Raw genomic sequence first — 72089 nt, 5'->3', positions numbered from 1 at the left:
CAAGCTTCTAGCTTTTGTCAAACAGAAAAGTTCCTCAACTCTACTGAAAATGGCAAGAGATGAAGAACATGGAATTTTACTTTCTGCTATACAATATGAATGAATAGTGACAGTTCCAACCAAACATGAAAGTCTCACAAGAATAGTTCTTATTAAGTTATAGTATTTTATTCCCTCATAAATCATTTGACTGTTGAAAGTGATATGAACAATAATGGTTTGAACAGAACATGAATCTTATCCTAATATTTGGTATTGTGGTTATTTATTGACAGATCCACAGTGGTTTCTCCAACTAAATTGTTGGATTCACACTCTATTTGCTAGCTGGTGAGTTTTTTCTTATACTTGTAGCTGTTTAATGCATAAGTATATTAAATGGTTTGCTTAAAATAATTAGAAAATGAGGCTTCTTTGTTGGTAGAATGGGGCTGTTTCGAGCATTTTTTTCTGTTAGTGTTTGGATTGCATTGAATACTTACACTATCTAATGTATGTATTCTTAAGCTTCTTGATGTTCACTAGTTAGTATTAGTATAGTGATAGAAACTGATACCAAACAATATAATTTAATAGTATAGTGAATCTCTTAATGTTCTGAGGTTATAAATTATATTACTTTGGCTCAATTCTTGGCTATAAAGTACTATATTACATTATTATAGCTAAAGTACTATAAAGTGCTTAGCTTAGGTTTTCAGCTTCAATAACTTTAACTAAGCTCTCCTTGCACATGTAAATGTTACCCTATCTTTTATCGATCTAAACATGTACTAAACATGTACAAGGTTTGATTAGATTTATAAGAATAGAAGAAAGAACAGAGGCATTAGTGATATGAAACTAGTAATATCCAAGGAAACTTTACTATTAAAAAAAATCATTATATAGTAACTCATATTCTACTTAACTTTGTAATTGAGGTGGTTATGTCACTAAATAGAATATGTTGTCTCTTTTTTTATTCTTTGCTAGAAATGGTTCATTAACATGCACCTTAAGGCTCGAATTAACATTTTCCAAATTAAAATTTAAACTAGTCTAATGCATTGTCACAAATCTGCATACTCTCTTGCCCCATCCTTGTCAACAATTTTGATAACAAAGTTAGGAGGTGCCACAACCAACCTTGATCTGATTTCCACAATGCACTTATCAACAAGATCAATTGCTTCTTCCACAGACATTCCACTATGGAAGTGTCTGTCCATCATTGACAGTGAGAAATAGGAACCATAACCAAAAGCTCTCTTTTCAAGCTTGTGAAGTGTTGCAATGTAGTCAATGTAGTAGAGTGATGGCCCTGTCTCTTTGTCATAACCAGCAAGAAGGATGTTCACAGAGTAGGGGTTCTGAAGAAAACCAAATTCACGTATAAATAAACTTATTACTCATAATCACAATGCAACATGGCTAATTAATTGCAGCCAAACAACATAAATCATTTACGCATATAAATAGCTGAATTCATAAAAGCTTTTAACTCTTTTCTACATTTCTATGTTATTTTATTCATAAATAGCTGAGTGGAATAAAATAACTAACAATTTGGCCACTACATTGATCGTACATGTGTGCATAGTGTATTTAAAAGCAAAGTATGACAAGAAATGAAAAAGGTGAGTTTGTGTTTGTTTGTGTTTATGGATTATTTGCACAGGTACATATTAGAAAGGATAACTCAGCAGTCTCTTCTCATAGATATTGGAGTCAATCAACACAAAAGCCAGTCTCCTTGTTGTACCAAAGAGATTAATCTGTTGTGTATTAATTAACACTGAATATATTGCAGGCTCTGAGTGAGAAAGGCTATGAACTTGTTTCCGGTGGGACTGAAAATCATCTAGTTTTGGTGAATATGAAGAAAAAGGTAACCCGATAACTACTTTGACTTTGCTTGAGAAGATGAAGTCGGTGTACACGAATGTAGAAGGTCTTCCTCCGGATTGAATTGTGGAAAACAATTGCTTCTCCAGGGCGTGGTATTTTGGCCATGGATGAATCCAATAGTACATGTGGAAAGCGATTGGATTCAATTGCACTAGAGAACAACCGAAGCTAACCGTCAAGCATGGCGTAAAATTATATATGAAGAAAGTGTTATGACTTGGTTAAAATATAATTTTTATGTGTATGATTTTATAGTACTTGAAATATTATGAATGCACATGATTTTGTATACTTTTGGTTAATATTAAAAATATTTTGACTTAGTTAAAATATGATTTTTATGTGTATGATTTTATAGTATTTGCAATATTATGACTGAAAATGAAATATAACTAAACGGTGTATATGAAATAGGGTGTAAATAGATTTAAATATAATATAATTGTTCATTCATAAATGGCGCATTTACACCCGATTGTTATTAAAATAGGGTGTAATTAAGAACGTATCTACACCCAATTTTAATTAAAACAGGGTGAAAGTAAAATGTAATTGCGCCCAATTACACCCAATTTTTATTAAAACAGGGTGTAATTAAAACGTAATTACGTTCAATTACACCCGATTTTTACTAAAACAGGGTGTAATTAAAAATGTAATTATGCCCAATTACACCCGATTTTTATTAAAACACGGTGTAATTAAAAACGTAATTACGCCCAATTACACCCGATTTTTATTAAAATAGGGTGTAATTAAAAACGTAATTACACCCGATTAAAATAGGGTGTAATTAAAAACGTAATTACGCCCAATTACACCCGATTTTTGTTAAAAATAATGGGTGTAAATGCGTTAGACATTTCTCACCCGGTGGATATACACCCGATTTTTATTAAAAATAATGGGTGTAAATTTAATAAAAAACGGGTGTAAATTAACATTTTTGTACTAGTGAGATCTGAATTCATCATTAAATATGAATGATAAGAATCTATTTTCTCAAAAGAAAATGAAAATTAGGAGTAAAAAAAGAAGAAAGAAATATTTTACTTGTAAAACAAGAGAAAAAAAAGTAGAAAGAAGAAAAAGCTTTTTTCTTGTGAAATTAAATAAAATGGAAGATATAAAAATTCAAGTAAGCCTAGTTAAACAGCAATCGTATAAATGATCATCTATAATATTCAATTAATTTTTTCAGAATACTTTTTTCTTGGAGGTTAGCCTCTTGAAAATGTGAGTTTTTTTTCCCCTCAAAGTCTTAAATTCAAATATTGCTAAATGAGAACAATTTTTGTGAAAGTCAATTATTGTATTGTTTAGCTCTGCCGTTAAATAAATGAGTTATACTTTTCTTTGTTAATATTAAACACATGTCAAAACACGCTGACATGGAAAGAGATATGTAGAGAACAGATGACCACATGACTAGCAACATTTGAAAATGTAAAACAACTATGAGAAAATTGCACTCATAAGAAAGAAAGAAGCAAGGTATGAACAGATTGTTTGAACCTTAAAGACTTTCAATTTAACAAAATATCTAGACTATGTTTCTAGACAAATGAGGGTCAAAGAGGTAAAATTCATCTATATTTATTCTTTGTAATACTTATGCTCTAATATTCGTAGTTTGTGACGATGATTTTTTTTTACAGGACTGTGATGCTTTAAAATACATCAACCATGGTCGGAAGATTCCGAGACTGCATCAACCTCAAGAGTAGTGGTTTCACAATGTGATGTAGCTATTTAGGATGCGAGACTTTTGCATGACCGATTATTCTACTATTAACCATTGTGTGTTGTTTACATTCGTTGATAGATGGCACTTTGAGATGCCATCTTTTCATCCTCCACATGGTGAGATGTCCATCACACTAGATGTTGTCTAATACGTGTTACATCTACCGATTAAGGGAAGACTATTAGGACACAAGATTATCGCAGTTGAGGCACTAGAGACGATGTTGACCTATCAGGAATTGGTCTATGGGATGCCCTAAAGGAGATAGAAGATACCCAACGATGTCATGCTAGGTTTGGATTCTGAAGAGGTTGTATGCACAACAACTGATACCAGCAGAGTAGACTGCTAGTGACAATGAGCAGGTTTGCAACATAGAGTAGATGCATTGAGAGCATACCAGTTATACATGATTAGTACATCCATATTTATGGACAAGAGTGCCTATTATGTGGATGTGATTTACCTCAGTTACTTTGCTGACTTGGAGTAGATTCATGAGTACAACCGAGGGCCAAGTGTTTGGTCTACCAATACTTTTTTTTGGCTGAAAGTTACATGTGGAAGACCAAACTGATGACAACCAGCTGCACGCTGTTGACAATAATATATTTGCATCCTTTATTATTTATGTACCATTTTTATAACACTTCTGTTATGCCATTATTAATAGGTCAAATGTTCCATTTTCAGGGATAGATCCTCCAACGCTTCTCAAGCATATTCAGTTGGTCATATATTAATACCTACACTGAGGATATATCCTGTGCTTGTGCAATTGCCCCGCTTAGATGAAATTAGGCGATTAAGCTCTTTAGAGTGTATCTGGACTGCACAGTAGTAGTTGATATACCCAGGCGTAGAAAGATCATCGTCACACGCGTCCTTTGGATGACATAGCCTTATACTTTGGATGGTTGGATTGTGGGTTATGTCTGATGTATCTACATCTTCTTGAGGGTGTCATGCACCAATTCGGGTATATGTATATAGTTTGTTCGAAGTGACCCCTCAGATTCTGCTTCTTCCGCTATGGCCCGCAAAGATGTAGATGCCATGTGTGACGATTTCCTTGTTCATATGGAATCAGATAAATCACGAAGTATTGTAGCTTCTAGCGACTGTAGTTATGCATATGGTTACGTCTAGTTGTATTTCAGAGTGTCACATTCTTATATGACATTGGATGCTCCAGGAGATCCACCTTAGGCCAGCTCATCAAGAGATACTATAGGAGGAGCAAATTGGGCAAATTATGATGTTGATATGTTGCCTGCATGTTGTCATATCATGGATCTTGTGCAGGTAGGTATAGATAGAGGAATCCTTCCGGAAGGCTCTCCTAGGAGGGACATTGTAGATGTCATTATTACCGATGTATAGACAACAATGCACTACGTGAGGGAACGAAGGAATAGGGGGTATGTCATACGCAATAGTGTAGTATTTGTATTACGGATGATATCATCATTTGTACTTTATTTTGACTTTATTCTGGATTCAAGATTGATTCATTTATATATGACATTTTCATTTTATTTGATAAGTCTATTATTTAATTTATAAAAAATTTATTATGATAATATAATTAAAATATAAGACCTATTAAATCAGTGTATTTCTAAAAAAAAAGTCAAAATTTATTGTCTAGGGTGAATTGGAAAGTGTATATTTGTAACCTGCTACAGAGATGAATCTTTGAATCCATTTATCAAAAAATGAGTGTGTCACTACTATAAAAAACACATTTACCTCGAACGCGAAATGTATTTAATCTCACCTAAAGAAGCGAGGTAACGAAGGACGTCATGAAAAGTATCAACTTTACCACTCAGTTTTTAAAACACAAAAGGGAACATGCTTATACAGATGGGTTCGAACCCCAACTTCCAGCACTTTTAATATTTTCAAAACTAGCGCATCAAACCTCTCAAATTATCAATAACACAGAGGGGTAAGATTGATATTTTTTTAAAAAATTTATTGTAAACTACAAAATATTTATAAATTAATTGTTTACTCATAATATTACATTGTTTACACAATATTTCTGTAAATATATTTAACAAATTTTGAAAACAATTCATCGTCATAACTGTTGGTGAAGATCAAATGTTGGATCCTTGTATCATTGAAACTTCAAAAAAGATTAAATGTTGGATGCAATATACTCTAGATCCCTTTCGCATTTATTTGTTTCTAATTTAAAACAAGAAAATGGTTAGTTAAATAAATAAATATATGATTATTGAAAATACCGTAAAAAAATTGATTAATGAAGAACACAAACCTTAAACATAATTTATTTTCTGCCCTTGCAATCCTTTATAGAGAACTTTACCGAATTTTTTATGCTTCAAAGTTTTCATGTTATATGTTTCATTAACAATTATTGATATTCAGAATGCTTTAAGAATGAATATCTATTAGATTCACGTAGATCACTAATGGAAGTGTCTAAGTGTTAAAACTCATGAAATGGACGACACTGATTTGTTTAAGAACAGTGATCAATATTCTCAATTATCATGCCAAAATAATACCCTCGGTTTCTAACAAAAACCAAAGTAAAAGGCATATAAGTTTTTTTTTAACAATACATTGTTTACATAGAATATATTAAATTACATTATTACAACAAATGCATTGTTATTATAGTAGATGTTGTTCTTGGAGAACAACACATCTTTGCTTTAATCTAGATCCTGTTGGATATATTTTGTGCTCTATTTTAAATTTTTATGGAGTGCATGCAATCAACTTTTAAAGAACTATCTGCGCTGAGTAAGAAAATATCAGTTCCAAACATTGGAAATGTTTTTTCTGTTCTTGCAATCCATCATTGAGAACTTTTTCAGACTTTTTTAAGTTCCAAAATTTCATTATATTGAACAAATGTTATCCAGGCAAATGGTTTCACAGGAAATATATATAGTGGTGGATGTAGATAGTTTGTTGTGAATTGATGACTGGTCAATATCTTGAGCATTGTTTCTTTAAGAATGTAGGGTAGATATTCGTTGGTGTAGCTGTGTAATAGAATGTAGGGTAGAGATTCGTTGTTGTAGCTGTGTAACATTTTCGCTGTTAAAACAGAGGGAATATGTTTGTATTCTTATAAAAAAATAAAACATAGCGCGTCTTAGCATAATACCTCGATTTTTTCTGGTTGAAGTGAAAGTTTCTTCATGAAATGTATTATTTGTAGTAGTGTATCTCAATTAGGAATGTATAGGATGAATATCGGGTGAATACGAAAGTGCATATTCATAAAAAAAATTCCGACAAAAAGATAAGTATGACTCATTTACGCATGCATTTGGTGTATAATGAATGCGTCCGAAAAATATATTTCGGAATTTGGAAAAGCATTTTTCGATTTTCCTTAAGATGCTTCTGTACCACTTGCTGGAATAGGAGAAACAATCTCCGATACAATTGGGGTGAATTGTCCAACCAAGGAAACAACAAAATAATAATATCTACTTTTCTTTGTTTTTACAATAACAATGTCAAAACACGGTGACATGGAAAGGGATATGTAGAGAACTGATGACCACATAACTAGCAACATAAAATGTAAAACACTTATGAGAAAATTGCACTCATAAGAAAGAAAAAAAGGTACGAGCAGATTGTTTTGAACATTAAAAGCAGTGAAATTCAAGAAAGTGACACTGACAGCAATACGAAATTTCAACATGTTCTTCTATATATTGTGATCTAAACACGCTGACTTAGTATTGTGATCCAAATAACTGCAAGAGCATACAAAAATAAGAATTGTTGTTATCTGAGAGATGGAGTTTTTGCTAAGTTGTATGATTCTTCTATTTCTAGTAACATTCCCTCTATATTTCTTACTTTCAAAATGCACAAAAAATAATTCAAACATGATCAAGCTTCCACCAGGACCTACTCCTCTTCCTTTTATAGGAAACCTCCACCAATTAGGAAAAAAGCCACACAAATCCTTAGCCAAATTAGCTGAAATTCATGGTCCACTCATGACTCTAAAGTTAGGCCAGGTGACAACCATAGTTGCCTCTTCACCTTACATGGCCAAACAGATACTCCAAACACATGATCATGCCTTATCCAACAGAATCATTCTCAATGCTATAACAGTTTATGACCACCACAAATACAACATGGCATTTTTACCAATTGCACCTCTCTGGAGAGATTTAAGAAAAATATTCAATAATGAATTATTCTCTAACAAGACACTTGATGCGAGCAAGGGAATTAGGTTTGAGAAACTGAAAAAATTTCTCAATGACATTAATGAAAGTAGTCTTGTTAATGAAGCTGTTAATATTGGAAATATGGCTTTTAAGACCGCAATCAACTTGTTGTCAAACACTATTTTCTCTTTAGATTTGGTTCAATCTACCGATTCAGCTGGAGATTTCAAGGAGCTAGTTGTGAATATATTGGAAGAAAGTGGAAAACCAAACATTGCTGATCTTTTTCCTGCATTAAATATGTTTGACTTTGATCTACAGGGTATTAAACGTCGTAACGCGGTTTATGCTGGGAAGATCCTTGATGTCTTCCAACGTTTAGTTGATGAAAGATTGAAGGTGAGGGAAGTACAAGGTTTTGACACAAACAATGACATGCTAAGTAACTTGCTTAACATTGCTCAAGACAACAGCCAAGAAATGAACATTGCCAAAATCCCACATGTATCTCTGGTACTTACATGTCCCTTAATTTCTAGCTGAATTTTTTATGCCGTTTAAGATATAATGATTGAATTGTTGTGACTTTTTCAGACTTTATTTGTTGCGGGTACGGATACAATTTCATCTAATCTAGAATGGGCAATGACGGAATTGCTCAAAAATGAAAAGATTATGGCAAAAGCAAAACAAGAGTTGGAACAAATCATTGGCAAAGGAAAACCAGTTGAAGAATCAGATATTGGTAACCTTCCTTATTTACAAGCAATAATAAAAGAGACATTTCGATTACACCCTTCAGTTCCATTTTTAATTCCTCGAAAAGCCAATGAAAATGTGGAAATTGATGGCTACACAATCCCAAAAGATGCACAAATTTGGGTTAATGTGTGGGCTATTGGTAGAAATTCAAGTTCTTGGGAAGATGCAAATATGTTTTTACCAGAGAGATTCTTAACATCTAAAATTGATGCCAAAGGTCATAATTTCGAGCTTCTACCATTTGGCGCTGGAAGGAGAATTTGTCCTGGTATACCGTTAGCTTCGAAGATGTTACCTTTGATGTTGGGTTCATTAATCAATTGTTTTAACTGGAAATTAGAAGATGGAATGAAAGTAGAAGATATGAACATGGAGGACAAGTTTGGAATAACATTACCAAAGGCCCAGCCATTAAGAGTCATTCCAGAAAAAATATGTGATTAAGGGTATTTAAAATATGTTTGAATTTATCTCATGATATAATAAGTATTTATAATACTGTTTGAATAGACTAAATAATATTCATGTCATGCCTATCTTATTTCCATGATTTTTGTTATTTTCAATGATTTTTGGTCATATTCATTTTGTTATGGCTCCTTGTAGAATAAACGGTTCTGATGTATCATATACTCCCTCCGTTTTTTATTATAAGTCGTTTTAGACTTTTCACACAGATTAAGAAAAATAATAATTGTTGTATGAAAATGAGAAATTATGAAGGTTTTTACAAAATTATCATTCATTAATGACATGTGAAAGATAAATTTATATAATTGAAAGGAGAGAGAATAATAAATATTTAAAGATATAATAAGAAAAATAGCATTAATTATTCATTGGAATTGTAAAGCGTTTCCGGAGGGAGTATGGCTTAAAGTTTTATATTAGATAGAAGAGTATATATTAAGTATTCCCTCTATCCCAAATTATAGAAGAGTATATATATATAAGTCTGCTTCGCAAAAAAAGTGTTTTAAATTATAAATCATTTTATAATTCTAATGTACTATTTATAATTTTTTAAATATACCTTAAGAATTTATTATCATTAATTTTTTTTTAACTCTTTTAATTTCTCTTTCCTGTATAATTATGAAGAACATCACTGTAAAATATTATATAATTTGTCTTTGCCATGAAGTAAGAATTAAGTTTCTTAATTGATGTAAAACACTCGAGGAAATATCTTGTAAATGAATAACATACATATTATGTATTTACAAGTTGATTTTTTGAGAATTTTAAAGGATTTTGATACATATTTAAAATATACAAAAAAATTAAAAAGTAATACTATAAAATATTAGCATATATATTATCATATTGTTTTTAATTTTTTTTAAGAATCAAGTACATATCAAAATATAGACATATCCTTCAAAGTTTATATTTAAAACCGATCTTGCATTCCTTGATGCCTTGAAAAGTCTTATGGGACACCTCTCTACATGGAAGAATGGTTTTGACTTTGAGCTCTAGCGACAATAAATTTGGGTTTGACTTTTTCTAGGTCAAACTTGTTCATCTTCTTCTCCCCTAATGGAAACCTTGGAGTGCAAGCGCTACTTCATCTCAATGGAAATCTACAACATCCCTTGTACTTGTCTCGAGCTCAAGGGATAAAGGCTTCTTTGAGTTCACTTTTTTAGTGTGCCCTTTCATAGTTCTTCTATGTTAATTTCTTGTAATTTATGTTCCCTCATTAAATATATACTTCATCTCTATTTCTAAAGTTTTCCAAATTAAACTCTATTATTTTAAAAAAAAAATCAAAAACCATACAATACAATTCACTCCTTTTTTGAAGTGATTTGGTTCGTTTGGTTAATACTATATTTTGTGCATGCATCATAGTTAGTTTTTGAGATTGATGTTTAAGAATTTCGTGGATGTGCTCTTGTTTTGGAAGGTTCTTAGTATTTTTTTTCTTTTGTGTTTAGTTTTGTTGTTGCTGAGATGTGTTTCTGTCATTCTCTTGTAAAGAAGACAAGGATTTGTTGGTGATTTTAGTATCATCAATGTATTTTGGTAGTAATGTGATTTACTGTAAGCCGATGCAATTATGCGTTAAGCTTGAAACGAGTTAGGGTAGTGCGGAGTGCACGCTCGTAGAGCCAAACGTGCAATTGAATACGAATAATAGAAACGGGGTTCTAAGGGGCGGAGCCCCTGGCGGGGTGCGGTGCAGCGCCCCGTCGGGGTCCAAGGGGCGGAGCCCCTGGCGGGGTGCGGGGCAGCGCCCTACCGGGGTCCAAGGGGCAGCGCCCCGTTCGAAAAATTCGTTTGAATAGTTGCACCCTTTCCCAACCGACATAACCGTTTTACTGAACAGGTGTGTCGTTTCCCAACAGACATAACTGTTTTTACCGAACACGTGCGTCATTTCGGTTTCTATTGTTGATCTCCTATATAAAGAGTCATTTGGCCTCGGTTTCGAATACGAGAAAAACATACTTCCTCTACATTCCTGATCTGTTCTCTATTGTTAGAAACAAATTGTTCTTCGAGAATTATCCCCGCAAAGATTTCGTGAACCCAGACAAGAATAGGGTCGAAATACTTTGTTCGGAAAGTGAACGAACACGATTCTTGAAGATATTCAGGATTATCATACCAATTATTTCTAATAGGATCCACTAGCGTTATTACAATCAACTAAATATAAACCAATAGATGGGATGACGAATACATCATGGCCATTAATTTATTTTATTTTTAAAAAAATAATACAAAGTGGAGAGAGATAGAGACAAATGATTAAAGGGAAATAAAATCTCTAGCGTAAACCTTATTGTCTTTAGATTTTATATAACACACTCATTCATTTTTATGAAGGTGTGTGTTAGCATCATCCACATTTGTCAATTAACACTAAAAACTCTTCTCTCTCCTCAATAACTCTCAAAATCATATTTATGTTTAAGATTCAATTTTTCTCTCTCTTTTTTTCAACCAATCTCATTTTGATACATTTATTCTAAATAATAAAAAAAATTTAATAGTACTAATATTTCATGCTTCAGGAATGATATCATTGAAAATTATCAAATTGTTTATGGATAAAAATTAAACATACACCAAAAATCAAATTGTTTATCGACAGAAATTGAATTGGTCACTTGTGCAAATTGTCTCACCATTTCATACCTAGCATGACAAATGCTCTCATAAAATAAAATAATTACACCGTACTTGATTTAAGATGACTAACTATTTCCAACCTGTGGGGACCACTTCTTTGGTCAAGAGGGATGACTCAGCTATTGGGCCGGTGGAGGTTTTGGACTCTTTAAAAGGCCCAATGTCTTTTGATCTAGCCTGCAGGAAAGCCCTATCGAACAAATCCAAGAAGGTGGGCAAGAAACACAAAATGAGAAAGAAAAGATCGGTGCAGAATCTGGGAAAGAAAGTGGAGACTAAACCCTCTTACTTTGCGTGTATAGCTCCGAGGAAGGCCATTAATCTGCAGCAAGCATCCTCTTCGGCGGCCATTCATGTTGATGACGATGATGAGATATCAAACGGTACGTTCTACCCCTGTCTTTCTCACACAGATTCTGAAGTGAATCGTTGCAATAAGAGGCTGCTGAATTCTTCGCATTCGGAAGTGGGTAGAAATATGTGGAATTCCATTGTCAATTTAGGTGTGTCTAGTGTTAGGGATGACTGCGAGGGTATCAAGAAGATGGCTCTGTTGGAGAGTAGAGGTAATGAGGGAGAGAAGGCGCAGAGGGCTGAATTAGTCTTGGTACCATGAATATTCTATCTTATAACATAAGAGGGGGAGGCATTGCTTCCAAAAGAAGGAGGATAAGTTACTTACTGAACTCTTGTAAGGTAGATATTTGCTTCCTGCAGGAAACAAAACTGCCTAGTTTCAATGATGGGTTAGCATATTCTTTTTGGGGAGGCAATGATTTAGACTGGACGGCTTGTAATTCGATAGGGGCGGCGGGAGGTATGGTTATTTTATGGAAGAAAGGCTCGTTGGATATCATTTATAGCTTCATAGGCAGTGGTTATGTAGGCATATGTGCTGTGTGGAAAGGATTGAATATTAATCTAGTGAATATTTACGCTCCTTGCAGCGCAACGGCAAGGAGAGATTTATGGAGGTCATTGATAGAGATAAGGGGTAGAAGTCCTAATGTCGAATGGTGTCTCAAAGGTGATTTTAATGAGGTCACGGGAAGTGCCGAGAGATTAGGAGGAGGTGTTAATTTCTGCAGGAGAGGTATGGAGGATTTCCGAGAATTCATAGGTCGTATGGGGGTTGAAGACATTTCGTGTGTGGGCGGTAAATTTACATGGTTTAAGGACAATGGGAAAGCTATGAGCAGGCTTGACAGATTTTTGGTTTCAAAAATCTTGATTGATGTTTGGGGTGTGGTAGATCAAAGGATAGGCAAGAGGGATATCTCGGATCATGCGCCAATTCATTTGAACTCTTTCTTTATCGATGGGGACCAAAGCCTTTCAAGTTCAACAATGCTTGGTTCAAGCATGACGAATTTAAAGGCTTCATTAAAGAGGAATAGTCGAAGATGACGGTTAAAGGTCGGGGGGATTTTGTGTTATTTGAGAAGCTCAAAAGGTTAAAAGCGAGTCTTAAAGTTTGGAATCGGGAGGTTTTCGGATGGATAGACTTAAAAGTGGACAAAGAGGCGGGAATTATTAATGAGGCGGATGAAATGTTGGTGGATAACTTTGGGGGCAGCATAGAGGACTTGGTAGAAACAAGAAGGAAAGCTTCTTGTGATTTGTGGAAGACGTTAAGCTTGAAAGAGAGTATGTTAAGGCTTAAGTCTAGACAAATGTGGTTGAAGGGCGGGGATACAAACACTCGGTTTTTCCATAATTTTATCAAAAAGCGATACCGTAAGAATGCAATTTCGATTTTGGAAGGAAGAAATGGTAGGGTGGAAGGAGTAGAGGAGGTGAAGGTCGAAGTGAAAAATCATTTCGAGAATTTTTTCAAAGAAGAAGACTTCTTTAGGGCGGTGCCGGAGGGTTTGAATCTTAAGAGATTAAGCGAAGAGGATAGGAAGTGGTTGGAAAGGGAGCCTTTGGAGGATGAGATAAAGGAAGCGGTTTGGGATTGTGACGGAAATAAGAGTCCGGGACCAGATGGTTTCACTCTAGAGTTTTTCCAACTTTGTTGGGAAACGGTTAAGGGAGACGTTGTTACATTCGTGAAGGATTTCTTTCTTAAAGCAAAACTTGCTAAAGGATGTACATCTTCTTTTTTAGCTTTAATTCCTAAAGTTAAAAATCCACAATCTTTATCAGAGTTTAGACCAATTTGTTTAGTGGGGAGCTTGTACAAGATTTTAGCGAAAATCTTAGCAAGTAGATTGAGAAATGTTGTTGGGAAGTTGGTTTCTTGTAATCAAACGGCGTTTGTTCTGGGTAGAAACATAGCGGATGGGGTTCTAGTAGTGAATGAGGTGCTTGATCTAGCTAAAATAAATAATCGAAGATGCGTGGTGTTGAAGGTAGATTTTGAGAAAGCCTACGACCGTGTAAGTTGGAATTTTTTAGCCTATGTCTTAACCAAAATGGGCTTCGACTCCAAATGGTTAAGATGGATGGAAGGAACCATTTTTTCTAGTGATATGTACGTTCTCATCAATGGTAGCATCACAAAGGATTTCAAAGTGGAGAAGGGGCTTCGTCAAGGGGACCCTTTATCTCCTTTCTTATTCGTTTTGGTTACGGAGGTTCTTACAGCTTTGATGAATAAGGCCATTTCTATAGAGGATTTTCAAGCTTTCAAGATAAATGATGGGGATGAGGTTAGTATGCTTCAATTCGCGGATGACACCATAATTATTGGGGAAGGAGACACATCAAACTTATGGAGCATGAAAACGATTCTTAGGGGTTTTGAGATTATGTCGGGCATGAGAATCAACTTTCATAAGAGTAACATATTCGGAGTGAATGTTGGAGAAGGGTACCTCGAGGCGGCTTTTACCTTTCTTTCATGCAAGGTTGATAGATTACCGTTTAAGTTTCTCAGGGTTAGAGTGGGTGATAGCCCGAGGAAGTATTCTATGTGGCGGGAGTTGATTTCGGTGTTGAAGAATAGATTGGCGATGTGGAAGGGAGTGCATTTAAATTTGGCCGGCCGGGTTTGTTTGATCAATGCCGTGTTAAATGCCTTACCAATTTATTCCCTTTCTTTCTACAAAGCACCATCAAAGGTCCTTAATGAAATTAGTTCCATCCAAAGAAAATTCCTTTGGAGTGGAAGTGATTTTAAAAGATCCATTAATTGGGTTAGATGGGAGATTGTGTGCAAATCTATTGATGAAGGTGGTTTAGGGGTAAAGAACGTGGAGGTGATGAATGTTGCGCTTTTAAGTAAATGGAGGTGGAGGATTCTTTCGGAAGATAATGTTGTTTGGCGGGGTATCCTTGAGTCCAAATATGGAAACGTGAGGAGGAAGGTGCTAATTGGGGACATTTCCGTTATCGAGAAATCATACTCAATTTGGTGGCGTGATCTTCTTATATCCGACAACTTTGAATTTTTTCTTTTTCAAAACTTCACAGGTGCTGTATCGTGCAATCTTGGAGACGGACAGGATGTTCCCTGTTGGTACGGTTGTTGGGCAGACTCCCAACCGTTGATGGTGCTTTTCCCTGAGTTGTTTGCGCTGGCCAGGAACGACGGAATGGTGGTGGCAGCGGCTGGAAACCAGTCGGTTTCAGGCTGGTAGTTGAATGCTGCAGACATTCTGGTGGATAGCAGCAGCAACAGCGCTGTTGGGCAGTGGCTGGACTTGCTCGAGTTAATTGTCCTCGATGTACCAAGGTTCGGTGTTAAGGATTCTTTCTCTTGGAGAATTAGCAAGGATGATGTTTTTTCGGTAAAATCATGTTTTTCCTGGTTCTATGCAAAGCTGTCCGGGCCCTATCTCAATGAATCAGTCGCAAAAGCTGCGTCTTTTTGTGGAAGCTAAATGCTCCTTCAAATTTCTTGTTTTTTGGTTGGAGAATTATTCATGACAGAATTGCTACCAAATACCAATTGCTCAAAAGGGGAATTTTAGACGCCAACGAATCACTATGTGTGTTCTGTTCGACAGCGGAGGAAACTTTACTCCATTTGCTAGGTGGCTGCAGTGTGGTGAAAGATATTTGGACGAAGGTTCACGCGTGGATAGGATCGATTCCCGATTTCACTCTGGAGGATTTCATGCTCTTTCCTTTCTTCTATGAAAAAGTGAGGATTTTAGTCAAAAGGAGGATAGTGGGAGTTATTTGGCTTGCGTCGTGTTGGAGTATTTGGATGAGCCGCAACAACATAATCTTTAATAGCGGGTGTTTTAGTTTCCTAGATTGTTTGTCGGAGATTGTGTTCCGTTCGTGGAAGTGGTTACAATCGAGTCTTAAGCTAGTATCAAGTTGTAATTTTCATATTTGGCATGTTCTTCCGCTTTGCTGTTTTGAGTAGCGGTTTTTCTTTTTTGCCTTGTATTTGGGAGGAGCAACCCTTTTGCTCTAGTTTAATTCCATTGCCTATTAAAAAAAATCACAAGAAAATATACACATTGAATATTATCATTTAATAATTCTAATCATGAATAAAATAAAAGATGCCAATTAATGCTTATTTATTAGGAGATTGAGAATGAAATATTTCCATCTTTTTCTTCTTATTTGGACAATTTCGGGAGTCGTGATTAGGTCCTCCACAATCTGGAACATGACAACGCCGGATCTTTTTTGCAGCTTCACCTCCTCCTTTTAGTCGTGATCCTTTCGGTCGACCTTTGGTTTTTGAAACAATAGGATTTTCAACATCACACCCATCATTATTTGGAACATCATATTCCAAATCAAACAATTGTTCATGAGTTTCTGACATGCTTTTCACCTCTAAGATAATATTTTCCAACTCTTTTGTAGCAACTCGTTCTCATTCCTTTGTTTTAATGATTCAACTTCTAAACATCGAATTAGAGACTGCAATTTTAACGAGGAGCCGCCATTTCCGTTTATTATGTGACTAGATTTTGGAATTAATGAACTTTGTCGTCTCCATCGGAGAGGAAGATATTTTGATGGGAGGGCAAAATAATTTTTCACCATTAGCACTCGAATAGCATGTCGACATAATATTACTGAAAATTGAAACTCTTTACAAGAGCAACAAATTGATTCTTCTTCAACTTTCCATCTTACTATACGACCACCATCAACTTTGCTATGATGTTGTACATTATAAGAGTCATTGTCAGTCTCAGTTGCAGCATACTTTGTAGATAACTCAATTTCATGTTGGAGCAACTTAAATGCATACAGTGTGAGTATACATGTAGCATGCTCTTCAATAGGAAACCCTGTTATAATATGAGGATTGTGATACTTTTGACGCATCCTTGCCTTCTCTCCAGCTTGATTTCTAATTTTGACAGCAACACCAACCTACATAAAAAAAATACAAAAAGAATAACTAAATTATAAACAAAGAACTATAAACTAAAAATCATGACTAAATTATACCAAGTAACTCAATTAAATTCATACTTGATTTATAAAATAGGTCAAATTTATTTTCGCATCTAATAATCTTTTTATAAATGAATTTATAGATTCTAAGCGTCCAGTTGTTGACATTCCAGCAAAAAAATAGTCCTTCAAATAAGCTAGAGCCTAACATTCACGATGAGTGAAAAGCAAGTCAATATGTCTATCCATGCTCAAACCAAATTGCGATACCATTGATTTCCACTCTCGTTCATGTTAGAACAAGATTGATAATCTATGTTTAGAATCTAGTTTTGATGATAACAAGCATATATTTTGTGAGTAACAATTTTATTACTAATGGTTTCATTTAGTGTGCAGAAATTATGCTTATACAGGTGGTATCAGAATCACAAAAACTATATCAAAAACTGAATCAGATATGAAATAAGAATTAAACATTCAGAAGATGGAAGAAAGCTAAAATTCATCATATCAAATAAAGCCTCAATCAGAAAGTACATCAGAAGCTGCAAGGAAATGAACAAAAAGATCATTACAAGAAGCTTTGCAAACATCAGAAAATCACGCAAGTATAAAGATTAGAAGTTCTGAAGTTACAAGTTCTGAAGTTACGATACAGTGACATATAAAATACAAACATTAGTAGAAGTCACGTACAAGCCAATGAAGAATCTATAGCTCAACATACAGAATTGAATAAAATACAAAGAGCCTAGAATCTAAGGGAGAGCCGTTAGAAAATTCATCTTAAGTAAAACGATTGCAATATTAAGTGGAACAACTCCCAAGGTTGATTGAAAAAGCAAGCCACATGCAGCGCATTGGAAAGACAAGCTTAAACAAAGAAACACGCCATCCACTATAATCATCATGTTGAAGATAAGGTTTTGCAAAGAGCAACATTTTTCATTCATGAGCAAATTGAGACGAAGGCCTTCAAAACAATATTCAAATCTCAACGGCTAAACTTCAACGGTAACATACCAAGCTCTATAAATAGACCAAGCTTCAAATCATGATGACATGCGTTCTTGTATGCATCTAAGTATGCATCTAGAATAAGCATCAGAGTATGCATCTAGGATACATCTACAGAGTGAAGAAAAAGAAATATCCTAAAAGAAAATCTGTAGTGTGAATCTGAGCATGAAAGCACAAGAGAAGAAATGATAATGCATCAGAAGTTATAGAAGAGGCAACATATATGAAGCGTATGATGAAACAAAGTGTTAAAACATAAGCCTATTAGAAGAGAAGTTCATTTGAAGATTGAATAGATCCTGCTAAACAAGCAGTACACTCCACAGGAGAACTAAACAATACACTCATGAAAGATGCATCAAAAGTTGATGATGAAGACAAATCTAAAAGCGTCGAGAGCTGCTACTTCGTATATGATTTTGAGAAAAGAAGATGAAGATCTTTTTGAAGAAGCAATCAAATGCTAGAGAAGTTGCACAACATATGCTCAATCAGAATTAATGGAGATGGTCTTACAAGAAGGAATGATTTCTCCAAGATAAAATTCAACCTCCATATTCAAGGAAAGAAGATCAAATCAGGAGCATTCAACATAAGAGTTGCTTCTCTTTATCTGCTTTAAGAAGAAAAATATCTCACCCAGAAGTTGAAGACAAGAAGACTACAAGACATTATGTTTCTTGTATTTAAATGTAAAACACATAGAGTTGTTGCTCGTAGTGTGTTATATCTTAGAAACTTCTGATAGGATGTTTCGACACCAGAAGTGACTTCTAGTCAGTGTGTCATAAACAGATGTACTTAAGAATAGGAGAAATTTGCTTGAATAAGAAGCACTCATGTTATCTTCAGAAGATGCCTTGGGCGACCAGTTTAGGTCAGAAGTTTGAAAAGACAATTGACTGCGGTCATTGTGGAAATCTCTTGGAGACCAAGTGAAGGTCAGGAGTCCAGGAGATAATGAATGTTATATCTCGAGGAGATCACTGAACAGTCCATTGCAGTCAGTCACATCAGGTAGCTATGCAGGGAGTTAGTCATAACGCATTGTTGTGCAGGTTACTAGATTGATGAACGTTATATCCAGAAGGGATCACTGAATGGTTCAGTCATCTAGGGGTTAGTCACTCGCGGGAAGCTTGTGCAGGGTTAGTCACAACAGTTGGCTGTGCAGGTTGTTAGTCACGACGAGTTAGTCACAACAAGTGTCTTTTACTTTATGCTCAATTCGTTTTAACTTAAAACATTCAAGCAAAAGCTTCTCAGAACTGTACTGAGCAAGTTAGAAGTTCTGATGATACAAAGAAGCTAAAATGAGCATCTTATTGGTTATGTAGTTCTACATCCTCATGCTTCCGCAACATCAAAATCATAATCCAATAGATGATTAAACGAAAGAAAGAAAAGACGTTAAAGAAAAAGAAAGGGATATTTAGAACATAATTCAATCCTCCCTTTCTTGTGTTTTTCTCCATCTTCAGTTCAAAATCACTTGCACATTATAAATGATACACCTTATGAAACTCATGTTTAAAGTCATTATGTCTCGAACCTAATGAAAAAGAAAACCAATTTGAAAACTTTTCGACAATATGCCATATGCAAAATGCATGTTTTGTGTTTGGCAATTCCATTGCAATGGCCTCTTTAATTGCAAGATCTTGATCAGTAAGAATTGTCGTTGGATACTTTCCTTGGACAAAAGGCAGAAAACTCTGAAAAATAGTAACATAAATATAAAATAATTTAATAAAAATTTTAAGTTAGAAATTTAACCGTGATAACAATTTTGAGTAAATAGAAAGTTACCTGTAAAGCCCAAGAAAAGAAGGAAATCTTCTCATCTCGCAACAAGACAAAACCAAAGAAAATTGAATTTCCATGATTATCAACGCCAACCCATATTCCAAGGGGCATATCATAACAATTTATTCTATATGTTGTATCAAAAACTACAACATCTCCAAATGCTTCGTATACATGAATTGAATCACCAAATGACCAAATAATATGCTCCAATTTATTACTTTCATCTATTGTGAATTCATATCTAAAAGCAACATCTATATCTTTCAAATTTTTGCATAATTTGAGAACATCTGAGGCATCACTTTCTTTACCTGTACTACTATGAGATTGAATAAAGTTTCTAACATCTTTCTCTAAAAGTGGTAAATTTCCTGTATCTATTCCTTTTTCTAACTCAAGCACTCTAATAACAAGATTTATAGAGCAACCAGCTTTCGAAAATAATAATATATGATTTTGATCAGCAATTGAGATGCTTCGATAAGCAGGAAGAAATTGAACCTCTTTGTCATCCAATAACCCATGGTTGTGAGAATTGTTGAAATATTTAACCACCCATTTTTCTTCAAACCCAATTGTACTCTTAGTAACCAACATTTTTGCACCACAGATACATCTTGAAGACTTTCGATTCCTTTTGCTTTCCCCGTTACTAACTTTACTTTGTTTAACAATACTAGTGAGCAATTCAATTTCTAGGAATAAACAATATTTTATTTTATTTTTATTATTTAGAATAAATGTATCAAAATGATTGGTTGAAAAAAAAGAGAGAGAAAAATTAAGTCTTAAACATAAATATGCTTTTGAGAGTAATTGAGGATAGAGAAATTTTTTTAGTGTTAATTGACAAAGGTGTATGATGCTAACACACACCTTCATAAAAATGAATGGGTGTGTTATAGCAATCCCCCCCCCCCCCCCCCCCCCCCCACACACACACACACACACACATATATATATATATATATATATATATATATATATATCTTGAAATAATATTTTTTAAATTCAACCGTTGGATTGAAACATAATATCATATAGATCATACCTATAAAGTTTGAGCTTAATCTATAATGATTTACTATGTCATTGAATTACATCAAAATTAACGTTATATGAAAGTTCATTTTGACGTTAATCTTTGGATATCTTGATGATATAGTAAATCATTATAGATTAAGCTCAAACTTTATAGGTATGATCTATATGATATTATGTTTCAATCCAACGGTTGAATTTAAAAAATATTAATTCGAGATATAGTTATTGAACGAGTGTAACTCGTGGTGTAACTCTTCGGGTGTAATTTGATCCCTCCTCTATATGAGGAGGGATCAAATTACACCCGAAGAGTTACACCACGAGTTACACTCGTTCAATAACCACATCTCGAATTAATATTTTTTAAATTCAACCGTTGGATTGAAACATAATATCATATAGATCATACCTATAAATTTTGAGCTTAATCTATAATGATTTACTATATCATCAAGATATCCAAAGATTAACGTCAAAATGAGCTTTCATATAACGTTAGTTTTGATGTGATTCAATGACATAGTAAATCATTATAGATTAAGCTCAAACTTTATAGGTAAGATCTATATGATATTATGTTTCAATCCAACGGTTGAATTTAAAAAATATTAATTCGAGATGTAGTTATTGAACGAGTGTAACTCGTGGTGTAACTCTTCGGGTGTAATTTGATATATATATATATATATATATATATATATATATATATATATATATATATATATATATATATATATATATATATATATATATATATATCAAATTACACTTAAATAGTTACACCATGAGTTACACTTGCTCATAACTTCGCCTCAAAAAATTATTTTCTAAAGTCAACCGTTTGATTGAAACACATCATCATATAGATCATAAGTATAAAGTTTGAAATTAATTTATGATTATTTACTATGTCATCAAGATGCACAAAAATTAACTCAAAATAGACTTTCATATAGCGTTAATGTTGATATAATTCAATGACATAGTAAATCATCATAGATTAATCTCAAACTTCATACATATGATCTATATGACAATATGTTTCAATCCAACAGTTGATTTTCAAAAATAACTATCTGAGACGAAGTTATGAGCGAGTGTAACTCATGGTGTAACTATTTGGGTGTAATTTGATCCCTCCTTATATATATATATATATATATATATATATATATATATATATATATATATATATATATATATATATATATATATATATATATATATATATATATATATATATATATATATATATATAGGATATACACTGACAGTGTAAAATAATTTTACGCTGTCAACTAATCACAACCATGTTAAGTGTCAAGCCACACTACTATTTTTAAAAAAATTATTAAACATGACTGATTAATGAATCTCAATTGGATGACATGTGAGTGCATTCCCTTTAACCTCATACATTTTATTGTGTCACTCCACACTTTCACCTTACACCTCGACATGAGGGCTGCTATTACAGTTATGCCATTACTAAAAATGTCCAGTATTTTGGAATTATATGAAGTTATCGCATATTTAATTATAGTATCAGATATATCGCATTTTTTTGGATGAAGAAATACACGATTTTTTAAAATAAAAAATACTAGATGTTTTACAAATTTTTTATGAAATATCGGAGATTTACGAACTTGTCAGGATAAAATCATGGGAATATGTAAAAATATGGATGAAATACTGATTTTCTAAAAATTCGATGCATATATTCCGATTTTTTAGAAAACTTCGGTAACCTATAATACGTACCAACTATTTTTAAAAAAATCCAAAATGCATTGGTGAGTTTTAGAAAAGCCATTTTTTACATTTTTAACAAACTATGTCCGATAAAATATATACATATAATGCAAAAAGTGCTATAATATCAATACAAAACAAATTATGTTGATTTCTCAATTTCTTCTCCCCAGTGCATAATACATCATGCATAAGCCGATTCCCAATCTATTGCACCTTAACTACAGTTCTGTCTCCAACGATCTATGACGAGAGACAACAGACAATTGAGTTTCAACTTTAACTGAACCCAATGACTGTTGTCAACAAAACCAGCTGCAATAATTTTGTGTCTACTCGAAGATATGCATGAAGCTATCAATAATGAGAAGAATGTGATGTTCAGGTTCTTGGACAACGAGACAAATATGACAATGCCACTACTACGGAAAACACATTTAATACGATTGTGAAATACATATAATGACGGTTTCACGTCTGTTGTTAGGTAGAGTATAATTGTATGTATGCCAGTTACCACAACGGGCAAGTGACCGTGGTTATAAATTAGATAGCGCACAACTTATAACTATGGTTGAAGGAAACAACCGTTGTGAAATAATTGATAGGTCCTGAGTTCGAATCCTACAACACCATTCTTCGGTTTTATTATTCTGGATATCGCTTTATTTATAACAATGACTGAATTACTAACTGTTGTGATATTATTTGTGTTTTTTTAAATATATTTTTCAATTTTATAGAATTCTCAATTTCTTAACTTGAATATTTTTGAATCGTATCATACCAGAAACATCAATACACCCATTTGTGAATGGAATTAAACCAAAAATTGTATTACATCAATGACACAATTCCATTAGGAACCAAACATTGTATACATCAAAGCCATAATTGAGACAAAACAACCTACAATGTACACGTCATGACATCAAATAGTTTTATCTTGTTGTCTTGGTGTATTGTCTCTTAGTGTCTTGATTTTAAACACCTATAATTTCAAATAGTAGTTAGAAATTAAATAACATGATTGGAAATTACAATAATAAATATCACAACCGTGGAACTTACTAACTATAGTCTGTTTATAGTGATTTCGGATAAACAACCGCTAGTCCTCCAAATTTTATATGATTGGTAACTTACAGGATTGACTAGATATATCCTAAGACATGTGTCTAAGTGATGTTATATTTGTAATTAAATTCATATTGGGTATCTACTTGTATTGACAAAGGTATTTAAGTTTAAGGACAAGGGACATGAAAGAAAAGAAAAGTAAAGGATGTATGAAAGGGAAGTAAAACGTTAAAAGCTTCGACTGTAATATAAAACAATTCGATAAAGGTATATAAATGACTTGTATTAAAATGATGAGAATAACATTGAAAATGATACTGGTGTTACACGTACATTCTCAGCAAACTCTTTCTCTTACGCTTGGTACTTGAGTATTTTTGAGTAATTTCTGTACAAATTGAGCACCCTGAATCCTAACATTAAGACTCCTATTTATACTAATTCGACCCTAACGATCTTTTTCTAACGAAATGCCACGTTGCCCCTTTGCATGTATTTTGATTTTCTGAGGCTTCCTCGCGTCCCTTTGGCTGAAAAGAATTACTTCAAAATTCAAATATTCCCGCTCAAGTTCTACAAGTTATGAGTGTCTAACAACCTTTCCAGCAACTTCTAATCATCATTTAGAAGTTGTACATCATCTCCACCATCCTCAAAAACACCTCTAGCCAAAAATCACCTTCTAACCTCCATTAAAGCATCACTTGAAACCTTAACCATCCAACTCTTGTTCTATACACACATTTTCCAAACCAGGCATCAAATACATTCTATATCACATATAGAAGCTATCCAAACCCTCAAATTACATCTGTAACACTTGGAACCTCAAGTTCCATTTTCACTTTCTTGTTTTGTAGGTAACTTCGGGTAGGAGGATCCAAAGGTGTTCAGTCCATTCCAAGCATCCAGATAGCTTCCTTGGAGGTTAGGGAAGCTATCCAATCATTACAACATTTCCGTAACACCTCTAAGCAAGTTTTTGATCTTCAATTTCAGAGGCAAGAAACTCAAACACGAGCTCTATCATTTTAGCATCAATCTTTGCATTTCTTGATATCATTCCACTCAGAACAATGTAGGGAGTAATAGCCCTAAGGTTTTAGGGATCAATTGTTCTGATTAAGCATTTAATTTTAATTTGAAATTTTAGGGTTCTTGAGTATTTTTCAGAAATTCACGTGTTTTAGTTTGAATAAATGAATGATACTTATATGGTTGAATTCGTGTTTGGATGTTGAGTAGAATGCACCTTTATTTTGTTAAAATTGATCAATATTTGAGAAAGTTTGAATTGGGATCCATGGCGGGATCAAGGTTGAAGATGAAGTTGGTGTGACATTTAGAACATGTTTTACAATATAATTTAATGCGCGCAGTTAATTATCAAATAGAGCGCGTTGGCTCAGTGGTTATGTTTTGCTCGGTAACCTTGGTGACCTGAGTTCAAACCCCATGGGCAACAAACCTATTTTTTAGCACTTTTTTCTTTCACTTTTTATTAAGCTTTGAAAATTCATTTAAAATAGCAAAATTAATCTTTTTGACTTGATTTTTATGTGTTGTTTATTTACTTTGTCTATTTTAATATTATGATTCAAAAATTCAAAAAATATTATTATTTTCATCACTTAAAAATTAAATCAAAATAAGTCCTTTTATGTGTTTAAAAGTACAAAAAAAATCAATTTTCTCTTAATATTTTCTCTAAATAAATTGTCAATATTTTTGTGTGAATATTCCTAGGGTTAGGTCAAGGTTCCTTTGATTGTACCATGTAACCTTAAACCAATTCTCTTTTAGAATTTGGTATTTTAATCATTAAAAAAATCAATAAGGTTTAGGTGTAAATTCTAAAAACCCTAATTTCAAAACCCTAAATTGAAATCTTTGATCTTTACTTATCCATGTCAATATGACTTGTGACTTTGATCATTGCCTTTATGCTTGTTGATTGTCATCCTTGCATCTTTGTACTTATTATCCATTGTATTATCATTGTATATACTTTGCTTACTAACCTACATGCATGAGATACATATGTCCATCCATCATTTATCATCTTCATTCATACATGAAATGACCCAAAGGTATTAAACATCTTTTATCATGTGAGTTTACATTGATCTCTTTGTTATACTCACTTGCTTGTCTTTTGTGACACATGTTATCACACGCACACACTTGAGGTATCCATTGATTGATTACTTAAAGTTGTTGTTGAAAAATCCAAAGGAATGAGAATGGTATTGACTAAAATTGTCAAGGTACTTAATCTCTTTTCCAATCTCTTTTAACTTTGTACTTAGTATTGTTAAAGCTTTGCACTTGTTTTATAAATGATTTTGTATTGTTAAAGCTTAACCTTTTTAAAATCAACCCTTGGTTTTGTATTGTTAAAGCTCAACCAACCCCCTTTTTAAAACCTTGGTACTAAGAGGAGAACTATTCCTAGTGAAACTACTCTGAGTCCATTAACCTTGTATTGTTAAAGCTCGGTCCTCTTTCATTAAAATTCGTTAAGTATTGTTAAAGCTTAACATTTTAAAAAAACCCGTTGAGTATTGTTAAATCTCAACACCCAAAAAGATTTTGGCCACTTGGCCCTTTTAATTTTCCTTTTAAGAGGCACTACAAAAGCTCTGACTTCCCTATTGCACTTAAGGGGTATGTAGGCCTAAGATGCGATGTCTTATCGAGCTCAATTTTAAAACCTTCTTTTCTTATCCCCCCACTCTATTTAAACAAAAATCACAAAAGCATTTTCAAAATAACAGTAACAATAATAACAATATTTTCAAAGAGGTTCCTATGGAGTACCATAGATGTGAGGGGTGCTTAAAACCTCCCCCTTGCATAACAAACCCCCTACCTAAATCTCTGTTTATTTTATTAGTTTTGATTTTAAAAACTTCTTTGGATTTTATTCGCTCTTTCTCCCATTCCTTTGGAAACAATAAAGCGCGGCGGCGACTCTGTTTAAAACATATGAGCTAAGTCTATTCAATGCCTTTAGTCTCACAAATTTCACCGCTACATGGTTAACATGTTGTATGATGATGATTATTGTATTGGTGATTAATAACATGATTTATATTTAAATCTACCATTGTTGAGGATTTGAAGGTTAACGCTTTGATGAAGATCATTGGAGGTATGATGAATGTTTGTAAATTAGTGTTTAATATAATTAATCCATGTTAGAACTAGATTAATAAACCTTAAATCGGAGGAAAATAATGATTAAAAACAAGTTTTTAGATAGAAGTTTGGGTCTGTTATGATGCAGGTCGCACAGAAATATTCTGCAGAATCGCAAAGCCCACTTAGCGCGCTCTTGAAAATAAAAAAGAGGGTCTAGTCAGTAAGTATTGCGCTTAGCGCTGTACAGGGGGCGCTTAGCGCGATTTCTTGGGACAAAATTTCATATTTTTGAAAAATGATTTCAGAATTAGGAAGTTTATATTTTATTCTAATTTCTGAAAATTTTATGTAATTTACTGTGCACGTTTAAGTAGGTTTAGAATGCATTTTGTATGTAACTTGATGATGTGAATTCTTATGTTTTATACTTGATTGTGGTGAAGGTTGTCGTGCTGATTAATAACATGATTAATTGATGTTGTATGCTGAGTTAACCAAGATGTTTGGAAGTTTGTGTGTTTGTATAATGATATGAATTTCGTGAATTAATGAATGATGATGCCATTTTTACTAGTCGTGGTCGTTGATTTCGTGACGTTGAGCATCATGTATTCATAACATATTTGTAGGAAGATAAGTCCAATGATGTTATAGGACCATTAGTCTATTGACGACCCTTAATCCCATTGTGCGTATTAAATGCAATTAGTTGATGTGCTCCGATTCCAAGCGGGAATCAATCCTATGGTGGGGATCTTTGGAGAACGATGATTGAGTCATCAATGAAGTATTTGTACCACATGCATGAGTTTATTGTTGTTGCATTACATTGTTGTGATATTGGGTGAATTCATGATACCTGGTTGTTTGTGATGTGAACAACGCAAGTGATAATTGTGATTGAACCATAAGATGATGTTGTATATAAGTGATGATGTGCAAGTGTGAGTAAGTATTCGTATATGATGGATATGTCGTATCGGTATGTATGCGATTGAGTATTGGTATACAACTACTATGTCTATTCCTTATGTCTTACATAATGATTATGAAATACTCACCCTTTCTGTTTGAATGTTGCCTCCATGTGGGTAACATGCACGTACTTAGGAGTATTCCTTTGAATTTAGAGGATAACTTCATAGCGTCCTTTTACCGTAGTTTATATTGAAGAGAGTCTTGCTCTGATACGTAACATCAGGGACGGGGTCGTTATGTTCTAGAACTATTATGTTCACTTTGACTATTTGAATTTGATTTTCATTTTGATGAATTATCTTTCATGAGATTATGATACTTTGAGTCATGACTCACGAACTATGAGGTTTAATTGATGTATTATGAAAAGTATTAAAGATGTTTTAAATTGTGAATTCCCCTGCGAGATAATCAATTTTGTGTTGTGATGATAATCAATTTAGTTTCAAGCATTTTTACTTTTATTGCAAAGTTTACAATCTTTATGCCTTTCTTCTTTATCTTTGTCAATCTTTTCCTTTTTTCCTTTGTTTTTTTACCGTTCTTTGAATTCAAGTTTTATTAATTTAAAACACACGAATCCATCAAAACTTTGGCACTATGTCTTATGATTAATTGTCGATTATGCAAGTAACCTTTAAGAAAGAAATTAAAAGTTGTTTACCAAAACTAAGGGTAAACACACTTAAAATATATTTAAGGTCTCTCTTTACTTAACAAAATATCCTAAAAATATTTGTAGAACCTAGCCAATTGATTAGGAGAGTTTTTAATTGATTGAAAGGCTTTCCAAGTAAATAATCGATTAGACTAAATTTTAAATCGATTTTTTTTAATTGATTGAGTTTAGAATCAATTTGAACAATTCTTTAATGAGCGGTAACAACTAAAAATCAAAATATTTTTTTTGAAGTTAAATAATTGATTAAGTTCTTTGTCTAATCGATTATTAAATCAAATAATTTATTTGGTGGAAAACATCAAAAGTTCATTAATATCAAGAAAATAGGACAAATAACTCAAAAGGGAAGAAAAATTAAGTCAAAAGAAGCGAACGGTATTTTCTTATAAGATTAAATAAAATGTGTGGTGTGAGAAAGAAAAATCAATTTATCAAGTTAACTAAAGTCGAAATTAATTGACACATGTAAATAGTTAATGAGATGATTGAAAACTCGAATGGGATAAATAGTCCAACTAAACATATAACAATAGATTTTTTTCAAAGTTATTTGCTTTATTTGCTTTTAATAAAAACAAGTCAAAACATGTTGCGGATACGAAAAGACTACAATATTACTTCCTTCTTTTATTTGCTTTTAATAAAAACAAGTCAAAACATGCTGCTGATATGAAAAGATATGCATGGAAATTGAAAACATGTGAAAATATAATAATGTTAATGCTAATTCTATTTCAGAGGTATCAATTTGACTAAGTGATAGTATATACGAAGACTGACAAGTCAGTTTACTTGTATTTCAAGAAAATAAAAGTTGCAAATCTTAAGAAGAAATATTTAAATTAAAAAAAAGTTAAATAAGTTTTTACTCTCTATAAATATGTCATTTTTCACTTTTAGTCCTTACAAAAAAATTTCGTCGAATCTTGGTCCTTATAAAATTTTCCGTCATAAATTTTGGTCCCTCCCGTTAGATTGCTCTAACAGAGGCTTACCTGGCATGCCACACGTCTCGCCACGTCAGACAAAGGCATAATTAAAGAAAAAGAGGCAGATTGCGGGGATTTTAAACCCCCTTTAAATACCTTTTTTTGCTTGATATAGATACATTACAATGAATTTTCATTTAATATAGACAATATTTATAGCTCTTTTTTAAATCTTAATATTGTTTGATATATCACTATATCAAGACATTTGTAAAGACCATTAAATTTCATCAGTTTAGAATATCTGTATAGAAGGTCTATACAAATACAAATAATATTTAACAAATCATTCAAATTTGCAAATAAATATATTATTATGATAATCATTTGTAATTTTGTTTTGAAGATATTCAAATTATATTAAAATTTTTTTTATTAATGAAAAAAAATTGAAGTGTGAAAAAGTATATTAATTTTACTATAATTGTTTTTATTTTTTACTTCGACAATATTAAAAAGAAATCATTTTAATTAATTTTTTATGCTCATTTGTCCCTATATATTTTTATAATAATATAATGATTCTAATTTTTAATTAAAATATAAATATTAAAACTTACTAATTGAATTGTGGCAAACAATTATTTTTATATAAAGGTTAAAACTTTAATGTGTAAAAAACTATAGTTAATGTATTATTATTATTTTAATATTGATGTTGGCTATTAAAAAATCTACTAATTTTATTCTTTTACTACAAATATTTGTCATGAATATAACTTTTATAAATTTTTTATATATATTATAATCATTTTTTTTTTTTTGAAGAAAAATAAATAAATTACCGTATTAATTAATGACAAATAGTTCTCTCGAATATAAATTGCATGCTCCAACATCAACCTTCGACGACTATTTTCGAAAAAATAAGATGAAAATAGTGAAGTATAAAAAATTAATCTGATTAATTGATAAAAGATCAATAATTGTCCCACCCATAAATTTTATCTTTCAATGATATTTTTTATAGATTTATTTGTCAAATTTATAATTTTTATAAAAAAATTATTAGGAGTACTAATTTATATTAATTTTATACAAACTATACAAAAAAATATTAAGTTAAATTCATTAATGAATAAAGATATATATTGCTACAGCAATACTAAATAAATAAAGTAAACAAAAAAATAAGAAAGGTGACTAAGACTTTAATATTTTGATTAATTGATAAAAGATAAGTAATTGTCCCACTCATAATTTATATCTTTCAATGATATTTTTTATTGATTTTTTTTTTTTGGAGTAAATAAAACTTTTATTAATATCCAAAAACTTTCAAGCATACACCGATCCGTAGATCCAGGTTCCAATTACATCACAAAACACCAGTTACTTAAAACTATTACTACTCAAATCAACATGATTCTTCAGCTTTTTCTGAGTAATACTCCTATAAATCACTCTTTCTTCTATATTAGGAATGAGGTCCGTTCTTGGTGGGCATTGTTTGAAAGTGACAGCATTCCTTGTGGTCCAGATTTGATATATGGTTTCAGTAAGTGCCAGTCTAAGAACTTCTCTTTTCCATCCTTTCTTGTGTGTTTTCTGGATTATCCAATTCTTCTCAAGGTCCCAATGTAGGATAGATCTATTATATCCCATCCACACTAGTATACTATCCCAGATTTTGGCCGAGAAACTGCAACAGAAAAATAAGTGGGCAAGGGTTTCCTCTTGATCACAGAAGCAGCACTTACTTTCATGAATGAATCCAAATCTTCTAAGCCTATCCTTGGTGGGTAGTCTTCCCATAAGAGTCATCCATAGTGTGAATCTAGCACGAGGGGATGCATAGTTTTGAAAGAATATGCGCTTCCAAGGTACATCTATTATATCTCCTCTTATTTCTTTATAAAACTTTGCAGCTTTGAATTTCCCACTTGAGCAAGCCTGTTGCCATGCCTCCCCATTATGAATGAGATTCCTGCATTTTAAAAGAGAGTTAAACATCCAGGATCCAGTTTTGCTCACCTCCCATTGCAGTATAGGTACTCCTTTCATAAAGAATGTATCAAGCCATTGAATCCACATCTTATCTGCCTTCATGTGAATATTCCAGAGCATCTTGATCAGCATTACTTTATTCCATGTTTCCAGATCTCGAATGTTCAGTCCTCCTGCATTTTTGGGTTCACAAAGTTTTTCCCAAGCCACATAAGCTTTCCTGCCCTCAGCCTTAGCAGACCACAAAAAATTCTTGCAGATTGTTTCAACTCTCTGGATCACCTTTTTAGGTATAGGGAAGACTTGAAGCCAATAACCAGAAATAGCCATCAGTACACTATTCACTAGTTGTTGTCTCCCAGCATAGCTTAGCAACTTGACTGACCAATGTTGTATCCTAGCTATCATCTTATCTATTAATGGTTGACATTGGTTAATAGATAGTTTCCTGCTAGAGATTGGGACCCCCAAGTATTTAAATGGAAGAATGCCCTCAGTAAAACCAGTGACCCTGAGGATAGCCAACTGTTCCTGTAAGGTAGTTCCTCCAAGATAAACTTTACATTTATCAGGATTTGCCCTAATTCCAGTAGCATCAGAGAATCTGTTGAAATTATCCATCATCTTTTGGACTGAGCAGGCATCACCCCTGGAAAACAACATTAGATCATCAGCAAAACACACATTTGTAATGTTCAGTTTAGAGCACCTAGGGTGAAATTTATATCCATTTGTATCTTTCAGTTCAGCCATACATCTGTGCATATATTCCATTATCAGAACAAATAAGAGGGGAGAGACTGGATCTCCTTGTCTCAAACCCCTCTTGGCCTTCAAAACCTTGCTAGTCTGCCCATTTATAAGATATCTATAAGATACAGTTCTAACTGCCACCATGATCCAGTTCACAAACTTGGAAGGAAAGCTCATCTCATTCATTATCATTTCCAAAGAGTCCCAGTTGACAGTGTCATAAGCTTTTTGCAGATCCATCTGGATAGTGCATCTAGGAGAAATGTGCCTTCTGTTATAACCTCTCAACAGTTCATGGGTCATAATAATGTTATCCTGGATTGTCTTCCCTGGCATAAAAGCTGTTTGGCTATCATGCACCACACTTGTGATCACTTTGCTGAGTCTAGTAGTCAGAATCTTGGATATTATCTTGTAGATGGTTGAACAACATGCAATTGGCCTCATCTCCCTCATAGTATTGGCATTCTTAGATTTGGGAATGAGAGTAACCAATGCACAATTGGCTGCAGCAAAAAGTCTGTCATGGATGAAGAAGTCTTGGACAGCTTCTATCACATCATTCTTCACAATCCTCCATGCAGCTTTAAAAAATTTTGCATTAAAACCATCCATCCCAGGTGCTTTGTTATCCCCTATGCCCTTAATAGCCTCCACAATTTCTTTCTTTGTCACCTCTTGTATTAAACTCATTTGTTGGTTCTGACTCAGTTGGGCTCCCTTCCTAAGAACATTAATGTCTAAATGTCTGCTAGTAGGTATATCACTACCAATCAATTGTTCATAGAATGTGAGAACTTCATCTTCCAATTCAGCAAAATTCTTTAATCTATGTCCATGTTGATCCACCAAGCTAATCAGATTTGTTTGCCTATTTTTTGCTTTCAGATTTGCAAAGAAATAAGCATTGTTCTCATCTCCCAACTGTATCCAGTCAATCTTTGTTTTTTGCTGTAAAATCTTTTCTTCCAATTCAATCTGCCTGAGTAATTCATCATTCCACTTCTTGACCTCTCTACTATAATCCTCATTCAGTAGGTCTGTACTCAGCATGGATTGTGCATTGGCTAGATTCTCTCTATATTCCTGAATCTTCTTAACTCCCTCAGTAACTTGTCTGTTTAACTTTTGTAGTTCTGGTTGCAGTCTAAAGAGTTTCCTCCATAGCTTATACATGGGTCTACCCTCTATCTCTTGTTGCCAATTGCTCCTCAGAATCTCCATAAATTCAGGCTTCTCAGTCACACAATTGAGGAACTTAAATCTCCTCTTCTGTCTGCTAATCATATTATGCCTATCCATCCAAACTTTCAGAGGGGAGTGATCTGAAATGTGTGGGTTTAGCACATCAATCCTACTATCCTGGAATTTAGTGAACCATAAACTATTGCAGAGGGCCCTGTCAATTCTGGAATGTATTTTTTTTTTATTGATTTATTGGCCATTATTATAATAATTATAAAAAATAATTATGAATACTAATTTATTTTAATTTTGATAGAAATTATAAAAAATTATTGTTTTTAAAGTTATTTAAAGGGGTTTAAAACCCCCGCAATCTGTCTCTTTTTCTTTAGTTTTGACTGTTACTGACTTGGCGTGACACGTGGTGTGCCACGTAAGCCTCCGTTAGAGTAATCTAACGGGAGGAACCAAAATTCATGACGAAAAATTTTGTGAGGATCAAAATTCAATGAAATTATTTATAGGGACTATAAGTCAAAAGTGTCATATTTATAGGGATTACTAACATATTTAACTCTTAAAAAAAATAATAATCGGTGAGAAAGGTGAGAAGAATAAAATCACCTGCTTATTTAATTTGTGTTCTAATCCCAATTTTACCATTTGGTTAATTTTAAATTCTTTCACCTCTCGCAATAATTATTCGGCTCACTTGATATTAGTTTTGTATAAAAATAATTTAGACTGACCCGTTGAATTGGTGAAATAAAAATCGAATGAGTAGCTTATAAATTCTCTGTAATAATTTATAAGCAAAAATTTATATTTAATAGAATTCAAATTTTTGTAGCATTTTTTAAATATATTTTATTAGAATATATAAAAACAATTTGAAATGGTTTATAGAAAAAAATGAAAGATAAAGCAAATAAATACAATTTGTATTTAATTTTATTTTCAAAAAGATGTGTTTAAAATGCTTAAATAAAATAAAGTTGATATATTTTTTGTTTATAATTTATGATAAAAAACTTGTGTTTATTGTTTATATATCATTACAGAGGGAGTATGAGCTTGCTATTGAATCAGTCATTTAATCAAATCAATGAGAATTATCTGCTCGGACCAACCATAATCGAGAAAAAAAATCGATGAATTGATAACTTCCTTCAAATTGTATGACTTAATGTTTCCACTTTTTTCCTTCATCTTGAAAATCAAAACAATGTCATATATAATATTTTATTTCAAAAAAATAATCTAAACTTTAAAATAAAAAGTGAATTTAAAAATTAAAATATAAAGAGTAGTAAAAGATAAGAAAAAAAGGATATGCACTGTCAATCACAACCATGTATTCAATTAAAATATAATTTTAATTTAACAAAACTAATATGACATGACAAGTGTAAGGATTTTGATTGATTGTATTTGTGAAGTTAGTTTACACTGTCACTGCACTACCTTTAAACTCAAAAGATAAAAATATTATCCGTCAGACTTTTATCTATGTCTCAGAAAGAAAATTGTCATAAAATATTTAATAAGCACAAAACATTGATATTTTTTAAAATTTTAGATGTCATGAAATTTTCAGATTTTTTTAGTGGTCAGGTCATCTAATTCAATGTGATATTACCTATACAATTTTGTTATCGAGACGAAAATATGTAATTGATTATCCTATTTTATTTCAGTAAGAGATATTTTAGATAAACACTGTAAGTCGAATGGATCCAGTTTTTTAATAGTATTTCAAGTACTCTTAAAATATCTTAAAGTCAATGCGCATGAATATCCAAGATAATTAAGCCTATATTCCAGTTTGCATAAAATCGATGAAAACTCGAAAATAAGAAAGATGCAAATTTAGAATTTTTATTAAGAGGATATGTGTGATAACAATCATAATTCCAAAATGCCTTAAATTGATTGTCCAAATAAAAAGGAACCAAAATAAAAAAGAGACTTTATGTCTAAAACATAGTTAGAGAGGTGATCTAAGAAGGAAACTTCTGACTATAATACAGTTTTGTGTTCTGGTAATGCTTTTGGTGTCGGTAAGTACGAGAAAACTTAGGTCTTAGCCGACCAGAATAACATACCACATATGGGTATTAAGTTCTATCATCTTTTTATGCTTTTGGAGAACCAAAACTGTTTGATCCTAATTCTTTCTAAAAGAACTTGTTGCTTGAGGATAAGCAACGATTTAAGTTTAGGGGTATTTGATAAGCGGTAAATGCATCATATTTCTTGCTTGTTTTATTTCTGTATTTATGAGTGTTTGCATCATTTTAGTTTGATTTTATGTTTTTTTGTCTTCCTTTCTTGTTTTCAGGTAACAAGAGGGCAATGGACCAAATCAGAATGAAAAGGCCAAAGATCACACAAAAAGGAGCTCCCTCCATACAAAATTCACGTAGCCAACATAGTCTGGCAGTGTCACCTGACACAGAACGAGTTGGCCCTCAGCACTCCCTTCATACAAAGAAGCCGAGGCTGATACGGGATGACAGTGTCCCCTGACACGGGTCGTGACAACTTCCTAGGTAATTACAAAATTCTTGATTTTTGGACGTTTTTGTGATTTCTTAGCATCCATAACCTCCCTAGGCTTTATGTTAACCGCTAATTAAGACTTAGCTTGTGGTAAGTGTCAATCAGTGATGATTTATGGTCATTTTTAATATAAATAGGGCTTAGGCTTTTAGCAAAATCATCTCTTACCACCTATGATACATTACAATTGCTACGTTTCTTTTGTATTTTGTTTTGATTTTTAAGTTTAAGATCTTGCAACTCTTGTAATCACTCTGCATTTTTGGTATTTTAATCTTGCTTTCTTTTTCATTTTAAGTTATTACTTTTACTTTCTTTAATTTATTTATTTACTTGTAATATCTCTAAAATGTTTGATTGTTGTTTACTTCACCATGTGTGAGTATTCCTATAACGACAAGGGATTTGAGAGCCTTTCTCATGACAACCCCCAATTGATTTATCCATTATGTATTACGAGAAAATTCTAAGTTCTTTTTATAGAATTCATGTTACATAAACATGTTTATGTCGATTGCAGAAGCAAAGGCAGCATAGACACGATCATGATCTAATAAGGTAGGAATTATTGTCTGACTGCAGATTGCTAAACACATGAGTTCGAGGCGCCACTAACAATGCAACTTGACCTCAATTGAGAAAGTTGTTTATCCGTACCGAGAACCATGTCTATATTGCACACGCCATGAAAGTGAGTGACACACACTTTTTATATTCTTCTATGAAATTTCTTAAATAATCTCGTAATCAAAATTTGGAGGGGCGAGTCTAGATATGCAATCACAAAACTCGTGTCCTTTCTTTTAATATTTGTTTATTTCAATCTGCACTGAACAAACTCTTTTGTTGTCGCTTTAGATAAACAAAGTTAGAATAGATATTCGAAAATCATACATCTTGAGGTGCCTTCGATATTTTTATACTACTTGACACAACCGTGCAATTTCGATTTTCGCACGTCATCAACTCAGATGCATGAACACCAATCCCTCAAGAAGTGGCTGAGCAAGCAAAACAAAGCATGGCGAATTAACGCCGGCTATCCCACATGGATATGTTTTTTTAATTATTTTCATTAAATGTTATGTCTGTATGACCACTTTCCTCGTGTGCAAAATTAAATCTCATATACGAATGAAATATGGCAAGTTTTGAAATTTTCATTTCTTTGTGATTATGTAAGTTAATAACGAGTCCGAGATACAACTGAAGGGATTGAGGCCCCAACATAAAGACTCCGGGGTGTTTTCATAAACGCCGCACGCGTGCGAATTTAAAAATCAATTCACTATAGCATAAAGCACACACACAAATAAAGTTAGTGGTGATGTCTTAAATGTCGTGCACGTGCAACTACATTAATCACTTCCCCAAAGTGTAAAGCACAAACAAAGATAGACACAAGTGTACGATTACATCAAATAATTCCTCACAGGAAATAACGGTCGACCTCTTCTAGAATCTAGCTACTCTATAGGCCTCGGTAGGTTAGCCACATGTCAATCTCGTACCGAGTCTTCACGAGTAAGGATTCAGTCTGGTGGAGGGATATGATGGAGTTAGGTGACTCTGTCGAAACAAACTGTTTTTTCAATTGCTTGTCGTTCAAGTTAGGAGAAGGTAACTTGATACATTTCTGGTATGGTCGTTAGATAGGGAAAAAACCTTTGTGTGAGTTGTTTCCTAACCTTTTCCCAACTGTTTCTAATGATGGTGCGTGTGTTAGTTTGATGGGGTCATGGAATGATGATAGCTAGAGTTGGCATATTGAAGCAAGTACGACAGTGTTAAACTTGGAGGTTGCGAATGAAAAGAGAGAGTTAGTGGAAATTGTGGCTGGAGTCTCGCCTAGCAGGAGTGTAAGGATTCATTAGTATGGATCCTAGCAGGCACAAGTGCGTATATGGTGAAATCTTTCTATTTTGTGTTGCTGAATGAAGATGATTCGGAGAGGGAAGTTGGTAATATCTTGGAGGCTATTAAGTTGGTATGGAAGTCGAGTGCTCCATCCAAGGTCAGAATCTTCGGCTGACGTATGTTGAAAAATAGGCTTCCAACAAGGGAATTTTTGGTTAACAAAGGCATAATCCAGGATGATGAGGAAAGTGTGTATGTTTTCTGTTGTATGCAGATTGACGAAACTAGTCACCTGTTTCTCAATTGCTCTGTGATCAAGAAAGTTTGGGACATGGTGCATAATTGGTTGGGGATAGCTAGTAATGAAGGTATTGGGTGCTCTTCTCATTTTGGAATAATGCTGGCTAATTTACAGGGTTCATGCGAAATTAAAAGAGATAGTGCTTTTAGCTACCTGTTGGTGTACTTGGAACCAGAGGAATGAAATTATTTTCAACAACGATGTCCCGGATGTTGACGATGTCGTTCATAAGATTAAAATACACACATGGTGGTGGTTGGGGATTGGAACGAAAAGGAAAGTAATGTGTAATTGGTATGAATGATTTCATGCACCTTTAGAGTACTGTAATTAGTTTTGCTTTCTTTGTCTGGTGTAGGTTTAAAATTTGCTAGTGTATTTGTTTGGTTGAGTACAATTTGTGCTCCTTTTAATATATATATATATATATATATATATATATATATATATATATATATATATATATATATATATATATATATGATTGCTTACTAAAAAAACAAAAATGAGTTTAGACAACAGTAGAAATCCGCGGCAAAACATTGGAAAAGTATATTAAACAATTGAAAATATTAAAAGGATGAAAATCTACGAGTAAGTTTTATAAATATATTGTAAAATTATTATATATATATATATATATATATATATATATATATATATATATATATATATATATATATATATATATATATATATATATATATATATGAAAGAAATTACAACAATAAAAAATCATCCATTGGTTGTAGCATATGGGTTCAATCCCTAAATTTTCACTTTTTTCAAAAACTAAAGAAAAGAAATTCAAGTGAATAAGCTACGGTTTTGCTATGCCCACATTTAGAAAATTGTAGTTTAAGATTACGCTGCGCTTTAATCCTGTTGTCTTCAAAATAAGAAACGACCGCAGGTTCAAAACTGTAGTTAAAGGTGAATAAGCTACAGTTTTGTTATAGCCACACATTAAAAAGCGTAGTCTAAACTGATTACACGATGATTATCATCAAGAATGTCAACGTGTAAAAAATGCGGCCTATACAACTTTAAGCTACGATTTTTAAGCCGTTGAATATACTTTCGTTGCCTAAAGTAAAAAAATATTGTAGTGTAGGGCTTACTCTAACATGCGAGACGTGCATCTGGTCGGGCAGATGGTCCGTCTACATGGAATTGTAAGACGTTTCACCATGAGTGGGGGAAATTAGGAAGTTCTTTCCAGTTGCGCATGGTTTGGATGTGGAGCAAAAGGAGTAGACAGGGGATAGTTCTGTGCAACGCCAGTTGCCGAAGCGGCCTATCGTTGAGCGACATAACGAGTGGCTTTTGACGGTGCCATTACTCGATGATTCTAGTGAGACGAATTTAGTTGTAAATTTATGACATTGTTTTAGAGAATTTATGAAAACAACTTATGACATTGTTCATAAGATGTGTTATTTATGACATTGTATTCTATAAATAAAGAATAGGTATTGTGATATAAATAACTACAATAGCATACAAAAATAAGTTTTTTATTTATTAAATTTGATAATTTGTTTTTTTTCTTACATTATATATGTTCATCTAACATATAAGTTTTGTGAGTGATTAATTCCTTATTAAAATTTGAGATTTATTGCAATTATATTCTATCTAGTAAATTGATAGAAAAGATGTTATTTTAAAAAATATAGATTTAATTAGATATGTGGAACTTTTAACTTTAAACTTAACATAATCTTTTCTATCAAGTTTTAATTATAAATATCTTTAAGAGAGAGCATGTTTTTAAGTGTCTATCATCGACTTTGTTTTTTTTTTTTTTAATTTTAATCATTAAATCTTTTTAACAATATCACACAATTGGAAATCGATAATCTACTAAATATAACAACTAATTATCAACACATAATATTTTGGATATAACTTCATCATCTTCGCTCTTCTCCTCCATCATCTTGATCATCACATTCATCAGCATTTATTTCAAATCCCAAAAAACCAAAATTAAATCATAAAAAGTTTAACAATCAAAAGGTCTCAAACAATATTAAAAAAAATAAAGAAACAACATATTCAAAGCTCAGCCTCTTCCAGTTTCTAGAGACTAATGATGATGAAATAAATGAAAAGATTGAAAGACAAATAATATTTTGCTACTGCATCACTGAAGACTATCAATTTAATTATTCCCTCCTTATTTGACTGCTACATCCCTTCGTGTTGTATATATAATTCTATAATAGTTCTGAATAGCTACAACAACATACATCTATTTGTTTCATAGATGGAGTTTTTACTAAGTTCTATGATCCTCTTATTTCTATTCCCATTCACTCTCTATTTTCTACTTTCTAAATGCACTAAAAACATTATCAAACTTCCACCAGGACCTACTCCTCTTCCTTTTATAGGAAACCTCCATCAATTAGGAAAAAAGCCACACAAATCCTTAGCCAAATTAGCTGAAACTCATGGTCCACTCATGACTCTAAAGTTAGGCCAAGTAACAACCATAGTTGTATCTTCACCCAACATGGCCAAAGAAGTACTCCAAACACATGATCATATCTTATCCAACAGAACCGTTCCCGGTGCTGTAAAAGTTCATGACCACGACAAATACAACATGGCGTTCTTACCAATTGCACCTCTTTGGAGAGAGTTAAGAAAAATTTGCAATAATGAATTATTTTCTAATAAAACACTTGATGAGAGTAAGGGAACGAGGCTTCAGAAACTGGAAGATTGTCTCAATGATATTAATCAAAGTAGTCTTGTTAAAAAAGCTGTTAATATTGAAGATTTGGTTTTCAAGACATCAATTAATTTGTTGTCAAACACTATTTTCTCTGTAGACTTGGTTCAATCATCTGATTCGGTCGGAGATTTCAAGGAGCTAATTTTGAATATATTGAAAGAGTGTGGAAAACCAAACATTGCTGATCTTTTTCCCGCGTTAAATATTTTTAACTTTGATCTACAAGGTATTAAACGACGCAACGCTGTTTATGCTCAGAAGGTTTTTGATATCTTCCGGCGTTTAATTGATCAAAGAGTGAAGCTGAGGGAAGTACAACGTTTTGACACAAAAAGTGACATGCTAAGTAACTTGCTCGACATTGCTGAAGACAACAGCCAAGAGATGAACAAGGCCAAAATCCCACACTTATCTCTGGTACTTCCCTATCGCTTAATTTCTAGCTGAATTTACAAATAAATAAATAGTTCAATTGTCTTACATATGACAAATATATTTTTATATACATATAGAAAGACAACAAGTGCCAAAAAGTACATAGCATAAAGTACATAATAAAGAAAAATTCAACAACTAGTAAAACAAATACAAATTTAAAAACAAACCAACCGGCCAATAGACCTGAGATGCAAAGAAAAACAAAGCAAGAAAAATTCCCATCAGTCAAAGAAAAACTTTTTTTTTTTCTTTTCATAAGCAACTGAATTAATAAAGCACGGTTGCTAGACCTAATACAAGAAAAGGCCAATAACAAAGAAAGAAGAAAACAACTCACAATCAAAGACAAAAACTAGGCCCAACATATCCTCTAGTACTAGAAATCTAAACAGCTTTAACTAAATCAAGACTACCTTTTGCTAAAATGGAAATTGAGTCCCACCCCAACGATTTAATAATCAACGAACAATTTAGATCAACATGATTTCATATCATTTGCCTTTGACACTTTTAGTTTTCTAGCACGGAAAACAATTGATTTTTTAGAGTCCAAAGGCATACTACTAGGTCTATGAATGAGTTTTTAAGAGAATTCATTTTGCCATTAAAAAAAGGAAAATGCTTATTAGTAAGAAAGTGGAAAAACAAGAAATGCAAGAATAGATCCCAACCATTCATTATCACCACAATCCCATGATCCCTATTAAAAAGGAAGTTAAATTTAAAATTAATTTAAAATTTACCACTAAAATAGTGACACATACTCATTCTTGCATTTCTTCTTCAAATTGCTTCGTACTAAATAGCACTACTCTTAAAAAAAAGAGTACCACTATAGATTGTTCTGCGTTTTACTTTTATTTTTGTATAAACTTTATTACACCCTCTGATCCTATTTATAAGAAAAAATTTATCTTTTAGATTTATTGAATAATCAATGTATCTGATCTATTATATTGTCAAAATAATTGATTATTCAATGAATCTAAAAAATAAATTTTCTCTTATAAATAAGACCAGAGAAATATATCATAAGACAATTTTCAATTAGTTAGATCTCAATCCTTGGAGACCACCATCATCAGAAATAGAAGAATAAAGATAGTTTTTTTTAATAGGCAAGATATCTATTAAAACTGAGCCAAAAAATAAGGATAGCACAACGAACACTCAGTCAAAGAAGCATGTCATAGAATCTCAAACCTCTATTGTCTCTAATAAAAAATATGCTTATCAAATCAATCAGAGAAAATATAAGAGCTAGTTGGAGGCCTATCAATAAGCTTTTCCTGGCAAGAAAATCATAGATAGACCACCTCTATCCCTAATTATCTCATCCAAGTAAATAGCTATTGTAAAAAGAGACGAAAGGTCTTTAGGTAGAACTAAGTTTTTCCCTAACCAACTAAATATCATATACCACGGAAAAGTTGTCGATGGAGCCACAAGTGATGAACAAATGAAGAAAACGACTATGCCAATCTCCCTTTTACGTTAATACATTTTTTTAATAGGCAAATTTAATAGATGGGGAGTATAAGGGGTACTCCATCATCCTACAGAACAAATGAACAACTCTTGCATTAATATATTAATATAACAAAATGTTGTGTTGTTAACTAATAAACTTTTTATCAAGAAGTTATACTCATTTCATTCAACTAAATCATACTACTTGAGCTATTCCATCTAACCATATGTTTTTAATTCGAGTAATAAGATTATTTCATTAATATTATTTATTTTAGTTATTAATTGATTGTAAAAAATAATAATTAATTTTATAAATGCATTTAATATTTATTTTTATGTTGTAAAATACTGTAAAAGTTAATAAAAATTAAAATCTCTAATTCTATTATTATTAATTTAAAAAAAATTCAATTTAAATTTCACTCTGGCTTCTATATATTTCCCCAACCCGACTTCAATCTAATATAAGCAAGAACTTAATTGATATACATCAACGTTGTAAACAGTTTTACACAATCAATTAATTATAAACATTAAATTTTTATAACTTTTGACTTTTGCCTTAATCACATTCAAAATACTAGGAGTGGTTGTGATGCATCGATTGTGTAAAAAAGTTACACTAACAGTGCATATCAACTAATCTCTATAAGTAATTAATTTTTTTCGATTTGATAGTATATACTAATTGAATGTTGTGATTTTGTTAGACTTTATTTATTGCGGGTACGGATACAATTTCATCTACACTTGAATGGGCAATGTCAGAATTGGTCAAAAATGAAAAGATTATGACAAAAGCAAAACAAGAGCTAGAACAAATCATTGGCAAAGGAAAACCAGTTGAAGAAACAGATATTGTTAAGCTTCCTTATTTACAAGCAATAATAAAAGAGACGTTTAGATTACACCCTGCGGTTCCATTTTTAGTCCCTCGAAAAGCTGATGCAAATGTGGAAATTGATGGCTACACAATTCCAAAAGATGCACAAATTTGGGTCAATGTGTGGGCTATTGGTAGAAATTCAAGTACTTGGGAAAATGCAAATTTGTTTTCACCAGAGAGATTCTTAGAATCTAAAATTGATGCTATAGGTCACAATTTCGAGCTTTTACCATTTGGCGCGGGAAGAAGAATTTGTCCTGGTATATCATTAGCTACAAAGATGTTACCTTTGATGTTGGGTTCATTTATCAATTGTTTTAACTGGAAATTAGAAGATGGAATGAAAGTAGAAGATATGAACATGGAGGACAAGTTTGGACTATCATTAGAAAAGTCTCAGCCGCTAAGAGTTGTTCCAGAAAAAGTATGCAACTAGGGTCATTTGAAATATGTTTGGCAAATACTATTTGTTGGAATAGTGTTTGAAATTATTTATAGAAATAAGGATTTCTTAGTCTGCAAGTCATAACTCAAAAGACAAATACCGGTATTTGTTATTTTTGATGTCATCAGTTTGTGTTTGAATCTGAAACCTCACACAGTTGTGTCTTGTATGTGTGAGTATTGTCACTTTGTATACAATAAAAAAAAAAACATTTCTTGTTAGTTAGTAAAAAATAATTATATCGTGTTGATCTTATTTCAATAATTTCTGTAAAATATTTTATAAATTGAAGTGTTGTATTAAATTTTATAAATATATTATTGTTGTTTTTGATTTGTACGTGTGCATCTTATTTTTCTCGGTGTAAAATAAATTGTCATGATGTGTTAAACGTGGATTAAAACTTCATATAAAATAGAAGAATATATATTGAGTATCGGAGCGGTGATTTGGCTAGTAAAACTAAGAAGACTAACGGAGCGGTGATTTGGCTAGCAACGGTGTGGTGTTTATGGCTAAAGAGGAATGCAGTTATTTTTAAAAATGAGATTTTTAGCTTCATCGATGGTATGTTGGAGATAGTGTTATCCTCCTGGAGTTGGCTTTATTCTTTTTATAAACGGGTGGATTCGTGTAATTTTTATTCTTGGAATATCCTACCGCTCTCTTGTTTTGAGTAGTAGGAAATTTCCATATTGTTTTCTCGGGCGGAGTATCCCTTATACTCCGTATAATTCCATTGCTTATATATATACATATAAATATATATATATATATATATATATATATATATATATATATATATATATATATATATATATATATATATATATATATATATATATATATATATATATATATATATACTTATTATATGTATAATATTCAAAACATTTTGATAAAGAAGTGTTGTCAACCTCCTCTTATGCAATTATTTTTAAAAAATATATTATTGTAACTTAATGAGTACTTCCCTTAAGTCCCACTATAAACTAGTTGTTGAATGCTAACTTAATTTTATATGTGTGGAGGATTTGGCTTAGTAGGAATGGGGTGATTTTTAAGAGTTTGGTGTGAAATTCTCGGGATGTTGTTTGGAATTGCAAGACTCTTGTTTGGAGATGGTCGTTTATCGGGAATATTCCCCATACCAATTGTAATTTTTATGAGTTTGACAAAAACCCATTGTTTTACTTATCTTAGGTTCCAATTGGTGGGTAATTTTCCCTTGGGCCATGTCCCTCTTTTTGTAATCTTGTATTTGTGAACTTTTGTTCCATATAATATATCTTGCTTAAAAAAAAAAACTTAATTTTATATGTAACTTAAAAATATATTAAAAGAACTTATAAAATCATCATTATATTGATCATTAACATTAATGTGCCTGCCTGATATAGCTTAGGGAATTTTTTAATCAAAATTGTGTAAAAACAAAAAATTAGCAAACAAGTGTAACATTCAAATTACTCAGATCGTGAAAGTTGTAGCTGCCAGAGTTGTAGCTGCCATCATTGACTTATCTTTTCTCCTTAAACAAAGTCATGGTTGGAAACGAAATCAGTCAATAAAAGTTTCTTTATACACTTTATCTTTTTTCACATTATTTTATTTTTCTATATTTATTAAGCAAGGAGATCAACATTATAAATTCCAATTTAATATTTTTTAGAGTAGACGAGTAGTTATAGAATTTACTATTGAGGGATCAAGTTCCTCACTATTTAGAGCTATCACATCAATATTAGCTAAACTTTTACAATTCAGACACCATATTTGACACGCTTTGTGAAACACTCTAACCAATACCATTAGAAATTTCCAAATTCTTTAGTCACTACTATGCTAGGGGATGCACTTATATCAAGATAATACAAATATATCTATTACTTAGCCTAAGTTAGACACACTTAGCATACTATATATTAGTAGTTAGTGGAGTTAGTTACATATATGAATGTATATATATAAACAGTTCTATGTACATTTGTTTATCAATAATGAATGATGAATTCTTTTACTCTTATTTCTCATCTCTGTTGCGATATTATCATGGTATCAGAGCTCAATGAGCTCTGGTGACCACACCTCTTCTTCTTCTTCTTCCCCTATCCTGTTTCAAGATTCTGGAAGGTTCTCTCTTTCGTTTCTCTCTTTCTCTTCATTACACAGATCTTGAATTCTTTTCCTTCTCTTCGCCTTCTCTTTCTCAGAGCTTTTCCTTCTCCTTCAATGGATCACCAGAGCTATGCCGATTTCACAACAAACTCTGCAAATCCCTATTACCTGCACCCAAATGAGAGCCCTGCGCTGATTCTTGTTGCTCCACCATTGGACAACAAGAACTATCACACTTGGTCCCGTTCCATGCTCCTTGCGCTGATTTCCAAGAATAAAGAGAAGTTCATCGATGGTTCTTTCCCAAAACCCTTCGTCACTGATCCATTATTTGCACAATGGACTCGATGCAACACCATGGTTGTTTCTTGGATTAAACGCTCGATTTCTGTTTCGATTGCGAAATCCGTTCTATGGATCGACTCCACAGCTGGCGTTTGGAAGAATCTTCAAATTAGGTTTTCGCAGAGTGACGTTTTTCGAATCTCAGATATTCAAGAGGAATTGTATCGCTTCCGCCAAGGTACTCTTGATGTCTCTGAATACTTTACTCAATTGAAAATGCTTTGGGACGAACTAGAGAATTACCGTCCTCTACCATGTTGTAGATGCTCCTTTACTTGTTCTTGTGGTGCTGTCGATTCTGCCAAGATTTACCGTGAACAAGACTATGTAATTAGGTTCTTGAAGGGCTTGAATGAAAAATTCGCCAGTTCTAAGTCACAGATCATGATGATGAATCCAATGCCCAGCATTGACAAGGTCTTTTCACTCGTGATCCAACAAGAACGTGAATTAGGCCTTGTTTCCCCTACTGATTCTTCTGATTCTGCAGTCTCTGCTTTACATGTTCAAGGTCCCTCCTCAGGCAAAGGATACCAAAAGGGCAAATGGCCTCAACAATCCAAAGGTACTGGTCGTGTATGCACACATTGTGGGCGCACAAATCATACCGTGGAAACATGCTTTTTGAAGCACGGGTATCCTCCTGGATTCAAGCAGAAAGGGCGAATTCCTCAGGCTAACGATGGTAATTCCAGTCACAAGCCAACAATGCCTCAACTGCTCCTCCTGCAGAAGCTTCACAAGCCTCTTTTGGTTTTACTCAAGAAGAGCTTCTCAGTATCCGTGCCTTACTTCAGCAATCCAAATCCAGTCCTGCTGCCAATTCCATAGTCACATCTCCCTTAGCCCTAAACTCTCATTCCTCACACATTGGTAAGTCTTCCCATTTTTGGATATTAGACACAGGTGCCACTGAACATATTACTTTTAGTCTTGATCTCTTTGCTTCTTATCATACAATATCTCCCATATCTGTTACATTGCCTGATGGATCTCTTATAAATGCCTCTATAGCTGGTACTGTTGCCATTTCATCCTCTTTATCCCTACAAAATGTTCTATATATACCCTCCTTTCATGTCAATCTTGTATCTGTTCCTAAGTTGACCATTAGCAATGATTGTCATCTTAATTTTTCCTCCAATATCTGTCACATTTTGCAGAACCATTCGAAGAAAACGATTGGTACAACTAGCTTGAAACAGGGCCTCTACATCCTTGATATTCCTAATGCTTCCTCCATGTGTAATTCTGCTATTTCAAATTCTTTTGAAACATGGCACTTAAGGCTAGGTCATGCTTCTCATTCTAGTTTACAATTACTTGCAAAATCTTGTCCTATCATTCCTTGTAAATACAACATGAATCCTTGTGATTCTTGCCATTATGCTAAACAAAAGAAACTTCCCTTTCCTATTAGCAATACATGTACTACTTCTCCTTTTGATCTTTTACATGCTGACTTATGGGGGCCCTTTGCCACTGATTCTATTTTAGGACATAAATACTTTCTTACTCTTGTAGATGATTACTCTAGATTTACATGGGTAATTTTTCTCAAAACTAAATCTGAAACCAAACAAAGCATCATTCACTTTATCTCTTCTTTAGAAAATCATTTTCATACTACTCTTAAATGCTTTAGGTCTGATAATGGAACAGAGTTCCTCACCTTGCAATCTTATTTTCTGTCTAAGGGCATTCAACACCATAAATCATGTGTGGAGACTCCCCAACAAAATGGGGTAGTCGAGCGAAAACACCAACATATATTGAATGTGGCCCGAGCAATAACCTTTCACTCCAACATTCCCTTAAATCTATGGAATTTTAGCATCAAACATGTTGTTCATTTGATCAATAGAATTCCTAGTCCTCTTTTAAATTCTAAATGTCCTTATGAAAAACTCTTCAACACTTTCCCTGTTATAATTCACCTTAGAGTATTCGGCTGCCTATGTTTTTCCACTACTATTCAGAATCATAGGACAAAATTCCAGCCTAGAGCCAGAAAAGCTGTTTTTCTTGGATATAAAGATGGCACTAAGGGCTACCTTCTTTATGACCTCAATTCCCATGAACTCTTCCTATCAAGGAATGTCATCTTCTATGAATCTTTCTTCCCTTTCAAAGAACCTCTCAAATCTAGCTTTGTTTCATCCCAAAATCATTTGGATATTAATCATCCTCTCCTTGATCCTGATGTGGCCCTTATCCAACTTCCTTCTGCCACTGGCCCCACCTTGCAGCATACTATACCTGAGCCACCTAATCTCCACTCTACACCTATTCCTTCTGTCATGTCTCCTTCTCACACTTCTCAATCTCTCCTCTCTAGCCCCACTCTAGTTGACATTGACCCTAATAATGATAATACATCCAATACTACTTCCCCTGACAGTCTGGATGCTATCCCAGCTCCTGCCCCACCTACTAGAAAGTCTACCCGAGCCAAAACACTACCTACTTATCTTCAAGACTATCACTGTAAACTCCTTCCTTCCTCTACCATCAACTCCTCTACTTCTACCCCATATCCTCTCTCTACCTCTCTTTCATACCAAAATTGCTCTCCTAAATATAAACATTTCTGCTGCACCATTTCATCCATCCCCGAACCAAAAACATATGCTCAAGCCTCTAAACTGGATTGTTGGAATAAGGCTATGGATGCTGAGATGGCTGCTCTTGCAGAAAATCAAACCTGGACTATTGTGGATCTCCCTGTAGGTAAGGTCCCAGTGGGTTGTAAATGGGTTTACAAGGTTAAATACCATGCCAATGGCTCCATAGAAAGGTATAAGGCCAGATTGGTTGCAAAAGGGTATACACAGTTAGAGGGGGTTGACTACTTTGACACATTTTCCCCTGTGGCCAAAATTACCACAGTGAGGGTGCTTCTTTCTCTTGCAGCTATCAAGCATTGGCACCTTGAGCAACTTGATGTCAATAATGCTTTTCTTCATGGAGATCTCCATGAAGAGGTCTACATGTCCTTACCTCCTGGCTATGGCTCTTCTGACTCTAATAAAGTGTGCAAGCTAACAAAGTCTCTTTATGGTTTGAAGTAGGGGTCGCAAACGGGCATGCCCGCCCCGTTTAGGCCCTCCCCGCAAAAGCCCGCGAAAAAACGGGGCGGGGCGGGCTTTTTTAAGAGTGCGGGTCTAAAACCTTGCCCCGCCCCGCAAAAAAGTGAGGGCGGGGCGGGGAAAGCCCGCGGGCATTCGGCTTTTTAGGCCTAAAAATAGTAAAATTCTATAAAAAAAACAAATGCCCGCAAAAGCCCACAAAAAAACGGGGCGGGGCGGGGCGGGCACATTAAAGAGAGCGGGCCTAAAACCTTTCCCCCCCCTTTCATAAAAAGTGCGGGTAAAACGGGCTTTCCCCGCGGGCCGGGCCCGTTTTTCCACCCCTAGTTTGAAGCAGGCTAGTAGGCAGTGGCATGCTAAACTCTCCTCTTCATTGCTTTCTTTGGGATACACTCAATCTGAGGCTGATCATTCCCTGTATACTAAATATTCTCCCTCTGGTTCTACTGCTCTTTTAGTATATGTTGACGATATTGTCTTAACAGGTGATTCTCTTGAAGAAATTCAACATGTCAAGGCCTTTCTACACAATAAGCTTCGTATTAAGGACCTTGGCCATCTCAGATTTTTTCTTGGCTTGGAAATTGCTAGATCTAGCAAAGGTATCTTCCTCAATCAAAGGAAATATGTCTTGGAATTACTTGAAGATACAGGTTTTCTTGGAGCCAAACCTGTCTCAACTCCCTGTGATCCCAATGTTAAACTTTCCTCTTCTGATGGAGTTCCACTTGATGACTCCTCTTCCTACAGAAAGCTAACTGGGCGTCTATTATATCTCACAAACACGAGGCCTGATATTTCTTATTCAGTTCAGCATCTTAGTCAGTATGTGGCTAATCCTTTTGTTTCTCATTACCAGGCTACTACTAGAATATTAAGATACTTGAAAGCCTTCCCTGCTCAGGGTATTTTGTTCAGCAGCTCCAGTCAGCTTCGACTCCATGGTTTTGCCGATTCTGATTGGGCCCGGTGTCCAGACACACGGAAATCTGTCACTGGCTACTGCGTGCTCCTTGGAAACTCTCTCATTTCCTGGCGTTCGAAGAAGCAAAATACAGTGTCCCGATCATCTACTGAAGCGGAGTACCGAGCCCTCGCGTCTCTAACTTGTGAAATTCAATGGCTGAAATATCTGTTTGATGATTTCCGTATTTTCTTCTCTGCACCTGCCTCATTGTATTGTGACAGCAAGTCTGCGATTTACCTTGCTCACAATCCCACGTTTCACGAACGAAGCAAACATATAAAGCTGGACTGTCATGTCATCCATGAAAAGCTACATCCCAAACTCATTCACCTTCTCCTTGTTCCCTCCAGCTCCCAACTTGCTGATGTGTTGACCAAACCACTCCATGCTCCTCTATTCTTGTCACTTTTGTCCAAGTTAGGTCTATGTAATATCCATAGTCCAACTTGTGGGGAGGTATCAGGATAATACAAATATATCTATTACTTAGCCTAAGTTAGACACACTTAACATACTATATATTAGTAGTTAGTGGAGTTAGTTACATATATGAATGTATATATATAAACAGTTCTATGTACATTTGTTTACCAATAATGAATGATGAATTCTTTTACTCTTATTTCTCATCTCTGTTGCGATATTATCAACTTATGATATGGCAAGGATAACAATAATACGAATCCACCATCACCATCATCAATATTTTCAAACACGTTATGTCTATTAAGCGTTTGTTACTTTCTTTTCTCAACTTTGAGGTAAAATTCATTCAGCGCCAATCGAATATAGTTGCCCATTGATGGCCGATTTTTGGTTTAGGTGTAGTATCGGTAATGATATTCCTCCTTGTATATATTGAATCTCTTTTAAACAATATAGAACTTAACTTTGTTGCTGTAAAAAAAAAGGCTTTTATTATAATTAGGTTAAGAGTATTATTGTCTATTCATGCTTTACTATATATATTAACTTTGTAAATCTTGTATTTAACACTTTTGCATTCCTAATGGAAACTCTAACAACTTTCTCTTTTTCCAATTTCTAAAGTTTAGATGGTATAACAGAGCAAGGTCAAGATGATGTGGGTCTAATTCAGGTTCGCCTATGTCATATCTTGTTTTTTTTTCTTCCGCTGCAATTGTTATTGATTAGTACAAACTTGCAAAACTTCATTATCCTTTTGGTTACTGTGTGATTTGTTGCTATGTGAGGTCACTGTAAGTGCTTTTGGTTCTGGTGTGATTTGTTGCTACGTACGTAATCATTTGATTCTACTGTGAGTACTTTAATTAAGTGGCAAGGATGTGATATATGGTTTTTTGGTTACTGCGAGTGCTTTTGGACTATGTGAGTAATCTTTTGTTTCTATTGCAAACTATTTTGATTCTAATTCTCAATTTTTTTTGAAGTCGTGCAATAAATAATGATAAAGACAATTCTCTTCAATCTATTTGTATTCAATTAAATGGAAAAAAATATTCTCTTTGGAGTTATATAATTAATTTTTTTTGAAAAAGAAAGAGGATGTAAAGTTATGTTTATGGAACCTGTGTTAAGCCTACTGATAAAAATGGAAAATATGAGAATGATTTAGAAACATGGAATGTTAATAATGCAAAGATTATTTCTTAGATTAATAATTTAATTTTTAGTCGATAGGTATGCAACATACAAAATATGATACTGCTAAGGATGTTTGGAACCATTTGAAACATTTGTAAGTTACATCTAATTTTACAAAACAATGTCAGCTAGAGATTGATATTCGGGTTCTAAAACAAAGCAATATGACTATTAAAGAATTTTATTCGGTCATGTCTGATTTGTGGGATCAATTGGCACTCATTGAATCAGATGAATTGCGAGCTTTCAAAGCATACATTGATCGTAAAGAAGAGCAACGTTTGGTTCAATTTTTTATGGCTCTTCGAGATGATTTTGAAGGGCTCTGTGTGACTATTTTGCACCGCACTCCTCTTCCTAGTGTTGATTCAATAGTTAATTTGTTGGCAGAAGAAATAAGACTCAAGTCTCACTCTCATTTGTATCATGAGAGAGGAAATCTCTTGCCTTATCCATATGTCTTTGCTGCTCTTTTTAACAAATGAAAACCACAAGGAAGAGTTGGTATTGATGAATATTCTTTTTTCAAGGAAAAGGGCATTGGAAATCACGATGTCCAAAATTGTTGAGTCAGGGAGAAAGAATATTAAGACTCCATCGTCCCATGTCGTTGTTGTTGCTCCTTCTACAGATGCTCCTCTTCCTGTTGGTTATGGTATTGTCCATGTATACCCATCTGAGACTACTTCATAGGTATCTGATCTTGTTGAGCAGTTTCAAAAGTTTCTTGCCACTTAACCACATGTTATGTATGCCTCATCTGTTAAAGGTTTGACACATTCTAACTTGTCAGGTATATCTTCTTCCATATAGATTTTTGACTCGGGTGCATCACATCATATGTCATATGATCATAAGTCATTTGCATCTTTAAGTCTTGAGCCATCCATGTATGTCTTAACTGTTGATGGTACTCCTTTGCCAGTGGCAGGGGTAGGGTCTATCTCTATAGCTAACTTATCTTTATTTGATGCTTATTATATTCCTAACCTCACTATGAGTCTTGCTTCTGTTAGTCAATTGTGTGATTCTAGTTTTTCATTTATGTTTTCTTCGATGTCTTGTCATGTGCAAGATACACAATCCAAGAGGAAGACTTGGATAAGCTGAAATTCCAGATACTGCTGCCTTAACTTCAATTGTTGATTTATCATCATTTCGTTTGAATTCGTCTTCTAAACATTTTTATTTATGCACTACTACAAATGATACATTTCATGATGAAACTTTCACCTTAGTGTTGAATGCAGTATAGGGCAAGCAACAACAAAAGATTTGGAAATATTGATCCGGGAATTATCGTCCTCAGAGATGGAGAGATGCCATTCAACAGTTTCTACAGTTTTGAGCTTGGGTTTGAATGAGCAAAAAGTAAACAAAGATATAGACAGGAAAAGAATAAACACATTCTTAGAAGAGAAATAACTTATCAGGAATGTAAATATATTCACTCTTCACAAACATACACTTACCAACCCGTTATGCTCAACCTACGATACTCATCTATGTCATCACGTATCTCTCACATAAGCTTCCATCACTGGAGCACAAACGAGATCATCTCACAACTAAGGTTATCTCTAACGCGAAGCTACGAGAACATCCGTGTTCTCGCGTCGGCGATCTCTCGCGCGCCGCTCAAACACGAAAGCATTAAGAACAGATACAAACAGTGAATGCTAGCTCTAAATCTATCTCTAGAGTTCAGAACCAACAGATTATCATCCTAGATAAGGATTCAAGAAGTTTATCTCTAAAGCACCCCAAATCCCCAGCATAGAGCAAAAATCCAGGATAACATCAACACAGATTCGTAAAGCAAGTTAAATATAACATTATAATCGGTAAATATACATAAGATTCAAGTAAATATACAAACAAAACCCAACCAAAGAGAAATACACAAAGAAGAAGAGAAATGAACCGAAAATCTCCCGGTTTGTCAGCTCCGTTCGACGCTCAATCCACCCCCGATCATCCAAATGCAACCTCCGAAGATGTTTTCTAAGCCAATTCTACTCTAAGAATGAAGTTGATGGTGTTGGGACTCAAAAATACCCAAACCATGACCTAAAAATGTGATTTTGGCCCCTTTTAACGAGCTGCTATCTTAGCAGGTCCGCTTAGCGGACCCCCTCCGCTCAGCGGGCTCAAAATTGCATCCAGACGCTGATTTGCTCCGCTGGAGCTCCGCTCAGCGGACCCCCCTCCGCTTAGCGGAGTCTGCTAAAAATCAGATTTTGTTTTCGCCATAACTCGAGAACCGTAACTCCGAATTGCGCCCGGTTCGAAGCGGTTGAAAGCTTATTCAATGCTCTATCCAATAATGAATGAATGGAAACCAAAATGATGATTTTGGTCATCCTTATTTTGAGTCTTTGGAAGTACGCTTGACGGTGGCTAAGTGGGCTTTCACCAAAATTGCGAAATCGAAGTCGTGCCTTTGACACTTTATTCCTCAAGGCTCCAATAAGCATGAATACCTATAAAAACAAAGGAAAAACTATCAAATGGTATAAGGTATATGAAAATACAACTATTCACAAAGTATACGTATTTATACACAAAACGGGAAATTATTCAAACGGTATTAACAAAAGTATCGATAAGTGCCACTATTTACATACACAAAATAAGTACATCTTGGCACTTATCAAACTCTCCCCAACTTGAAACTTTGTTTGTCCTCAAACAATGTCAAATAAATCAAAGAATTGAAAGTAATAAACCAAAGAATTGTGAATCAACAAGTTTTGAAAACCAAAAACAAATGTATGGTTTAATACAAAAACGTATAAACAAAGTAAATACTTACCACTATCCTACAACGACAACATGTAAACGAAACGAATCCTAAGCACAAAAAGCATACAAAACATTCTAAACCAATACATGCTATCTCATGAATCACACCTAGCAAAATTTCATCAATGGATGAAGAACACACAAAGGTGAAAGACTTTTAACACTCATCCAACAATCTTGCAAACAAAAGATTAAATTATGCATTCATCCAAAAATCACATTGAAGATACAAAAGCAAGAATCACAAGGAATTTTCAAGGTTGTAATGTGGCTTGGTTAACAAACAAGGGATATATCCTAAGGCTAATCGAAACAAAAACTTGCCTAAACCTAAGGGAGTGATCAATCCACCAAAGTCCTAAGCAACAAAATATCAATTAAACTTCTTCCTTAACCACAAGTTTCTCAAACCAATCACAATACTTATTAGCACAATTATTCACTTATCTTTTCTTTTTCTTTTTCAAAACTTTTTCATTTTTTTTTTCTTTCTTTTTCTTTTCTTTTCTTTTCATTTTTTTCTTATTCTTTCTTTTCAACCACATAGCAACAACCACATAAGTAACAACCATTTCTCCCCAACTTGAATTCAACCACACCATCATATGAATACTCCCTACTTTCTAAGGCAAGGTAAAAATTCATACAAAAAATCATGGTTGAGGGTTCAAGAAAACAAAGAATCAATCATCCATGCAAAAATGACAACTAAACACTCAAAGATAAGCATTTAGCAAAAACAACATGGACATTGACAAAAAGGCCCAAAAGGGTTAACAAATGATCACACACTCACAAGGTGAATTGACTATTTAGTTATGGTGGTTGTACTCAAAATGAAACAAAATGCCTTGATCCTTTTCATGCTTTCACAAAATCAACATAAACAAAAGATTAAGCATAATAAAATCTAGTTAAAACAAAGATTGTGGCCTCCAGCATATATGAACAATGGAAAGCTTCCTCACATTTATGGTTTGGGAACTAAAGTGATTCAATCAACAAGCAAGTAAGGCAAAAGAATGAATCGTATGGTAATTGTACAAATGAAAAGTTTCCTAAACATGTTATGCTATAGAAAGCGATAAATGAGTACCTTGAATGATACAACTTCAAAAACAATATTCTACCATACATCCGCAAGTTGAAACACTCAAGCTTTGGAAAATCACCTCAAAAATCTTCGAATCACCGAACAAAATTTGAGTACAAACAACCAATAAAAGAATTAGAAAAATAAAACTAGTATCTACTACTAAATAGCCTTGGTGAAAGTGGGAAAAAAAGAGTGAAACAAGTGGGATGGGAACCCCACTGGTACAGAGCAGAAAAACAAAATTCTGCTATGCTCGCTTAGCGAGCTCTGCTCCGCTTAGCGGACATAGCAGAAACTAGAAAAATCAGAACAGGATCTGTTGTTCCAATCACTCACCACTTCACCTGAATTCCTCTTAAACATAAAAATAAACAAAACTTTACAACCGTTGGGGTGCCTCCCAACAAGCGCTTGTTTTACGTCGTTAGCTCGACGCCTTTATTGTTTCGGTGTTCGGAAAGTAGCTTCCTCTCGTCATGCCATGGTGACGTCTCACCGCACAAGCCTAAAGAAAGTGTCCTAACCAAAGCACTCAACAAACGTTATGGGTACAAATATATACAACAATTATACAAACATAAAAGAAAACGCAAGTATACAATTATGTACACAAACCAACACATATGCACAAGTATGGAACACAAACAACTATTATCATACAAAAAGGAAAAATTTGTGAATGTAAACAAGTAAACATATACAAGTGAAAATATACAAGTGAAACTATACAATATATACGATATATACAAAGCTAAAGACCATATAAACTATTGCGATGCAATCACAACCATCCCCGGCAACGGCGCCATTTTGTTGAATGCAGTATAGGGCAAGCAACAACAAAAGATTTGGAAATATTGATCCGGGAATTATCGTCCTCAGAGATGGAGAGATGCCATTCAACAGTTTCTACAGTTTTGAGCTTGGGTTTGAATGAGCAAAAAGTAAACAAAGATATAGACAGGAAAAGAATAAACACATTCTTAGAAGAGAAATAACTTATCAGGAATGTAAATATATTCACTCTTCACAAACATACACTTACCAACCCGTTATGCTCAACCTACGATACTCATCTATGTCATCACGTATCTCTCACATAAGCTTCCATCACTGGAGCACAAACGAGATCATCTCACAACTAAGGTTATCTCTAACGCGAAGCTACGAGAACATCCGTGTTCTCGCGTCGGCGATCTCTCGCGTGCCGCTCAAACATGAAAGCATTAAGAACAGATACAAACAGTGAATGCTAGCTCTAAATCTATCTCTAGAGTTCAGAACCAACAGATTATCATCCTAGATAAGGATTCAAGAAGTTTATCTCTAAAGCACCCCAAATCCCCAGCATAGAGCAAAAATCCAGGATAACATCAACACAGATTCGTAAAGCAAGTTAAATATAACATTATAATCGGTAAATATACATAAGATTCAAGTAAATATACAAACAAAACCCAACCAAAGAGAAATACACAAAGAAGAAGAGAAATGAACCGAAAATCTCCCGGTTTGTCAGCTCCGTTCGACGCTCAATCCACCCCCGATCATCCAAATGCAACCTCCGAAGATGTTTTCTAAGCCAATTCTACTCTAAGAATGAAGTTGATGGTGTTGGGACTCAAAAATACCCAAACCATGACCTAAAAATGTGATTTTGGCCCCTTTTAACGAGCTGCTATCTTAGCAGGTCCGCTTAGCGGACCCCCTCCGCTCAGCGGGCTCAAAATTGCATCCAGACGCTGATTTGCTCCGCTGGAGCTCCGCTCAGCGCACCCCCCTCCGCTTAGCGGAGTCTGCTAAAAATCAGATTTTGTTTTCGCCATAACTCGAGAACCGTAACTCCGAATTGCGCCCGGTTCGAAGCGTTGGAAAGCTTATTCAATGCTCTATCCAATAATGAATGAATGGAAACCAAAATTATGATTTTGGTCATCCTTATTTTGAGTCTTTGGAAGTACGCTTGACGGTGGCTAAGCGGGCTTTCACCAAAATTGCGAAATCAAAGTCGTGCCTTTGACACTTTATTCCTCAAGGCTCCAATAAGCATGAATACCTATAAAAACAAAGGAAAAACTATCAAATGGTATAAGGTATATGAAAATACAACTATTCACAAAGTATACGTATTTATACACAAAACGGGAAATTATTCAAACGGTATTAACAAAAGTATCGATAAGTGCCACTATCAACAAATACCTAACTTATATGTTGTCTCCACATGTAACACCTCGAAAATCTAGATTAATTAGTTATTTAATTAAATTAGCATGATTATGTGAGTCCTTATGAAGTTTTGATATTTTGATGATGATATGTGATGTTGTAGTGATTTATGACGTGTACACGTTAAGTATTTGTTGAATATGATGTTCTGATGATGGTATATGATGTTGGGTGGTTTTGAGGTGTTGGGAGTATTTTAGAATAATTAGAATTATTAGTTGTGGTTATTTTAATTAGTAAAATGGAATAATATTGAGGTAGAGATAATAAGGGCGAGATAGTCAATTCAAGAGGGGTTTAAGTGAAACAAAAGAGAAAAAGGGGAGAGAGTTTTTCATTCAGTCATGAATGTTTTGAAGAACGTGAAAGAAAGGAGAGCTAGGGCTTGGGAGAACTTTGAAGGCTTTATGAAACACGAAGAGGAATTAGGATCAAGCTTCAATCTGAGGTAAGGGGAGTCTATCCTAATTATTATATTTCTCTTAAGTGTTAGATAATTGTAGGATTGGGTTTGGTGTTTTTGGGTTATGTTGAATTGTTGTTGATTGAAGGAATATTGATGAATTAAAGGTGTGAATTTACAATAGAATAATACCCGTAATGTATAATACATTCAGTTGTGATTGTATAATGAAATACTGAGTTTAGATGATGGTTTAGGACTTGTAATGTGGAGAAATCACAATGTTTGGACAAGGTTTTGTGAAGAAAATTGTAATAGAATTTATATGTTCGCGCTGATTCACCGGGCAATTCAATTGGGCTATTTAGCGAATGGACTCGCCCAGGACATGTCGGGCGAGAAAGGGGGCGAGAGAAGGCAGACGCTACTGGCATGGTTCGCTCATGAGCTGACTAGGCGAGCCTCAGGCAAGCATGTGTACGTTGGGCGAAAGAAGAGCTCGTCGGACGAAGAGCTTGAAGAAATTGAGAGTTTGGCTATTGACTTGGTTCATCGGGCGAACGAGGAAGCTCGTCGGGCGAATGCTGCAAGAACCAGAAAAGTGTGTAAAATTCATAACTTGAGTTTCCGGACCCTGTTTGACGCGCCGTTCGAAGCGTAGAGGAGATCATAAAATAACCTATACTCTGATGGAATAAAATGAATTGTAGGGTATAGTTTTATAGTACTTTTTATGATGAGGTGATGATACTTTGTGATGAATAATAGTAAATATGCTTTATATTATGAAATTGAATTAACTAGATCTTGTTGTTACTTGACTTATATTCTATGATGTTTTGATGCTGTTGTGATGTATGTGTGATTATGATGCATGTGACGTGGTATGATTAATATGATGAATGATGATGCGTTTTGACTAACTGTGGTTGTATTATGTGTTGTTGCGCATCATGCATTTATAGCATTTGTCAGACGAGTAGTCCAGTGAAGTTTTGCAGGATGATGATCCAGTGAAGATTATAGGACATTTTGGGTCCAGTGATGGCCTCAATCCCATAATGTGGATTGAGTGCAACTTGTGATGTGCTCTGGTTCCAATTGGGAATCGATTCTATTGGTGGGGACCTTTGGAGATAACGATGACTAAGTCATCAGTGATATTTTTGGTACCACATGCATGAGTCTATTGATGTTGCATCTCATTGTCTGTAGCATTGCACAATATTCGAACTAAGTGATGTATTTGCTTTGATTTTTGAGTGGAATGTTTTGATGTGAAGAATTGGCAATTGTTGATTTATGATATGAACGTAATAGAATGATGTTGTGTTGTTGTTGTCCCTATACTATGACTACTATAACTATTCCTTATGTTTTTTATAATGATTGTGATTTACTCACCCTTTCTGCTAGGAAATGTTGCCTCAAAATGAGGGTAACTTGCATGTGATAAATATTAGTGCAGGAAGATTAGGAGGTGACTTCAGAGTGCGCAAGTTTAATTTTCATTGAGTCAAGTGGGCCTTGCTCTGATATGTAACATCGGGCTTGGGTTCGATTGAGTGTGAACTATAATTACCTTGTTATTTTGAAGAATTTTGTGTAATTCTTATAATCACGTATTCCTAAGTATGAAGTGTGGTGATTTTGTTAATGTTTGAACTACCTCTCACAGTAATTGTTATTTTATGAAGAAGTTTGTAAGAATCTCTTATTACGCTGCGAAGTTTTAAAGTAATTTACTTGATGATGTTAAAGATGCTACCTATATTAAAATGTTTTTGTAACCTGTGTTACGGAGTATGACTATTTGTTAAATGAATTTATTATGAAGATGTGATACTCTTTTGGTTGTTTATTTTGTTTTTCGTTAAAATTATATGCGAAAATATATGTGGGTTAGAAGGGTGTTCACCTCAAACTAGTACACATCATTCTTTGGGATGGATTGGAAGACAGAAAAAATTTTCAATGTTCTTCCATCCTTGAACAAAACATTCTTTCTACCCTTGCAACCTATCTCACATAATGGTGTTGATGTTGTATTTTTGAAATAACTCTTCGTTAAAGAATGTTGGAAAAGTTTTGTATGATAGTTTGCAAGTGCATAAAATTATTCCTGTTTCCAGGTTAAACAAAGAATGTTTTTCAACCTTTGAAAAGATATTTGCAACAAAAATTTGGAATTACAACGATGACAATGAATATGGATTTTTTTATATTATGTATAAACAATGTAATGTTTTTAAAAAATAAATATTATTCACCTCGGTGTTCTTCTAAAACCGAGGGGATTACTTATTTTATTTTTCTATTAAAAAAAAGAAAATAAGTTTACCCTTGGTTATGTTAATAAAAACCAAGAGAATATGTTACACAGTTACATCAATGAATCGTTATCCCATATTCTTAAAGGATCAACGCTCGAGATATTGCCAAGGCATCAATCCACAACATACTATCTACATCCACCACTATATATCTTTCTTGTGAAAACATTTGCCTTGATAACATTTGCTCAAGATAATGAAATTTTGCAACTTAAAGAAGCTTGGAAAAGTTCACTATGATGGATTGCAAGTGCAAAAAAAAATCCAATGTTTGGAACTAATAAGTCCTTTCTTGGAGCAGATAGCTCCTTAGCAATTGATTGCATGCAATCCATAGAAATTTAAAATAATGAGCATAAAATGTATCCAACATGATCTAGATTACAGCCAAAATGCGTTGTTCTCCAGGAATAACACCTACTATGATAACACTGCATTTGTTGTAATAATGTAATTTAATATTCTGCGTAAATAATGTATTGTTAAAAAAAGATTATACACCTCGGTTTCCTAATGAAACCAAGGGGTAAATTTTTTTTTACCTCGGTGGTATAATTTTGGTGTGATAATTCAGGATATTGATCATCGTTCTTAAACAAATTAGTGTCGTTCGTTTCATGAGTATCAACGTTCAAGGCGCTTACATTAGTGATCCGCATGAAACTTAACAGACATCTATTATAAAAGAATTATGAATATCAATAATTGTTAATGAAACATATAACATGAAAACTTTGAAGCGTAAAAACTTGGTAAAGTTCTCTACGATAGATTGCAAGAGCAGAAAATAAGTTGTGTTTAAGGTTTGTGTTCTTCTATAATCATATTTTTTATGGTGTTGTTCAATAATTATATATTCATTCATTTAACTAACCCTTTTCTTGTTTTACATCAGAAACAAATAAATGCAAAAGGGATTTGAAATATATTGCATCCAAACATTTACCTTCCTCAACATTTCAATGAAACGAGGATCCAACATCTGATCTCCACCAACAGTGACGACGATGAATCAAATTAAAAAATTGCTATATATATATATATATATATATATATATATATATATATATATATATATATAGAAATATTCTGTATGAACAATGTAAAATTATGGGTAAATAATTAATTTAGTAATATTCTGTAGTTTGTAACGAGTTTCAAATATATATATATATATATATATATATATATATATATATATATATATATATATATATATCTTAATCGGTGTTATTGATAAACCGGGAGGTACGATGCGTTGGTTTTGAAAATATTAAAGGTGCAGAAGTTGGGATTCGAACCCATGTGCATAAACATTTTCCCCTATTGTAGTTTTTGTTAAGTCATTATCTGCATTGATCTATTATTGAAAAAGTTGTGTTTCTGTTTAACTATTATCTATATTTTCTGCTAGAATGCCTGAACCCTGAAAAAATAAACAATTTAAAGAAGAGTTAATGGGTATACATCTAAAAGAAGATAGTTCTTCTAGAAGTATAACATGTTCTGATATAACGTAAAACATTTTTGATACAGATGAAAATTCTAAGTTATGTACCAGAAGTATGTGCATTATAGGAAAATTTAAAACAAAAAATTACTCTGTTCAGAACTTTCAAGATCATGCACGCATTCATAACTAAAATAATCTAAAATAATCTAAAATAATCTTACCTGATACAAATAGAGTTAAAATCTCGAAAACATTCCCAATTTGTGTACCAAAAGTTATTGCTTTGTAAACAGGAAATATTAGAAGTTCTAAGAAGATGCATGAATGCATAGCTAAAATATCTACAAATCTTCTGAAGAAACAAATTGAAGAAATTATTTCAGGGGGAGCTATAAATCAGAAATTAATTCATAGGGTTATCTAACTCAGGGGGAGACTATACATCTCAGGGGGAGAATACCACTTTAATTCACCTAATTCCGTCCAACCCTCTTAAAAGCTTTTTGATGATAACAAAAAGGGGGAGAAAGAATAAATAGATTTTGATAAACAAGGTTGTTAGAATCTAAGTTTCCTGATTGAACTTGATTGAACATGAAAAATGAGATAAAGTTTACTTGCTTAAATATATCATCCTCTCATAAAATTATTCCATCAAAATACATGATTTTTGTCATCATCAAAAAGGGGAGATTGTTATAACAAGATTGAGAATCTATGTTCAGAATCTGGATTTGATGATAACAAGCATATATTTTGTTAGTAACAATTTTATTACTAATGGTTTCATTTAGTGTGCACAGATACTATACTATAAGTCTTATACAGGATTCATCTCAAAAGGAGTACAACAACTACATCAGAAATTGGCTCAGATATGAAATCAAATATCCAGAAGATTGACGAAGCTAAACATCATTTATCAGATGTTCTAATTAAGAATACGTCAAACAAGCCAAGATCAGCAAATCAGAAGTAAAGAAGCAACAATGAGGAACAAGACCATTTAGAAGAATATGCAACAACAATAGTATCACAAAAAGCTAGATTTCAACAAGATAATATTCAAAGAAATACCAACGTTTACATACAACAAGCACACAATCAGAAAGTACATCAGAAGCTTCAAGGAAAATGAACAAGAAAGATCAGCTGCAGGAAGCTTTGCAACATCAGAAGATCACGCACGTAGAAAGATCAGAAGTTCTGAAGTTACAAATTCTGAAGCTACAAAGCAGTGACATACAAAATGCAAACAACAACAAAAGTCACCTGTGAACTAGAAGATAGCCTACAACTCAGCATACAAATTGAATAAAACACAAGAGCTTAGAATCAAGGAGAAAGCCGTTACACATATCATCATTAGCAAAACGGTTACAACAATTAAATTGGAACAACTCCCAAGGTTGATTAAAAGAAGCAAGCCACATGCAGCGCGTTGGGAAGATAAGCTAATCAAAAGAAGCACGCTATCAACAATAATCATCTTGTTGGAGACAAGGCTCTGCCACGAACACATACAGCCAATCAAAGCAAAGCATTCAATACCATCTTCAACTAGAATGCAACGGCTACATTCCAACGGTAACCACTCATCAAGCTATAAATAGAATCAAACTTCAAAATTGAAGATATGGTATGGTATCTATCTATCCATCTACCTATTCAAAATGAAGAGTGAGTGATCATCCATCCCTTGTATGGATCCGGAGAGAAAAAGAAAATATCCAATAAGGATCATCCATGGAGAAAGGATCAAGAGTGCAACCAAAGAAATATTCTACACAAGAAGAAGAGAATGAATCTGTAGGATGCATCTGTGCATTTGTAGATGAAGCAGCTGAGCATGAACACTTAATTGAAGAAATATGAAGACATGCATCAGAAGATACAAGAGGCAACACATACTCTGTATGTGATAAGCAACAGTGCTAATATACACTGATCATATGCATGTACAATACAAGAGAGAGAAAATGTGTGAGAAAGAAAACACACATCAGAAGATACACAAGAGGCAACGTATACTATGTATGTGATCATCCACAGTGTTGTTATACACTAACCACATGCTTGTGTGATGGAAATAGATAGCATGAACGTGAAAGCCGACGAGCTAATTCATCTGCTCCATTAAGAGGCAGCATACACTATGTGTATGATGATTAAATATTGAAATACACATCATATGCCTATCATGAAGAATCTCTCAGAGGATGAAGAAGAAAACCTGCATTCCATGCTGAATGCTCCATTGAGGAGATATGAAGACATCCAAGAATATCTGATCAAGCACTAAATTGATCATGTTGAGAGACAAAGGGAACTGAATACACTGAGTTGTTGCTCGTAGAGTGTTTCATGTTTACTGATGTTAATCAATGTGTTATTAGTTGTTATCAGCTTAATGATCAGTATTAAAGAAGAAGATGAAGATCAAGACAGAAGGAATCAACATAAGAGCTGATGCTCTTTATCTACTTTTAGAAGAAGAAGATCTCATCCAGAAGTTCAAGAATAGAAGACTACAAGATTATGTATTATTCTTGTAATTAATTGTAAGACACATAGAGTTTTTGCTCAAAGTGTGTTATTTCTTAGGAATCTTCTGTAAAAGTGTTTAGGCTCCAGAATGACTTCTAGTCAGTGAGTCATAGACATATGTACTTAAATTAGGAGAAAATCTGTTTGTACAAGAAGTACTCATGTAATCTCCAGAAGATGCCTTGAGCGACCAGTTAAGGTCAGAAGCTTGAGAAGACAATTGGTTGCGTTCATTGTAGAAATCTCTTGGAGACCAAGCTGTGAAGGTCAGGAGTCCAGGAGTCAATGGATTTTATATCTCGTGGAGATCACTGAACAGTCCATTATAGTTAGTCACAGCAGGTAGCTGTGCAGGGAGTTAGTCACAAAGCGTTGTTGTGCAGGTTACTGGATTGATGAATGTTATATCCAGATGGGATCACTGGACGATTCAATCATCTAGGGGTTAGTCACTCGCGGGTAGCTTGTGCAGGGTTAGTCACCGCAGTTGGCTGTGCAGGATTGTTAGTCACGACGGATGATCGTGCAGATGTAATCAAGCTTGGTTATAGTGGATTAAGACCTCTGGGCAGGGGCAAATCACCTGAAGAAGGTGGAATGGAGGCAGCCTTATTCAGAAGGTGAACCAGGATAAAAATAAACATGTCTTTTACTTTCTACACAATTCATTTTAACTTAGAACCTTCATGCAGAAATCTTTAGACCTTGTTGCACCCCAAAATTTGCCCTCTTTAGTTGAGCTATAAGTTATGGATGACGTTTATTTCGTCTCTCAAAAATCAAGAAAAAAATAAAGAGTTCCCTTGTTTTCAGACAGTTCAGTGCAACTGAGGGCGTGTGATGCAAGTCATGAGTTTGGGGATATCGTACCAAAACTTAATTCCAGTTTATGAGGAGTTTGTGAATCATTGCAAGCTTAAGGCGTTCATCATGGTTCAAAGTCCAAATTATACGTTCCAGTCATATGCCTTTGTTATGAGGATTTTAGAAACATTTGTTCATTGGTTGGTGTGAGTTAAGAGTTTTGATACAAATTGACAGATTGAAAGATAATTGCAAAGTGATGTAAAGTTTGAATAGTTATAATAATGCAACTTTGATTCAAATGCGGAAAGAAGGTTATTCAAACATGGTTTATAAGATGAAGGATTGGATTTCGTGATTTAAACAAAGAGAAAAAAAAAGGCATTACAATTCAAATCAAAGCCCATTTCGATTATTATTATTACATCAAAAGTCAAACATCCATTCAATATCCATTACAAAATATCCAAACATGACATTGAGTCTTGGTGCCTTATCCATGCTCCAATCTTGATCCACAACGATGCCAACAGCCATGTACACTCAAACCGCAGCCACAGCGAAGAAAAAGCGAACTCAGCACAAATAAACTAAACCGGTTTTACTACCAATCCAAGAAAATCAGAATAACATGAATGGATATAGATCAGAATCCACGTGACAGAAAAGGAGGAAACGGAGAAAAAACTCAGAACCTCCCTCTCGTTCCATTCATTCAGCATCACCACAAAACCCCCTGAACCTTTCTCCACCATAACCATCAAGCTTCATCCCCAAAGCTTCATGGCAATCATCTCCCTAACAGAAAGTCACAAACAGAAAAGAAGAGAGAAAATTGATTCAGAAAAACCAGAGAACCAATCTTGATTCAATTTGGAAATGATAACAAAGAAGAGCGTAACAGAAAAAGGAGAAAAATCGGCAACTACCTGTAACAAACTTTGCTCCACAATCTTCAAATCTCTCTCGATCTTCATCAATCTCAATCTTCTCTTGAATCTTCTTCATCTTCATCGTTTCAATCTTGAATCTCTTCCTTTGCTAGTCACAATTCAGAATCCTTCATCAACATCATCTCAAAAACGCAGAGAGAATCGGAGATGAGGAAAGGAGAGTGGACTTCGAGAGCAAGAGATTGAACGCATACCTGAATTCCAATCGAAGCAGCATCGAATTCTTCGATACGTAAATCTTCACCTTCTTCATCTATCCTCAACAAGAACGCCTCAACCTTCGCAAAGTCGTAGCAACAACAGATTGATATTCATCAGCGTCAACTTCGCTTCGCGTCTACAACAATCATTCGATTCAATCTTCAATCACCGGAAAATTCATAAATGTTCGCGTCAACTTTGAACATCAATCTCCGCCACTGTAAGCATCAGATCTTTGCGCAGAAGAACCATAACACTGAGTTACAGTCTCATCATCTTCGCAACCTCATCAAACTCCAACAATTTCACCGAAAACGACGACAACGCAAGAACAACAACAAACATCGGCATCACTGCATACAATATCAACACAATCCGCAACATATCGTCTTCGCAAAGCATCCACATCAAGACCGCGAGAATCAGAAGAAGATGGAGAAAGCGAAGTTGAGACGGAGAGTGAGAGTTCTGTCAGAACGGATGCGCTCTCTGCCACGCCGTCATCGTTGGTTCAGGAGGGGATCTTCGGCCGCCGTGGCGAGTGTTTGAGTCGAGGGAGATCGAGAGTGTTCATCAGAGAGAGAGGCCGCGTACGGCGGCGTTGATTTATGATCGGAGGAGAGTGGGGAATCGTCGCCGTCGCCTGAGTGTGAGGAAGGAGAGCTAAGACTCCAACATTATCACGTAAACCTAATTCCATTCCTCTTTTCAATTGAAATAGTGTTATGGCATAAACTGTAGGTTAGTTGTCTTAATCTGAGCATTAATTGACAGTGATGTGTGTGAATATTTGGATTAATTGTTAATATGATAGTTAACATAGGATTTAATCTGAGTTTAATTTGGTTAACAGAGTTTAGTTAGATTTTATTGTTAATTGAGGAAAATGATAAAAAATCTGGAACAATAGAAATGGCTGTGGATCAATTCCCTTGGGCCTCCCACATGAAATCCATCGCTGCACCCCCCAAGCTGAGACTATCACACCATTTTTGACACCATAAAGAAAAACTGTGACAAAAACAAACCTGATTGGCCATATTTCCTGGGCCCTGCGCCCATTGCTTGATGCACCACCAGATTCAACATTAACCCCCTTTATCCACCATTTTGCATGTTTAGAATTAGTTTTTTGTTTCTTATTTTTGTTATGTAATAAAATGACATGAAAAATATTGTATTTGATTAGACTTTTGCTTGATAAAAAAGAATAATAAAAACATGTAATATTTTTGCTTGTTAGACTTTAATTGTTTTCTTACATAGTTCTATTCTATTTTTAGATAAAAATGCCATAAAAAACAAATTAACCTTGTTAGATTTTGTTTTAGGATTTACTTAAAATTTAATTTCTCTTATTTTCTATGGCGGGTGCATGCCTCCTTGTTATTACTGATTTGGTTGTTGAGATGTGCGAGGTACCTCGAGAGGGCCTTCGATTGCTCCGTGTTCCACTTTATTTGTGGGACACGAACTCGCTTCCGGTGCGACTTGACTTGTGTTGTGTTCCACTTTATTTGTGGGACACGAACTTATGCCCGATGCGATTCACCTGATCTCTCATTCATTGAGATGTATATTCCTGTAACACTCCATTTATTTTCATAATTTAATTTAATTAAATTAATTGAATTATGAGGAATTAAGCAATTGGGCTTGAGTTGTGGTTAGTAAGGAAGGGGGTGCATTGGTAGGCCCTATTACTAATTAAAATAATTTTATTTTATTCTTAATAAAATAGAAGGAGTGGTAGAATAGAGAAGGTTACAGTATTGGGAAAAGAAGTCTGAACGTGAAAAGAGAAGAGGAGCGGAGAAGTGCGACCGAGGAAGAACGAAGAATCAACCTTCAGGTAAGGGGGGACTCTTCCGTTTATCTTCTATTATGGGATTATAGATAGTATGATAGAATTGATCGTGTTATTCGCATCAATTGGGTTGTGCTTAGGTTGTAGAAATGTTAGGTTTTGGGAGGATTGATGCATAATGATTATATTGATCATGTATTGGTGATAATTGGATGGTTGAATGTATTATAAATGTGTTATAATATGTGTTATTTCACTGTATGCGAAAGCTGGTTGGAATGAGATTTGTTTGGTAGTGATTCGGTGAAAGAGGGACGAAATCGCAGGCTGTTTTCTGCTATTGGAGCGCTGGAAATCGCCAGTTCGCGCCGCGTCCAGGAGTTGGCGCCGCGAACTGCGTGGCAGAAGGCCAGGAAGTTTTGTTGTGCTCAGTACGCGCCGCGAGAGTATGGCCGCGCCGCGAAGGCGTAGTTTCTTCTCGTTCCGCGCCGCGAAACCTTGTTTGCGCCGCGAAGGCGTTGTTCCGATTCGTTCCGCGCCGCGAATGTGTGTGGCGCCGCGTGCTGTTAGTTGATGCGACAGGCCGTTTTGAAAAGTTTAAAAATGTGTAATTTTTAAACCGTAAGCCGGATTTTGGTGCCGTTTCGAGTACAGTGAAGCTAATCAAATAATTTATACAATCAAATGGTGTTTTGAGTTGTGGCTTGAATTATTTTTAAAACACTCGATCTTATTTGTTGTGGTGGGATATGCTTATAGGTACACTAACGAATGTCTTACCTGTATGATGATGTGGTTATAACTGGTGTTTTATTATACATGTATTGTTGGTATGAAATATGTGTTTTATTGATGATTATGACATTGATCGATGTATGTGGGTGATGAGCATGTTATGGTTGATGCATGCATTCATAATCATTTTGTGGCTGGTCCTTGACGATGGTGGATCAGTGGTAGCTAATTCCCATTGTGTGGAATTAGTGAGTGGGTGTTACCGTATCCTTGATGATGGTGGGTCGGTGAGTTGGGTTATCCCAGATTTTGGTACCACATGCATGTAGTTGCATTGCATTAGGCTGTTTTGCTATTATAACATGAATGGAAGATTGTCCAATGTTATAATATGTGTTAATTTGATTGTTTGCTTGCTGATGGTATGGTTTGAATCTGATCATAACTGTAATTGGGTGAATGGCATGTGAAATGATATTTTATTATCTATATCTTATAACATTAGTTAAATGTGAATGAGACTCACCCTTACTGTTGTTATTTTTCAGATTAAGGAGTAGCTCTCGTACTTGGTGAGGATTAGCTCGTCAAGTAGTTCGTTAGAGTCAGTTGGGTCCGTGTCATGCTCTGGTCGTGTAACACTGGGGGCGTCGTTTAGAGTTACTTGTTAAACTTTTTATTTTGGATGGATTTTATGTTAACGTTTTAAGTCTGTGACTTGGCCGGTTTTTATTCCGATGTTAAAGATAATTCCGCTGTGTTAAACATGATGATCTGAATAAATTTGGTTGACGTTCTCCTTTATGGCATGACATGAGTATTGTTGTTTGAATTATATGGTAGTTGTAATGCCCTTTTCATGTTTACTCTGATTATTATTTATTATTTATGCGGGGTATTAGAAGGGTGTTACAATAGTGGTATCAGAGCATTGTCGGTCGTTTGAGTCAGAGTCTTAGTGTCGGTTAATCCCTCGTATGCGATTAGTGTAAGGTTGACACTGTCGATACTTCTTGTTCTAATAGATATTGTTTGATATTTAGCAGAACAATGGCTGGAAGAGGAGGAAGAAACGATGATGCTATCGCTGAGGCTCTAGGCATGATTGCTGGTGTGCTGGGAGGGAATGCCAATGGAGCTGGAATTGGTGCTGACAGGCAGCTGAATAGTTTTCAGAGGAACAACCCTCCGTTGTTCAAAGGCACTCACGATCCCGAAGGCGCTCAGAAGTGGCTGAAAGAGATTGAAAGGATCTTCCGGGTGATTGATTGTGACGAAAATCTGAAGGTGAGATATGGGACTCACATGCTGTCTGAAGAAGCCGATGATTGGTGGATGGCTAGTAGGGACGAACTGCAAGCTGCAGGTGTTGCAATCACTTGGGCTGTGTTCAAGAGAGAATTCTTGCGGAGGTACTTTCCTGAGGATGTTAGAGGCAGGAAAGAGATTGAATTTTTGGAGCTGACACAAGGTAACATGACTGTGCCAGAGTATGCGTCCAAGTTTGTGGAGCTAGCAAAGTATTATGTCCACTACAATAATGATGAGGCTAGTGAATTCTTGAAGTGTGTTAAGTTTGAGAATGGTCTCCGCGATGAGATTAAACAGGGTATCAGATACCAGAGGATTCGCAGGTTTGTCGATTTGGTTGACTGCAGCCGAATCTTTGAAGAGGACAATATTAAACTGAAGTCGTCGCACTCTCGCGAGTTAGTCGACAGGAAAGGGAAAAAGCATATGGATCGTGGTAAGCCTTATGGTAAGGGTAACCAGAAAGCTGGAGGCTGGAAGAAGCCTAGTGGGGGAGACTCTAGTGCCCCTATTAAGTGCTTCAAGTGTGGAGAACCTGGACATCGCATTCACGAATGCAAAAGTGAGGAAAAGAAGTGCTATAGATGTGGAAAGGCAGGTCACATTGCTATTGAGTGCAAAGGGAACACTGTAACTTGTTTCAACTGCGGGGAAGAAGGTCATATCAGTCCTAAGTGTCCTAAGCCGAGGAAGAATCAAGCTGGTGGTAAGGTGTTCGCCTTATCTGGTTCAGAGACTACTCCAGATGATCGGTTGATTAAAGGTACGTGTTTTATCCATGGCACTCCTTTAATTGCAATAATAGATACTGGGGCAACTCACTCGTTTATTTCATTGGATTGTGCTAAACGACTGAATTTGGAAATATCTGAGATTAATGGAAGTATGGTCATTGACACTCCTGCGTCGGGTTCAGTGACTACTTCGTTCGCTTGTTTGAACTGTCCAATTGATATTTTTGGTAGAGAATTCGGAATGGACTTAGTGTGCCTTCCGTTGGAACAACTTGATGTTATCTTGGGTATGAATTGGTTGCAATTTAATCGGGTTCATATCAATTGTTTCACGAAGACGGTTATTTTTCCTGAAGATGTCAGTGTTGAGGATTTAGCGATGACGGC

General features: G+C 34.3%; 3 protein-coding genes and 1 pseudogene across 6 annotated transcripts in view; 3 read left to right on the top strand and 1 right to left on the bottom strand.

Moving 5' to 3' along the window:
* LOC131602303 (GATA transcription factor 28-like) overlaps positions 1-2155 on the top strand; it is a 4243-nt gene extending 2088 nt beyond the window's left edge. The window contains exons 4-5 of one of the 3 annotated variants that reach the window (XR_009284029.1): positions 276-330; positions 1793-2151. Coding sequence is in view for 1 of the 3 variants with exons in the window: in XM_058874384.1 (XP_058730367.1) it covers positions 1793-1882 (90 nt within the window). In the remaining 2 variants the exon portion in view is untranslated. Of the gene's footprint in view, positions 1-275; positions 331-1660; positions 1745-1792 lie in introns of those variants that run through there. The other 2 variants (XR_009284031.1, XM_058874384.1) reach the window with 2 other exon arrangements.
* Positions 2156-7404: 5249 nt separating this feature from the next.
* On the top strand, positions 7405-9267 carry LOC131607191 (geraniol 8-hydroxylase-like). The gene is made up of 2 exons (XM_058879212.1): positions 7405-8337; positions 8419-9267. Exons 1-2 carry the CDS (start codon positions 7438-7440, stop codon positions 9028-9030), a joined length of 1512 nt encoding a protein of 503 aa, XP_058735195.1. The 5' UTR covers positions 7405-7437; the 3' UTR covers positions 9031-9267.
* Positions 9268-16207: 6940 nt separating this feature from the next.
* On the bottom strand, positions 16208-24599 carry LOC131605317 (protein FAR1-RELATED SEQUENCE 11-like; annotated as a pseudogene).
* Positions 24600-40389: 15790 nt separating this feature from the next.
* Positions 40390-44421, top strand: LOC131607189 (geraniol 8-hydroxylase-like). Of its 2 annotated transcripts, XM_058879211.1 has the most exons (3): positions 40390-40914; positions 41002-41321; positions 43526-44421. In XM_058879211.1, the coding sequence occupies exons 1-3, from the start codon at positions 40431-40433 to the stop codon at positions 44135-44137; spliced, it is 1416 nt and encodes a 471-aa protein (XP_058735194.1). In that variant the 5' UTR covers positions 40390-40430; the 3' UTR covers positions 44138-44421. The 2 variants fall into 2 exon arrangements, with proteins under 2 accessions (XP_058735194.1, XP_058735193.1); XM_058879210.1 differs by having other exon boundaries at positions 40390-41321.
* Positions 44422-72089: the final 27668 nt, after the last annotated feature.

The sequence above is a fragment of the Vicia villosa genome, linkage group LG5, assembly GCF_029867415.1.
Source record: "Vicia villosa cultivar HV-30 ecotype Madison, WI linkage group LG5, Vvil1.0, whole genome shotgun sequence".
In the NCBI taxonomy this organism is placed as follows: Eukaryota; Viridiplantae; Streptophyta; class Magnoliopsida; order Fabales; family Fabaceae; genus Vicia; species Vicia villosa.
This window is presented reverse-complemented; position numbering and strand designations above follow the sequence as displayed.

Bases quoted from the DNA above. Each gene is read 5' to 3' on its own strand.
- LOC131607191 (XM_058879212.1), top strand. From the start codon at position 7,438: ATGGAGTTTTTGCTAAGTTGTATGATTCTTCTATTTCTAGTAACATTC. The intron at 8,338-8,418 runs GTACTTACATGT...TGACTTTTTCAG, and splicing joins AAATCCCACATGTATCTCTG to ACTTTATTTGTTGCGGGTAC.
- LOC131607189 (XM_058879210.1), top strand. From the start codon at position 40,431: ATGGAGTTTTTACTAAGTTCTATGATCCTCTTATTTCTATTCCCATTC. The intron at 41,322-43,525 runs GTACTTCCCTAT...TGATTTTGTTAG, and splicing joins AAATCCCACACTTATCTCTG to ACTTTATTTATTGCGGGTAC.